The sequence below is a fragment of the Stenella coeruleoalba genome (assembly GCF_951394435.1).
Source record: "Stenella coeruleoalba genome assembly, chromosome: 4".
In the NCBI taxonomy this organism is placed as follows: Eukaryota; Metazoa; Chordata; class Mammalia; order Artiodactyla; family Delphinidae; genus Stenella; species Stenella coeruleoalba.
In genome coordinates this window covers 15,771,205-15,843,293 of record NC_137149.1, presented here as the reverse complement: position 1 = coordinate 15,843,293, position 72,089 = coordinate 15,771,205, and the positions used below count along the sequence as shown (strand labels likewise).

Genomic DNA, 72,089 nt, shown 5'->3' with positions numbered 1-72,089 from the left:
CTGCATCCTCAGATTCAACCAACCATGGATTGGATCATGTAGTACCATAGTATTTACTATTGAAAAAAGTCTGCATGTAAGTGGACCCATGCAGTTCCAATCCATGTTATTCTAGGGTCAACTGTATATAGGTTTCTCATCATGCTTTCATCTCCTAATATTACCAGTAGTGGTGATGCTGATTTTATTAGTCAGTGTGCTTCAAATATTCTGGACTAGTCCTAAATCTAGAGCAGAATGAATGTTTCCCAATTTAAAATAATCAATCAAGAATTTTTTTCTAAGCAATTCGCCATTCTACTTTCTTAGCGATATACACCGCTCTAGTAATAGCAAGAATGTTTTCAGGGAAGGGATCATTCCTAGCCTATTCAGTAATCTAAAAGATCAATGCAGTTGGCACTTTCTTTAAACTTCATTTTATAATTTTTTTTCTTTGTTTTGGTTTAGTTGTGGGGTTTGTTTGTTTGTTTGTTTTCCCCCTACTGTTCTTTTTCTCCAAGTAGCAATTCAGCTGCAAGATTTTACCCATTTGTTCAACAATGTCACACCGAGCAATGCTACAATCACAAATTCTGAATATAACAGAAACTTATTTAATTTGACTAATCATTTTCCCCTGTAAAACATTATGTCTTTTGCCTTTATGGGCCCCATCCTTGCTTTTGGTCTGAGATCATCTTTACACGGACTCCTTTTCCCCATCTATATCTATACAGAAGCAAATGTTTTAAACAAACTTCCTGAATTATTGTTTGATGTTAACCTGAAATTCTCATTCTCTGCAGCATAATTCATCTGTGTAGAATCAGGTTTTCCCTGATTCAATATTAGTAAACTCTTAATCTCATTGTGGCTTTGAGTCTTTATATTTCTTTTATCAGTAATACAGCAGAATCTGCAAAGATAAATATAATGATGTTTTAAAGCCAAGATATGGAAACATTTATTTAATGAAAAAAGATTGCCCTAATCTGAGAATAACAGTGATGATTTAAGAAGATGTGGACTATTTTATGCATTGGTGTCGCATCCCCTAAGCCTATCTCTAGGGTACCACAACCTCTGTTTATAAAGCTTAGCTACAGGATATTCAAAATATTTGCCAACCTGCTTGGGTCAGCATATTCCAGGGTTATCTAGTCTTAGGGTAGCATAACCAGATGGTGTATCAATCTTGACAGAGCTCTGAAGGGGACAAGACTGGAATACATACAGAACATTCACAGTGGGGTTAAACAAGTAAGGACTTAGAGATAATTGCATTGGAAATTTTAAATATACTCATTTCTAAGTTTCACTTGAGAAATACAAAAATATGAGTGATTTACCCTCAACCTATATAAGTAAACTGTAATTTGTTAAGGAAATAAAACATAAGCAAACTCTACTGACTTCCCTTTGTGTTCTTTATACATGTATACCTTGTTTCATTGCACTTTGCTTTAGTGTGCTTTGCAGATATCGTGTTGTTTACTAATTGAAGGTTTGTGGTAACCCTCTGTCAAACAGTCTATTTGGCATCATTTTTTCAAAGGCATTTGCTCACTTTGTGTCTCTGTGTCACATTTTGATGATTCTTGCAATATTTCAAATTTTTTCATTATTATTTATTATAGTGATCGGTGATCGGTGATCTTTGATGTTACAGTTGTAATTGTTTTGGGACACCATGGACCACACCCATACAAGATAGTGAACTTGATTTATAAATGAGTGTGTTCTGACTGCTCCACCTACTGGCCATTCTCCCATCTCTCTCCTCTCCTTCGGCCTCCCTAAAACACAACAGCATTGAAATTAGACTAGTGAATAACCCTACAATGACCTTTAAATGTTCAAGTGAAAGGAAGAGTTGCAAGTCTCTCACTTTAAATGAAAAGCTAGAAATGATTAAGCTTAGTGAGAAAAGCATGTCGAAAGGTGAGACAGACTGAAAGCTATCTATGCCTCTTGTGCCAAACACCCACATTGTAAATGCAAAGGCAAAGTTCTTCAAGGAAATTAAAAGTGCTACTCCAGTGAATACACGAATAAGAAAGCAAAACAGACTTATTGTTGATATAAAGTTTTTAATGGTCTGGATAGAAGATCAAACCAGCCACAAATTTCCCTTAAGCCAAAGGCTAATCCAGAGCAAGGCCATAACTCTCTTCAATTCTATGAAGGCTGAGAGAGGTGAAGAAACTGCAGAAGAAAAGTTTGAAGCTAGCAGAGGTTAGTTCATGAAGTTTAAGTAAAGAAGCTGTCTCCATAACATCGAAGTGCAAGGTGAAGCAGCAAGTGCTGATGCAGAAGCTGCAGCAAGTTATCTAGAAGATCTAGCCAAGACAGTTATTGAATGTAGCTACAGTAAATGGCAGATTTCAAGATAGATGAAATAGCCTCATATTGGAAAAAGATGCCATCCAGGACTTTCATAGCTAGAGAGGAGAAGTCAATGCCTGGCTTCAAAGAGTCAAAGGACAGGATGACTCTTTTATTAGAGGCTAATGCAACTGGTGACTTTAAGTTGAAGCCAGTGGTCATTTACCATTACTGATATCCAAAATCTACTAATTTACTCTTAAATATGCTAAATCTGCTAATTCTTCTCTGCCCATGCTCTATAAATGGAACAAGGAAGCCTGGATGACAGCACATCTGTTTTTAGCATGGTTTACTGAATATTTAAAGCCTACTGTTAGGATCTACTGCTCAGACAAAAAAGGTTCCTTTCAAAATATTACTGCTCATTGACAATGCACATGGTCACCCAAGAGCTCTGATGGAGATGTACAGTATTAAGTTGTTTTTATGCCTGCTAACAGAACATCCATTCTGCAGCCCATGAATCAAGGAGTCATTTAGATTCTCAGGTCTTATTATTTAAGAAATATATTTCATGAGGCTATAGCTGCCATAGATAGTGATTCCTCTGATGAATCTAGGCAAAGTCAATTGAAAACCTTCTGGAAAGGATTCACCATTATAGATGCCACTAAGAACATTTGCGATTCATGGGACAAGGTCAAAATGTCAACATTAACAGGAGTTTGGAAGAATTTCAATCCAAACCTCATCCATGGATCACCTTGAGGGGTTCAAGACTTCACTGGAGGAAGTAACTTCAGCTGTGATGAGAATAACTAGAGAACTAAAATTAGAAGTGGAGACAAGATGTGACTGAATTGCTGCAATCTCATGACGAGTTGCTTCTTATGGATGAGCAAAGAAACCAGTTTCTTGAGATGGAATCTACTTCTGTTGAAGATGCTGTGAAGATTGTTGAAATGACAACAAATGATTTAGAATATTATGTAAACTTAGCTGATAAAGCATTGTCATGTTTTGAGAGGATTGACTCCAATTTAGAAAGAAGTTCTACTGTGGGTAAAATGCTATCAAACAAGCATTGCATGCAAAGGAGAGTCAATTGATGTGTCAGACTTCACTGTTGTCCTATTTTTTAAAAATTGCCACAGTCATTCCTTCAGCAACCACCACTCTGATCAATCAGCAGCCATCAACATGGGGGCAAGGCCCTCCACCAGCAAAACGATTAGGACTTGTTGAAGGCTCAGATATGCTTAGCATTTTTTAGCAATAAGTTACTTAAAAATTAAGGTATGTACATTTTTAGACATAATGCTATTGCACACTCAGTATAGTATACAGCATAGTATAAACATAACTTTTATATGCACTGGGAAACAAAAACATTTGTGTGACTCTTTTTTTTTTTTTTTTTGCGGCACGCAGGCCTCTCACTGTTGTGGCCTCTCCCGTTGCAGAACACAGGCTCTGGACGCGCAGGCTCAGCGGCCATGGCTCGCGGGTCCAGCCACTCCGCGGCATGTGGGATCTTCCTGGACTGGGGCACGAACCCGTGTCCCCTACATCGGCAGGCGGACTCTCAACCACAGCGCCACCCGGGAAGCTCTGCGTGACTCTTTTAATTGTGGTAATCTGGAACTGAACCTGCAATATCTGCAAGGTATGCCTATATTAGTGGACAGGAATTAAAGCAAAACAAAAAAAAACCCCAAAGCTATGTATCTCATAGATACAGAGAACAGATTAGTAGTTGCCAGAGGCGGGAGAGTGGGGATTGGGCTAAATGGGTAAAAGTAGTTAAAAGGTACAAATTTCCAGTTATAAAATAAGTAAGTCGTAGGGAAGTAATGTACAGCATGGTTACTGCAGTTAATAGTACTGGATTATGTATCTGAAAGTTCTTAGGAGAGGAGATCTTCAAAGTTCTCATTACAAGGGAAAAAAATCTGGAACTATGTATCGTGACAGATATGAACTAGACTTTTTATAGTATGTTTACACCTGAACTTAATATAATGTTATATGTTAATTATACCTCAATTTAAAAAAAAACTGTATCAAGTTGAGTATATGGTAGACTTACTAGTGTTACTTGACACAACAAAACCTGTTATCCTTTATTTATTTACTTGATGTATTTTTGAAATCTAACTGGTCCTTTAAGTCTGGAATGATTGGGATAAGTAATAGAGGTACTCAAGTAAAGGAGCTTCCTGAAAATTGACTATTTGTGAACCAAATGTGGAGATTTCATTGACTTAAGTCTTCAGGGTGTAATGAGAAAATTTGTGTCCTGGAAAAAGAAATAGAAATATATCAGTATCCTATCATGGAAGAATCAACAGACTTCTATTTTTCTAGTTTTACTGTATCCTGGTCGCTCTTTTAGAAAATTAAATAATAATAGTACAAACAGACTGGAAAATTCTTAACCCTGTTATCAAAATGTGGAAAATTTCATCTGCAGTCATCAAATCTCAGACTCATAGGTGCTCAACACTCAAAGGGACATTGAAAGCCATCTTATTATTCTCCCCTCTGGTGGAGATTTGGTTGAATGTTCTGTAACCATATATACTATTAAGTCTGTGCATTTGTGTGTCCTTTTCTCAGCACACTCTTCTAACATCGAAATCAGAGTCATGTTTTAAAGTTTCTAAACAGAGTTTTGTGTTTGTGGCATAGTGATTTTTCTCTCTGCTAATTTACAGAAACATTGTGCATCTACTTTAATAACCTTTCTTTCCAGAAGGTCATTAGGATATCTCCTTTGTCTTGGTGGGACAAACCAAAAGTTTACTAAACTCTGTCGAATAAGCTAGTATCATCACATTCTTGTGCTGCTTTTTTCTGAGTTTGCACATGTAATTCCATAAAAACCAAAGAGAAAAATCCGTCCCTAGCACTTCAGTACTCTGATTATTAACATAAGTCCACTGATGCATTTGTCTTTAAAGGAGCTCAGCACTCAAGATGCATAATTTGAATTGGCTTTGCTTAGAAATATGGTTCAAATAGTCAAGGAAGAATAAAACCAAAATCCAGACAATGAAATTTTATCCTGGCACTGTATATTCTAACAACTATAGACTCTGAAATGAGCTTAGATATAAAATTCCACACAATGAGGAATGGCAACATATTGAATCTAAAGGAGGCCAATATCAAATTAGTATAGTATGTATTACAAAATGTGATCATTAATAATAACTTTCTGGCTTTAGTGTCTAAAAAAACCTTTAGCAACCATGATCGACTCCCAGTCCTTTAAAATATTTTTCAAACTGCTAAATTTGACAAGGCACTGCTCTGCTGACCATGTACAGTAAATAACCAAAAGCATGGAACGTATCATTGGAGGACCCACTGTTGATGAAATCATCGTGATTTTTATAGCCTAGCTCACTTTTACAAGCAGAAGTGCTGCAAGGGTCAAAGCCCTGTTTCATGTCATATGGCAATTGAACGAAGCTGGACACCCACCGTGAGACACTGAGGTGGCCAGCTGGCATGATGGCAGCTCTGCCGTATTGTTTTGCCCACCCACACAGTGTGTTTTAAACCAGTAAATAAAGAACACAACAGTAGTTTTATAAAATTACCAACTATAAACAATCAAATCATTAGATAAAAGTATTGGTAACAACAAAAACAGAGAGAGAAAGAAATTACACATGAATCTTAAATATGCTGGAAGAATAAAACCTTTCCAAATGCAACAAACAGGCCAGAAAAAAAAAAAAAAAACTCTTAAAGTGCTATATGAGACAATACAGTCTTCTACGTTCAAGTTTCAGCCAAGAAACTACAGAAGAGAACTAGATGTAACTACCAGTTTTAGCCATAATATTAACATGTAATACACTGTAGGATATCTTCAGTACCTTTCTTGGCATTCTAAAAAGTAAGCACTCTGTGAAGTAGAACAGGCTATATGTTAAGGGGTCTGACATAGAACACTTACGTCATGCTCCAATTTCAGAACCTAACACAAAAAGCTGACATCCTGATAAATGAAAACTAGTGGGTAGTTGGGATAATTTAAATAGTTCGGACATCTCTAGTTGACACTTTCACATGTTTAAAAATAAATCTAATTCTACTTGCAAAAGAACTATATTGTGTCTTCTAAATTGATTAATAGATGTATTAGTAATGTTTTTATTCTTTGAACAATAAAATAACTAAATTTATAAAGTTATTTTAACCAAAATAATAAACATGGGTTAAAAAAATTGCTTTGCGTCAGATTGGGGTGGGTCAATTACTCCCATATAGAGATTGTATATTTTCTATGAATTAAGTTTCTAGAAAATTTCACAGGTAAGAGATAATTTTTAAAATGTTGTTTTTTTCACATAAAGAACTCGGGTGCTCTGCTACTTTAAGTTCCATTTACTCTATTGTTCAGCAACCACTGTTTACTTTTCATTTGTGGGGTATTTCGTACATATCTCTGCATGATATTTCTGGGGGTTACTTTGTAAAGTATCTGCAAATTTGTCACATGAGTTAGAAATTGTGATTCCTAGTGAATGCATGTAATCACCAAGACAAGAGATAATCAAAGAAAATATTATTTTAAAATAGGCCAGATTCTACTGCAAGAGTAAATTATTGGCTCTTTAGCCCTCTGTTTTGAGGTTTTATAGATAGCTTTAAGAGCTCAATGAGCCCTCTTCAGTCCAGCCCACCTTACTTCAGAGCTGCAAATAATCAAGTTTAGATTTTTTTTTTCAGCAACAGCAGCAACCATGCAAAATTGCAAGTTGTGAGGATTGAAGAAGGGGGAGAAAGAGGGTAGAGCAAATTTGTCTTCTATTAGCACATTTTGACTACAATTAGCGTGTTAACATGATTTCCTTTTATCCAGTTACCTTCAAAGGTATTGAAATTGCCCCACCTCCCTCCAAGTGAGGCTGAGATTCTGAATTCCCACAGATACAACCTTGGAATCTGCCTTCAGCTATAGTTGGAGACAAAGGAGAAAGTGAAATTGACTTCTAGGTGATAGGACTTGAGGAAGAAAAGAATAGGTTAAAATAGTCAATGTTTGTGGGGAAAAGCACTGTTTGCTGAGACATCATAAGTAAGAGGACAAGAAGGTGGCATCTAGCAAATTTTCCTGGGAAAAGGTTCACAGGGAACTGGAGATTTTGTGGTGTGCTACTTAAGGGGTTAAAGAAATGTTTCTTAAATATACAAATTCAGGACTGATGATCAAAAATGAAACAGAGGGACTGAAATATTGCCTGAGTATGAGACTACACGAAGCTGAGATGCAAGGTGAACTTGATACAGAAGAAAAATTTCTGGTGGTTAGCACACAAGGGTGTACTGAGCTCTACCCATCTGAGAGCAAACGTGAGGGTAGGCATGCAAGGAAGGTTTGGCCTCTGTGTAGGGTGGCCTCAGCTTGGTCATGTGGAATGAGAGCGCTGAAAATAGAGCTGGGAAATCTGAATTTTAATCCAGATTTTTTAATTATCTAGAAAATAATTTGGAAAATTACATCACTGGGATGATGTTTCATCATCTGGAAATATTATGTCAAAAATACTAAGGCATATTCAGTTCCTAAATTCAGTGTCAGTAAAATGGGGTGGAGTGAAGGAGAGGAGCCGCGATATGAATATTACCAGCTCCACAGTACTGCTTAGATAAATTGCATATTTTGTGTATATTTACCACCTTTAAATGACTTCATCAATGATGTCATATGTTGATTGGATTTAATCTGTATTGTTTTAAAACTCTCCTTTTCTACCACCCCAGTGAAAGCAAAGAGTACATTTTTTAACTGTATAACATTTGAAAGTGGGTATTTTTTCTTCCTTTTGTGATACATATCCTTAAGTGGTTTAAAACAATCATTAGTTCTGATTTATGTCTTGTATATACAGAAAGTAAACTATTCTCTCACTGTAGTAGTTTCCAAGATACCATTTTATAAATGACAGAGTATCTAGTTAACAAAAGAAACTGAAGTCATTAATAAGGAAAACTGCTTTTCTGGAAACCAAACATCTGAACAGCTAAGCTCAGAATAGAAATAAGCAATTTAAAGTTTTATGGTAAGGCCAATATGTTACTGTGACACCACTGGAGGTACATATGTTGAACTTAATTTTTCCCCTGGGAGAGGGAATCACCTGCAGAGGGAACCCATCAGTCTGGGGTGTAGACTAGGAAGGAGAGAAGACAGAAAGAATGTTCTCTCTCATTTAAGGGTGGGAGCTAAGAGCTGATCCCTTAGCCATTACAGAAAGATCCTGTCCCTAAATACAACTTTTGATACTCTGCAGTCTATGGCCTCTGAATTCCTTATTCAGGGTCTTCCTTTTGGGGTGCACTTGCAGGGTTTTTTTCCCTAGGGAAGAATAGCTTTCTAGTATAAAGAATGACTTCACATGACTTGCTGTAATTGTGAATGAGCTAATCAAAATCTTAGGATTAAAAAAAAACATAAAAATAAACTTAGAGTAGTCATCTTCATTTTTCAGTTACTTCCTGCCAGGTTCCAGCAATCATATTAAACTCAAGGGGCAAAAATGTTATTAAGTAGGCTTAAAAATTATTTGCAGGAAAAAAACCTGGTATGTATAATCTATAAAACAATGCCTCACAGAGCAGATTACTATAAGAGCATTGATTTTTTAAATATTTTGATTATTGGAGAAAGTACAATTATAGCTGTATATTGCTCATCTGATCAACTGACTGAAACAATAGGATAAATATTTACTTGATAACATGTTTTTTCTAAATCATTTATATTTTCCCACAATTATAAGTGGAAAGTATTAATAATGAAAACAACACGAAGTTGAGATATCTAAGGAGTATTTTTTACACGTGATTATACTTCTGTTCTTGTTTTTAATCTGTTCATTTTAACTGTTTAAACCCAAATTTAGAAAATGGTTATACCTCAAGCACTTTTTTTTTTCATGTTCTCCTATTTTGGATGTAGTTAGTTTTCCCCTCTGGCATGACATTGTAGCTATGGAAGCATGTCAGATATTAAAGGAAATAGCTGCAGAGAATAAAAGTCTTAGACTTTTAAATACTATGAAAATGCTTAACTACTCAATTTGTCCTCAGAAGTGAGATTTTTAGTTATAATATTTTGAAAGAAAATTTACTGAACAAATATGAGATGATCCAAATGTTTTATAATTTTAAGAACAACCTCAAATTAGTAATGCAAATGAAGGTACTTGGGATAATTATTTTTCAAACTAATAATCATTTTACAGAAAATCACACATCTTTCTTTGCTTTGTACTAATGCATCTTTTAAAATTGCCACAAAATTAGTCTTCTAGGGATGGTGGTGGCAGTGATATTTCTTTTAGTGGTGATGACTAAGGTGATTTTTCAAGTAGTAGAATTTAAAACATCACTGAATACATTAGCATCTTGCTATATCCTTACTTACTGGTGGATGAAACTCTCAGGAATCTATAAAATACAGAGTCATAGATACCATTAAAATTTGGATAACTCAAAGAACATGTCAGTGAGCACTGTACATATCATTATTCATTATTCTATATAGAATCTAAGTAATAACGTTCTGGAGTGTACGCATCAGAGACAATAAGGCCAGACCCTTAGGCTTTATACCTCCCACTTGCTCAGCCACCTGAAAAAGGTGTGAGCTGCCCTGGGAAGGGAGTGTCCTCAGGGGATGGCTCCTTGCAACTGAGACAGATCCTGAGGAAGTTGCTGACAGGTAGAGGCTGTCTGCTGACTGTTCTCTTTGCCCTTAGGCAGAGTCCTGCCTTGAATTGGGATCTGGGAAGTGGATTTACACATCTGTCACAAGGGTGGTAACACTAGAGAGTGTAGAAAGAGGTCAGATTCTGGATATATTTTAAAGGTAGGGCTGATATAATTTCCTGATGGATTAGAAGTGTGCAGTGAGAAAAGTAGTTAACAGGAAGGTCCCTAGATTAGGTATTTTTACCAAACTAAATGCATGAAGAGTGAAATTTTTTTTTCTTTTGGGAGTACATTTGGAGATTGGAGAAATGAAAAATTTTGTTTGGAGCATATTAAGTTTGAGCTGTGTATTCAACATCTCATGCAAATGTCAATTGTAGATTTAGATGTATGAGGTTAGTCGGGAGATTGGGGGTGGAAATGTAAATCTGGACATTTTTACAGTTATATGGTTGGACAGGAGTGAGGGTTAAGATAAGACAAGAAAGTCAAAAAAGAAGCAACACTTAGAGTTAATCCAAAATTTAAACGTTGGCGTGATGAAGAGGATCCAGGAAGGAGATTAGAAAAAATGTCTAGTGAGGTGATGCAGAGCAAGAGAAGGAGTAAACTGAAGAAGATATTTCAGGTTTGGAAGATAGAGATCAAGATGTTTCCAAATCACTGAATCTGAGTTTTTTCATGTTATGATGGAAAAACTCTCCCTTGATTAACAAGGAGTACAGCTGATTTAAATAGTGCAGTGTTGTCGAAGTACAACATTTTCTCTATAAAAATGAATGACTAAGCAATAACCGTTGGCTTTCACAAAGTTGTATTTAACTATAAAGATGCTTTTGGAAGTGAAATATGAATTAACTCTGACAAAAAAAGAGAGTTTAATATGCTTAACTGTGATGATTGCCTAGAAAAACATTCCAAATCCAGTCAAAATTAGTATTCTTCTAAATACACAAAAGCTATGTTCTCTGCATAAGCTTCTGCTTGGTCAGTAGCTAATTTTACATGAATGTCTTGCTTATGAAGGAAGTTTTGGGGATTGATATAACTAAAAGATAGTGTTAGCTCAGGTTTTCCTTTTTTGCTTTCCTTTTGTTGTGTTAACTGCATTTGTAAAACTGACTCTCGAAACAAACTTGTAGATATATTTAAATGATTTTTAAAATAATAAATTATTTTAAAGTTTATTTACATAAAAAATGAAAATGAACATGAAACCCGTTTGAGACTGTCAAGAGAATTTAAGCTTTGTTGCAAACATATTAAATATATGCCCATTCAGCACTTGGGCAAATGTTATAATGCAGTTTTATCCCTCTAAACAATTAGTATTGTCTTCGAAAGACTGAAAATACAGTAGCAGGCTACATTTGGACCAAATTATTTCATTTTATTTTATTTCGGAATTTTATTTTGTCTTTTTTATATAGCAGGTTCTTACTAGTTATCTGTTTTATACATATTAGTGTATAAATAATCCCAATCTCCCAATTCATCCCACCACCACCAACCGCCCCCCCCGCCTTCCCCAGACCAAATAATTTTAAATGCGAAACTAACATGTGATAAAACATAATGAAAAACTATTTTGTTTATTTAAGAAAAAAACCTCAACTATATAGTATTTATTGGCCATTAGTTTGTTTGCCTATCTGCAAGGATATAATTAAAGTTAGTATAATTTACTCTTTCCATGCTAATATTTGGATTTAATATTCTTGAAATTAATTTTTTTAAATCCCCATATAAAATTAGGTTCTAATTCTTATTCTTTCAGTAACATAGTATTTATTAAAAAGAAGTCTTTATTATGAGGAACAGTGTTATATGTTAATTTCTGTATGACCACATGTACCCTGGAAAAATTTTCAAATTAAAATATTTATTTAAGTAAACCAAAATTATATTTGGGTACATTCAATCAGACTAACATTTGTTTCTGGTGGAAATACTTGTTTAAGTTTCAATTTGTTAAAGGTTGTTTCAATCAGAGTGCTGTTTACTTTTAAGACATTGAGGATAATATGAAATTTTTGTAATTTGCAAAGACATATTACAAGTTAAAATGTAGTTTACCCATGAAATAACCTCGACATGATTGGAATTTATTTTAAATTGTGAAAATGGTGAAACCCTGCCATAACTCATTTAAGTAAGGTCCAAAAATTCAACTGTACAAAATGTGGTATAGTGGTATTGCAATGTTAACAAAAAAAAAATATATACATTTTTTAGTTAGTCTTCCAGTGACTACATGGTAAAGGAAAAGAGAAAACATTGCATTTATTTGTTTCTATTTATTAGGCCAACTGGGAAAAGGACTGATTGTTACAAAAAAAGAAAAGAAGTAACAAAAAGTGCACCCTATACTGAACTAAGAAAGACTGAAATGATCATGAGACAGTCATTTGCTAACACTTCCTTCTGTCACCCCATCATCAAGAAGAAATTAGCTTTCCCCCACCCTGCCCCTTTTGGAGAACTTGGGCAGGACAGAGCATTGGCATTATTCACCAGTACCACATAATCTGTATTTTACTGTGGGGGGCTTACTGTAATTTGAAATACCATCTACTTCAACAGTCTTTGTTTCTTTGTACACTCATCATCTTGTTTATTGGCAAGGTTTATTTAGTTGATCTGACTGGCTAGTGGATTATAATATCCACTACCTCATTGCCTTCCAGACTGTTGATTAACAAGAAAGGTCTTTCCAACTAAAGGATAACCTTTCTGAAAAGAACCTAAATGGAGTTGTACTTCTCTAAGGAAAATTCTAAACACATTGTGTGTGTTTGTTTTTTCATCATTCCTAGGGTATGGAAAACTGCATGTTTTATTAAAACTGTGTTTTGTTAAGAAGCAAGTGTTGTTTGCAATATTTTATTTAAAAATTAGAGTGCTATCCCAACCCACAATTTATTTCTACATTTACTTTTTCTTCAACATATACTGGGGCCTATGGTAGCTAATGAAGATACAAATATGAATAATTCACAGCCTTTGTGCCCAAGCTGCCCGTAGTCTAGTGGCAGTGAAAAACAAAGAAAAATTGTAACAAGTGTGATACAGGCTATAAAGGAATACTCACAAGAGTCAGTAGTGCCACTAAGGAGCAAGTAGATTTGAAGGTAGAACAGGCCTAAATGTAATATTTGAAAGAGTTTTCAAAATTAAAACCTGGGAAGTAGTAAAATAGATAAATAATTTGATGTTCTTTTTAAAGTTACCACTCATAATAGATCAGCAGCTCTTTTCAAAGCCTGGTAAAAAGAGAATCCTATACTACCCTTACTAAAAGGAAATTAAGGAAGAGAGGGGGAAATATCATGAGCAAAAATATTTCAGGTACTTCTCTTTGATATATAGGGCTCTGTTATACTTACACTAGGGTTGTATGTCTGTACAACTTGCAATCTCATAATGAAAAGATGATTACATTTCACATATGCCTCCCTTATGGGAGAAAACATATTATTTAAAATGAGGTTAACCAGCAAATACAATTGTTTAATTTCATTATGGGTTTGGATCCCAGATGTAGCTTTATAGCCATATTAGCAAACATTAGTTTTGGTGTGTTTTTCTACCAAATCCTTTTAACATTTCTTTGGGGAGATAAAAATAGAGATTATCAGAGTTCTTTTAATGCCTTTATCCATTGTCTCTATAACCAATTTTAAGATGAAAATGCCAGAGAGACTTTACAATAAATAGCATCATTGTGCTCTGAGATATTACACAATATGAAGTATAAAGCATCACCCTCAGAGTGGCTCCATCTTTTGTTCTTATCGTTCTACAGCTTCTAGCAGTTAAGACAGCAAACAGGGTGCATAAAAGTCTCCAGAGTACTGAGACTATAGATAATTCCCTTCTACTCTGGATTTCCCTATGTCTCAAAGTTCAAATTTGGAATGTATTTATTTCAGGAAAATGTCTTGAGAAAAGCACTCAACATGCACTCCTTTTAAGTCATTTTAAGTCATGTTAAGCGCAGTGCTCTTGCATTATCTACATTTGGTCCTGTTTCAAATCTATGTTCTTTTTCTAAAATATTTGTTCTTATTTTGATTTGTTCCACTTAAGTTATTAAATTGTACTACATGGCACACAACATCAATAACATGATTTTAGTAAAGGCTACTGGGAAAGATTTTAAATTATTAAATGAACAGTTCTTAGTTTTCTTGCAAATTTGCCCCCTTATAATGCGTAACACTTTACAATTCCTACTCTCTTACCAATTTATGTGTAATTAACCACTCTCTTCAGGTGCTTCTCAAACCTGCTTGACTGCCTCTTTTCATTGTCTTTTATTGATTTTCCTTCTCTTCCTACCTTGTAAATATTAGTATTACCTGAAATTTTATGCTTTTTCCCTCTACTCATCACTATGCTTTCTTCCTGAGCCATTTTGTCTGCTCCTCTATTTTCAGTATATTTCAAATATGTCAAGCTATTAAACCTATAATCTTAACCAAGTCTTCTAAAATCTTCAAATGACGTATACCTCAATTGGATATTCTTATAACATGAGCTGGAAAAAGACTTCCCTCATTTTCCAGTTTGATTTGGAAATTCTCTTGTTTTTGTCTTGTTGACACACTATTAATTGAAACATGTTCTTAAGAGATAAAATTAGGAATGTAGTATGGAAGGAGAAAAATCTTGTTCCAAAGAGAATGTACTTTATGCATTCTTGACTCATGCTAAATTCTAACCATTAGTCAATAATTGAATTGTCAAAGCAATTACTTTGATAGTCATTATCTTTAGGGAATAATTTTATCTGTTGTGTTCGTTATTGTGATATCTGTGATACTTGAGATATCTGACTAATATAAACTATAAATGTTTATTCCCTGGCAATTATAAAGAAAGTCTTAAAATATTATACAGAGTTTCACTTTTTCTAATGGATGCTTAATGAACTATCATAAAGAGAAATGAAATTTATATATTGATTCAGCTTACAACTTGATATTGCTGTAAGTTTTCATAAACATGAGTATCTTTCAAGCAGAATTGGTGAAGAAAAACTCATAAATAAACTTTTAAAACTATTTAATTTTTTAATGTACTGGAGATATTTTTATAAGCAGTTGAACTATCATTACTCAGTGGAGGACATCCTCCGAACATAGATGTTTATTTATTGAAAACTACTGATGCATTAACCCAATGTTATTGAAACATAGTTGTTTTTGACAGAGCTAAAGACTTAGTTCTCTAGTAGAGAGAAGTTTTGGGCCTTTTGAACTTCATTATTTTTCATTATTTTGTGCTACAGTGTTTTATTATTTTGGCTGGTCCAAAATAAGCTTTCGGTTTCCGTTAAATACATTAATTATTTGATTACGAATTCTTGTGTCAGAAGTTTTTTGTTGTTGTTTGTCTGTATGCTTCTGACTTTAGTTAAGTCCTTTGGGTCAGCACTCGAAAACTTATTCACATGTAGTTTGACCTGATAAAAAGCAAAATCTAATTTCAAAGTTTATTTCTTTATTAAAACTAATTTGTTATAAACGCAATTCATCTGAGATATATATATATATATATATATATATATGTACACACACACACATATATATTCCATTGTCTTTCTATTAACCTACATCTTTGCTCCTTGAGAGTGGACTAGTTATATTTCAGTATGTAGAAATATAATGGGACTAAAAAGTTAAAATTACACTGTGAAATAGAGTAAAATAATAAAATACCATTTAATTCAGATATCTACTGTGAGAAGATGGTTTCATTATTTATAATTATCAATTTAGAACAAATGCAATAAATCGCAAAGGAGATGTTTATATTAGGTCATAATCTTAAAATAGGTATAATCTACATATTCTAAATGCAATAAAGATTGCTTAAAATCCCAATGAGTGGGAAATCAGAAAAGCATGCCCTCTGTTCTTTAGTTTCTCTATTTTTAAAAAAATATTATTGATGTTTATTATAATATCTTAAAGAGACATTCAGCAACATTCAAAAAGATGGAGCAGAGGATACCAAAGGACCTTGTATCAGTCAAGAGTCCAGTCAAGAGACATAAACCATACCAGCTCTTTTAACAAAGAGAGCTTAGCTTAAAGAATGGTTAATGAGTTACTGAAATATTGAAACACAATAAAAGAGAAACTAAGCCATTATTTTGGAAACAACTGTAGGAAGCAGTTATCATCCCTGGAACTATGAGAACAAAGGGAAGAGATTGGGATTACCAAACCTTTGAAGTTTGGAGGAGAGGTCTTCCTAAACTGAAGGCCAACCTCCCAGGGGAAGAAATTTGTCTGACACTAATATCTCAGAGCTTAGAAGAGGGGCTCTAAGAGATTGGGACTTGGATTTTTGAGAAGGGGATGCTGTCTGGTTCCATGCCAGCGTCATTGAAAGGTCACAAGTACAAGTATTGGAAAAACTCCAAACTGCTGCAAGTGAAAAGAACCCACCACTGCTGGCTGAAGAAGCAAGGGTGGGTGCCATTGAGAGGAACAGGAAGTCTAAAAAATCAGTGAGAAAGAAACAATTTCCTTCTTACTCTTCCAGCCTCGCAATCTCCCTTTAACTCCCTGGCAGAGCCTAACAGGAAGCCAGCTGACAAGGCAGGACTGTAGTTTGTGGAGCTCTAGCCCCCATATCATAAAAATCACTGTATAGAAGGATAGGTTAAAAGGAAAGAAAACTAGCTTAATAGCTAGCACAACTGAACGCGAAAGTTGGCAGTGTTAGGGAGATGCATTTTTAAATTGTGAAATCAAATTGAAACTGCAAGTTTCACTGGCCTGCTCTAAATCCTAAAAGTGACATAATATGATGGAATTTAAAGAATAGTTTTTGAGATATAATTGACATATAGCATTATATTAATTTCAGGTGTACAACATAGTGAGTCTATATCTTTAAAAGTTTTTGATTCTACTCTTAAATAATATCTTTTGAAAGGTATGATAAACCTGAACCTTGGCAAGGAAAACAAAAAAATTGAGTAAAACTCTGAAAAGAGAATAATATTCATAGCTGTCTATTCCCCAGTGCACACACATACAAAGTATAAAGGTTACATTTGTGATAAAAGGTGACCAAGTAAGTTAAAGAAAAGGAAGGCTTTGCAGTCTGACCATCAGAAACAGGTCAGATTTATCAAAAGCTATCTATACAATGTTTGTTTATGGTCCCTGGGAGAGTATCCACTGCTTACATGTGTTTATAAAAGGAAAACTTCTGTTAGATAGAACATAAACCAACTAGTTATTTCCCCCACAATTCCCTGAAAGATTATTATCTAGATTTATCCAAAAATAGTTGGCTTTCTTTTAAAACTACATCCTACAAAAGCAGTCACATTTGCTTATTAGCTCTGAACATGTCTTCTGCATTTTTTCTTATTTTTTTAGGAGACGAACTATCCAAGAATATTTTACTAAAAATCATGGTCCTTAGCTTGGGGTGCAAATAAACTGAATGAGAGAGAAGTTGAGAATTGGTGCAGAGGAATTTTTTTTCAGAGCACATCTTTATGCTAAAAGGGACATAGCTTATACTATATCCATCTCTATTGGAAAACACCAGTCTAAAGTAACTATTACTAGCTTGTTCTATTATAAATATCCATAAATGTATACTTAGTAAAGCTAAAGGATCTAGACACACATGCACTTCAATTTATCTCTTATTGGTATGTATAACTATAAGTAAATTTATTAAATTATCAAAGCTTTATGTTGATACCAATTTCATTGTACAATAGCACAAATCTAGAAAAGCCATATAAACAGTTATTTGATTGCAAGGCATTAAAAAGTGACTAATATTTATTGAGTGCTTTCTAAGTATCCAGAGCTATTCTAGGTATTGTGGATACATAGTTGAAGAAATAGATACTTCCCAACTCATTTACTAAGGCCATTAGTACCTTGATACAAAACCATATAAAAATGGTACAAAAAACAAACAACAGATTGATGTCGCTAATGAACTTAGATACAAATCCCTCAACAAAATATTAGCAAATCAAATCCAGAATTACATAAAAATAACAACAGACATGATCAAGTGAAATTTATTCCAATTATGTCAAACTGGTTCAACATTAAAAATTAATCAATGTAATTAACAGGTTAATGAAGAAAAATTTTATGATCATGTTAATGGATGCAGAATAAATATTTGTCATAATTATTAATATCCATTGTCCAATATTCATTAATGTTATAAACTCTCACCAAGTTATGAATGAAGGGAGCCAGCTAAAATTGATATGGTTCATCTACAAGATACTAACATCATAATGGTGAAACACTGAACGTGTTTCCTCTAAAATCTGGTACAAATCACGGATACTTGTTCTCATCACTCTTATCCAACCTAGTAACAGAAGGTCTAACTGTTGCAATAAGAAAAAAGAAATACAGATCAGAAAGATGTAAAACAGCTCATACTTGTAGATGATTGTCTATACAGAAAATCCTAAGGAATCTACCAAAACAAAACAAAATCCAACAACCAAAAAAAACTTCTAGAACTGATGTCAGTTCAGCAATTTTGCAGGATGTAAGAACACTCAAACCAAAATTAAAAACATAACAAAATCACTCTGAAAATAGTTATATACTTAGCAAAACATGCACAGAATCTGTATGATAATTTTTAATGGTGATTAAAGAAATCAAAGAAGACCAAAACAGTGGAGAGAAATATTGGAAGACTCAACCTAGTATACGTGTCATGTCTTCCTAAATTGGTTTAAAGGCTTATTGCAATTCCTATTAAAACCACAGTAAAGTATTTTTTGTTGACATAGGCAAGTTTATTCTATAATTTATATGGAAAAATACAGACCCTAGAATAGCTTTAACCTCTCGAGGAATATAATAGGAGAAATCACTCTACCTGATATGAGGCCTGCTATATAGACACAGTAAACAAGACAGTGTAATACTGGTAAGGTATAGACACATAGATCATTGAAGCAGAATAGAGAATCCTGAAGTAAATGGATCCAACTGATATTTGTCAAAAGTGTAAAAGCAAACCAGTGGAGGAAAGATAGCTTTTCAACAAATGGTATTGGAACAATTGGACATCCAGAGACCCCCCAATCCCCAAAACAAACAAAAAAAAACACTTGACTCAAACCACAACTTTTATACTAAAAATTTACTCAGAATGGATCCAGAGTTAAATTTAAAATGCAGAAATATAAAAATTTTAGAAGAAAACCATAGGAGATAATTTTTTGGATCCCAGGCTAGGCAAAGAATATGATCCATAATAAGAAATACTGATAAATTAAAATTATTTTCTCTGTCAAAGATCTTGTTAAGAGCATGAAAATACAACCTCCCAACAGGGAGGAAATATTTGCAAATCTCATATTAGGCAAAGGACTAATATCTAGAATGTACAATACAAAGGACTCTCAAAACTCAATAGTTAAAAAAAACACATGCAATTAGAAAATGGGAAAGAATTATGAACACATATTGCCGAAAGGGATCTACAGATGGAAAATAAATACATAAAAAAGTGTTCAACATCATTAACTCTTAAGGAAATGCAAATACTAAGCCACAATAAGATATTACTATATCTTATACTACCAGAATAGCTAAAATTAAAAAAGCAATAAGACCACATACTGGCAAGGTTGTAGAGAAAATATTTTAATCTTACATTGAAGGTGGGAGTATAAAATGGTACAATCTCTCTGATTAAAAATTGTCAGTATCTTATAAAACTAAGCATGTAACTACCACGCAACCCAGCAATTGCACTCTTGAACATTTACCCTAAAGAAATGAAAATTTATGTTTACTCAGAGATCTGCACACAAATGTTCATAGCAGATTTGTTTTATAACAGCTTAAACTGGAAATAAACCAGATGTCCTTCAATAGTTTAATGGTTAAACAAATTGTGGTGCATTCATACCAGGGATATTACTCAGAAATAAATAGGGTGGAACTATTGATACAAGCAACAGTTTGGATGAATCTGCTGACCTTTATGCTGAGTGGAAAAAAAAAAATCCTGCAATGTTACAGACTGTTTGATTCTATTTATAAAACATTCTTGAAATGACAAAATTATAGAAATGGAAGCTGATTAATGGCTCCAGGGATTAGGAACTGGGGGATGAGTGTAGCTCTAAAAGGACAATAGAAGAGATCCTTTTGATTAAGGAACTATTATGTATCTTGACTGTTTAAATATTAATAACCTGTGATTTTGCAGTATAGTTTCACAAGATGTTACCATTAGGGGAAACTGGATTACCTTGCATTATTTATAACTACTATATATGAATCTACAGTTATCTCAATAAAAAGTTAAATTAAGGAATAAACATATTTCTTAGTTTGCTTTATAGATGATGTTATGATTCAATAATATAGATGATGTTATGATTCAATATTATAGATGATGTTATGATTCACCTGACAGATTGGAAGAGGATACACTCTATAAATTTGAGTAGCACTAATATATAGACTTACAAGAAATTATTGCAATAAATAGAAATAAATAATCCATAGAAATATAGGCAAGACATGAGCATATACTTTATATAAGATAATACTCAAATGGATAATAAGTAGATGCGGACATATGAAAGTTCAATGGAATCAGATACAAAGGATATCCCACCCACTAGGTCTGCAAAATTTTGAAGTTTAAACATTGTCAAGTGTTTATAGAGATGTGGGGAGACAGAATTCCTGATGCATGTGCATCTGATGCAAGAATGTACTAGTACAGCCTTCTTAGAGAGCAATCTGCAGTACTTCATAAAATTCAGCATATATACATATACATCATACACACACTTATACGTTGCACAAAATCTAAGACAGAGCAACATAGCAATTATTCTTTGTACAAAACCCAGTATATTCATACACTATTTCACTATGGGACATATACAAATATGTTCATCTCAGTGTGCTTTGTTGTAGGGAGAAATTTAAGATAGCTTAGGTGTCTAATAATGGAAAGATAGATAAGCAAAATATGGTGAATATACAGGAAAGAATTCTAAGCAGCCATTTGAAGCATCAAACTAGATGTAGACACAGTAAGATGGACAAATCTTAATATTATAGCAATTGAATATGCCATTCAGTTAATAAAAATTTTGTATATATACAGATATAATAATATATGTATTAATATATAATATATATATAATACAAAATCTGTACTGAGAATTTACAAAGATACATATCTTACACATTAAGGGGTTTGACAATATGTAGGGAGGGCTTTAGGAATGGGGTTAGAAGGAATACATAATAAACTAAATAAGTGATGATATTGAAAAATTGAATATTTTATTGATAATACAGTCCAGGACCAGAGATGCCTTTGGGCCAAGTCACTCTGAATCTACCAGATTGCTTGGAGAAATAACTCTATGCATTCCTGAACTCAAGGGGCTGTATAAATAAAAATCAGGACTGAGCCATACATTTGGTTATATAAAGTCCAGAAATTATCAATGCGAGGTCATGTGGATCAGGGTGCCTTGAGTATCTGCCTGATTCTTCTTTTGTTGGCCTTCCTGGTGATATTTTCATCCAAAAGAGAAAAAATAGAACATCAAGTTGTCTGGGCATCAAGTTTCTAAAAAGGTGGACACAATTTAAAACTAACTAGGCCAAGAGGGCTAGACTGAGATAGATTCATTATCAGTGTTTCAAAGTGATGCTCTTTAGCAATTTATAGGGGAGAATAACCTTCTAAATAATAAGGATTATGTAAATTAGAAATCTGGAATCCATCTTTGGTACCATATTGTCTTTTTTTTTTTTTTTTACCTTATTGTCTCTTACCCCTCCTATTTGCTCTATCACCATACCTTATATATTTTAAGGACTATTTAATGCTTTGAACCCACCCACTTCTTGTCCTATCAACTGTCACCATCCTAGGCTAAGCTGGCATCATCTCTAAGCCCCATTATTCTAAATGTCTCTGAACTTCCAGTATTCATGCTGGCTCTTTCCAAGCAGGTTACTACACTGAAGCCAGAGTGGTCATTTAAAAATACAATTCTAATCACACTTTCACCCCAGTGCCACTCTCCATCCCCCCACTTAAAATATTTCAAGGGTATTATATTGTATATGTATAGAATCGAGGGGAGGATAGAAAACTTCTTGTGGCCTACAAATCCCCTCATATTCTAACTCCTGCTAAAAAACACCAGCAGAATTGTCTGTTGATTCAACAAAATTGAATGTATTGTGTATACTGCAATAAGGGAAAATGCCACCTTGGCAGAGTCTTAGTAATGTCTCAGAAGAAGAAGACCAGGGGAGAATATTTGTGAAGTTTTGAAATCTGGACTCAGGTGGTATAAGGAGAGCCTTTCAAAGCAGAGAGCTTATCAGGATTAGGCACATTTTGTGTCATAATAATAGTTTATGATTCGGTAACCCAGCATAGAAGTAAGTTTTAGGTAAACTGATAAATGAGCTGGTTGTCTAGGTGAGCAATATATTCTTCTGATCAAGGAACTATTTCCCTAGATTAATTCAGATAGATTGGTTTGTAGGAATTTCCCAAAGGAACCAGAGAAGTACTTATTGGTTTACAGCCTATTTTCTGGGACAAGAGTTTCTTAAAGCCAATAGGAAAGTCTTGTTGACTCAGGTGGCCTCTGTTCTCAGGCCTCAATAGTTAAACTCTGTCGAGGGGGAAGGTCTTGGGTCTCATTCTTCAGCTTGAGTTTATATTAGTTTTTCTCTTTCTCCTCCAGCCATACTCCCTTGCTATATATAATCAGGGAGTTATTTCTCTCATGGTCTCTCTTTCAGTGGTGTTTTTTGTATATGTATTTCTTCCTGCATAGAATGCTCTTCTTTTTCCCCTTTTCATACCTTAAACTCCTATTTCTTCATCATGGCTCAGTAATTACTTCCTTGGAAAAGTCCTTCCTGATACGTCCGAATTAGATAAATCAGTCTATTTTGTGCTTTTGTAATTCCCAAAATTGCTTACTTTTAGACTTACAGTTATAATTTTATTTTGTTTGCTTGATTATTTGATTAAAGGATAACTCCTCCACTAGACTAGACTAAGGTTTAAGAGGTAGATTTCTTATTGCTTTGGCTCACTCTTAGACTCTCAGTATCTATTACACTGTGTCACATGTTATTTTCTCAAATATTTGGATGCAGGATGAAAAGATAAACAGAAAATATCCCTCTACCTAAATACTTTAGATTTTACCTTCTACCAAAAACTAATGTTCATAACTAAGCCCTTGGGCCGTGTAATTACCACCAGGAATCCTGAACGTATCACTGGAGATGATTCCATGGAGTGATGAAGTAGTTTTTTCCAGCAAGCAGAGTGGAGACTCAGCATATTATAATTTAAATGTTTAAAGACTATGAACCTTTATTTTAAATCCCAAATTGCTGAATTGAGACTTATCAGTATGGAAGATGTTAACCAATGTGATTCATGGTAATTAGGATTATTCAAAGTACTTTATTTTATTAAAAATATATTTAAAATGGGAAAATTTTTCTCACTTTGAATTTCAGAGTATTTTCTCAGAAGATATTGTGTATCCAAATATAAATATGAAAATCCAAGCTTAGCATCTGTGAACAATAAGGAAATGCTTTATTCATTATAATCAGAGATGCTAAGAAATTGAATATGAGACTGATATTTTTTTCTTTTCTGATCTTCTCTGTTTTATTTTTATTTGAATTTTATTTATTTATTTTTATACAGAAAGTTCTTATTAGTTACCTATTTTATACATATTAGTGCATATATGTCAATCGCAATCTCCCAATTCATCCCACCATCACCCCACCACCACTTTCCCCCCTTGGTGTCCATACATTTGTTCTCTACATCTGTGTCTCTATTTCTGCCTTGCAAACTGGTTCATCTGTACCATTTTTCTAGATTCCACATATATGCATTAATATACGATATTTGTTTTTCTCTTTCTGACCTTCTTCACTCTGTATGGCAGTCTCTAGGTCCATCCACATCTCTACAAATGACGCAGTTTCGTTCCTTTTTATGGCGGAGTAATATTCCATTGTATGTATGTGCCACATCTTTATCCATTCATCTGTCAATGGGCATTTAGGTTGCTTCCATGTCCTGGCTATTGTAAATAGTGCTGCAATGAATATTGGGGTGCATGTGTCATTTTGAATTATGGTTTTCTCTGGGTATATGCCCAGTAGTGGTATTGCTGGGTCATATGGTAATTCTATTTTTAGTTTTTTAAGGAACCTCCATACTGTTCTCCATAGTGGCTGTATCAATTTACATTCCCACCAGCAGTGCAAGAGGGTTCCCTTTTCTCCACATCCTCTCCAACATTTGTTGTTTGTAAATTTTCTGATGATGCCCAGAGACTAATATTTTAAAAGCATGTATTTTTAAATGTTTTTCCTCCAATTCATTTTAGTTTGATGTCATGGAAGAAATTATTGACAGAGGATACAAGTGTGTGCACACACACATACACACAAACACACATACACACATACACACCACACAATCTCAAGATATATGAGAAAAAAACAATAAAACATTTTAAGTAATTTAAAAAGTAAGCCAAATAAGCTATTTACTTCTCACTTTGACCAGAAGACTATAGGCTAAATTTAAGTGAATTGAAATGAAATAACATTTGTTAAGCATCTACCAAGGCCTAGCACTGAACTTAGTACTGTTGGTATCAAAAGAACATGAAGGAGATAAGTCTCTTTCTTAACTGGTTCTAAACTAGAGGAGACAGGGGACTTTCCTGGTGGTGCAGTGGTTAAGAATCCGCCTGCCAAGGCAGGGGACATGAGTTTGAACCCTGGTCTGGGAAGATCCCACATGCCACGGAGCAACAAAGCCCGTGCGCCACAACTACTGAAGCCCGCATGCCTAGAGCCTATGCTCTGCAACAAGAGAAGCCACCACAGTGAGAAGCCCGTGCACCGCAACGAAGAGTAGCCCCTGCTCGCCACAACTAAAGAAAGACCGTGCAGCGACGAAGACCCAACACAGTCAAAAAGTAAATAAATAAATGTATAAACTAGAGGCAACAGATAAGTAAGAAATTGAGTGAGATGCATTTATATAAGGCCAAGTGGTAAAAGAAGCATAAAACATATAGAGAAGACAATGACTGACATGCTAACAAAGTAGGTAGATTTATGAAAGATTTGGACATTGAGGGAAAATTAGAAAGTGTAGACACGCTAAAAGAAAGTGAGCCCAAAGAGATACTAAAACACATTTGTTTATACTCATCTTAAGCACTTTCTTTCTAGGTCAACTTACTTGAAAGTAGTCTCCTAAGAAAAAATATTCACTCTCAAGTCTTATCATACTGTTTATAGAAATGTGCTGTTTGTGAGGACTTAATTCACATAATTAAAGCAGCAGAGCAACAAATAAGGCACTACGAGTGCTCTGGCATGATAAACTGCTAAGTCTGAATTCCATAGTAATGAAAGCTAGCCCCATCAGAAAACCAAGTACCATAACTGGGAAACATTTCTTCATGGAACCTTCTCATTTCTGCACAACTTGTGAGAAGAAGCACTAACAGCACTTTGTTTCGGATTATCTTTATAAGTACATCTGTAAAAGGAATGGCCTTTAATAATGTCTCCTTCCAGATAAAAGGGCAAGCTTGCTGCCCATTATAAAAATTGGGATTCTCTTAGCTCAAGATTCCTCTCCTTTAATGCAACTCGCTAAATGTGCAGGCATCCATCTGAGCTCTTCTGAACAATCCCATGAAACCTTTCATCAGAAAACTGATGAAATTCAGAAATTCATAGATGCTTATGTTGCTTAGTGTGCTCTGAACCAGGAATCTTGGGTCTTCTGAAAGCATTCATAAACTTGTTAGCTTGCAAGCAGGGTAACATCGCAGATCCCTCAAAAGTCTTGACAGTTTGTGCTACTATTACAAAAGTAACATAAACTGGATGATTTAAACAACAAACATTTATTTTCATAGTTATGGAGCCTGGGAAGTGAAGGGGTCAGCAGATCCCTTGTCTGGAAAGGGTCTACTTCCTGGTTCATGGATGGCCGTTTCTCTCTGTGCCCTCGGATGGTGTAAAGAGTGAGACTACTCTCTGATATCTCTTTCACAAAAACATTGACCTACTTACCTCCCAAAGGCCCCACCTCCTAACACTATCACACTGGGGATTAGGATTTCAACACCTGAATTTTGGAGGGACAAAAACATTCAGTCTATAAAAACAGTTTTAGCAATGAAGATGGGATACTGACAGAGATGTGACTCTCTAGAAAGGAAGGATAAGGTTGCTATTGACCAATTAACAGGATTTGAAGGAAGACCATGAAAATAAATCACCAGTGTGTTGACCATACTATAAGGCTAATTGGGCAATAAGTCATCCTCTACATTTTTGCCTGTTACTGAGGAAGAATTAGGTCAGTTGTTACAGCTGAGTACTGGAAAATAGTTTCAGAGCTATCGTAGTTTCCTCAGTAGTATCTTTTTGCTTAATACCCTTCAGGCAGGGGGATTCCTTGCCAATCTGGTGGTCACCCCATTGCAACAACAAATGCTAAGATTCACCCTAGGTGGCCAGAAGGTTTCACTGCCTTTCAGACAATAAAGAGATAAGCTCATGGGCTGAGTGAGAAGGGAGGAAAATTTCTCTAGTGCTATGGCAGAAACCGAACCAATTGTGAATATGCTGGTTCTCTTGGAAGATGAGGAAGTGTGTTCTGTAACTCTTGTTTAGGAAGATGGCAACAGCTGGACTGTCTTAAATCTTCATCTTAGCTTCTCCTGGCATCTACCATGCCAACTTTAGATACATTCAAAGATAACCATAAAAGATCTCAGATTTTTATTGCAGTGGTTTTTTGACTCATTTAAGGGAGATTTGGCCCTCTCTGGGGAATTTCCCTGAGCACAAAAAATCCTCCTACCCCCATTAAGATGAAACCCAATATAAATTTAAGAGATATTATCATGACAGTGGGGTAGTTAATACCATAGATAAAGATGGAGTCCTTCAGGAATAAAGACGCAGACGTAGAGAATGGACTTGAGGATGGGGTCGGGAAGGGTAAGCTGGGACAAAGTGAGAGAGTGGCATGGACATACATACACTACCAAATGTAAAATGGATGGCTAGTGGGAAGCAGCTGCATAGCACAGAGAGATCAGCTCAGTGCTTTGTGACCACCTAGAGGGGTGGGATAGGGAGGGTGGGAGGGAGACACAAGAGGGAGGAGATATGGGGATATATGTGTACATATAGCTAATTCACTTTGTTATACAGCAGAAACTAACACATCATTGTAAAGCAGTTATACTCCAATAAAGATGTTAAAAAAAAAAAAGAAAAAAAAGATGGAGTCCTTTATAAAGTGTTGCCATGTGAGTTATTGATGGCTGAGTTACCCAGCCACTGGGTTCAAGGCCTGTGGCCCCAGTGAGAAAGGAATTTGGGGATATCAAGTTATCCCCAAAGCTGAAATAGATAGTATAGGGAATAATTGCCTTATCACCTGATATAGGGCATTGGGTAGACCAAAGACAGTGGAAGTTCGTTTGATTGAGCTGTCAGTAGCAACTTCTACACTCAAAAAACAGAAAATAAAATCATCTGGCTTATTATCCATCTGGCTTACAGGGACAGCCACTCACTTGTACCATGTCCCTTATCTCTCACTCCTCCATGATATCAGTTACCTTAAGATAAAAGAGGATTAGGTGTGGCAGCAAGGTCTCCCTCTCTACAAGGTGGACTGAAGACTTTACATACCATGGAGTATGCTGAAGACCTTTGGGGATGTGAAGAATTCCCACGTGTATGGGTCTTTCCAATAGTCTCTCATGGGGTAGAAGTGGGGAAACAGATGCATGATTTTAGCCCATGGGGTTTGGGCAGGATTACTAGTGGGAAAGTGAGGTAAGCATGATCTTAAAGGTGAGGACTTATAAGATTGTATTGGACTAATACAGTGTACTCTTCCTGCTTCTAGATCTGACTATATCACAGGAACTGATGTTCTATACGCTTGTGCTTCTCCATCACATAAGTACCATACAGGATTCCCCTGATTGAGAATGTCTAACAATAGAAAACTACTAACAAGACAAACTCATCTGCCATTTGCCACCAGTCTGTGGATAAGAATTTAGTGTGACTGCTTCTATCCTTGATATCTAAAGCTTTTACTCTTTAGTTGATTTTTCTCAGTCACCTTCTGAATTGTCTTGGCATATCACAGCCTCAGTGGTCCTGAGAATGATGTAATTACACCATTGCCAGCAGGAATGACAGATAAACACATAATTCAAATGGCTGTTCACCAGTAAAGTTTCTAGGGACTACATGGACACATTCATAACGATTAACTCTGCTGGCAGTCAAAAAAAGTTATGTTTTTGGACAACCTCCTGAACAGCAAAAGTAAGACCTAGTACCTTACTGGAGTTTTGGAGTATTGGAGACAATGCTTGCCTCATTAATGCATTCTTCTTAATCTTTATATTGGCCGATCCACAAAGAAGTGTCCCTTCAGTGGGGCCCAAACTGATATGCTGTTTGGAACCTGTCCATCTTGTTGTGGTAGATGCTCTTTGTCCTTGTGGTGCCCCAGCATCAAGTGAGCTTTTTGGACTACAAGTCTTTGATAGCCTTGCTCAATGAAGTCTCAAACAAATGGATGGCACTTAACACCCAAAGGCACTCCCTAGGGTTTTGGATTTATCGCCTCCCTAACATGGCTCTCAAGTATACTCCTTTTGAAAGCAAGTATTAGATTGTTACCAGGAGCTTCTCAATACTGAATGCCTGACCAAGGGGGCTTTGTGACTCTCTTGCCTGATATTTCCATGATGGAGTAAATCACCATGTACTCAATAACTAACGAGGTAGAAAGAACCGACAAGCTTACTTGTCCATTGGAAATGGCATATTCAAAATACAACCTGCCTAACCCCAGTGACATCTTGGCATTACATGAAAAAAGTAGCAATCATCCTCTTTGACCCCTGGAGCAAATCTGCAGTTTCATGAGGGTCCTCAGTTCACCGAGGCTTAAATTCCTGGGCTAGATTTAGTGATGATTCACCTAAGTTGAAACCTAATATTGTTACAGGACCTATAGAATCAGCTTTGTATAGCCAAAAGCAGGCAAGGTCACTCTGCTTAGTGGGCAGAACTCAAGGCCATTCTCATAGCTCTGGCTGGTCCTTTCATGAACCTTGTTATATTTTACTGACTCTTTGGTTGTTGCCCATGGCCTGGGTGCTTCATTTGCCACATTGAAGACAGCAGACTGGCAGATTAAAGATACCCCTTTTTGGGACCATTAACTCTGGAAACAAATGTTGGCTGCTAATCAATCCATCTGGGTCACTTATGCAGATGTTCAGAGTAGGGGATCATTCTGTGATAAGTCAAACTGGAAGTAAGCTGCTGCTCAAGGCTACGCCACTCAAATTGTCCTCATTACTGCCTGAGCCCATCGTTTTGGGAGACATGTAACATATTCAGTATTATATCTGGCTATAATGTGAAGGACTCCCATGTTTTTCTTTGGTCTCTGACTCAGGAGTCTTGTGTCTTCTACCAGCATCCATGGAACTCTAGCAGCCTAACTTGTTCACTTGCAAATAGCATAAGATCTTAGACCTTTCACAGTTCTTGACACCTGTAGATAAGCATTTTAAAATCTGTGATTCAGCAGATTTAATAGTTTTCATATGTCATATTTGAATTGTGGAATGTATGCGTATGCATGTGCATATGCCTTCTTGTTTCCGTTAATAAAATCTATTTATAAAATTTCATTCTGAGTGTGCATAAAAATGGGAATTCTTGGACTATTAAGAAGAGTAGCTCTCAAGATATGCTTTGTATTTCTCTTTCTGGCTTCAGTCTGTATGACAGATTCTAGGTCCATCCACATCTCTACAAATGACCCAATTTCATTCCTTTTTATGGCTGAGTAATATTCCATTGTATATATCTATCACATCTTCTTTATCCATTCATCTGTCATTGGACATTTAGGTTGTTTCCATGTCCTGACTATTTTAAATAGTGCTGCAATGAACATTAACGCATATATGTGGAATCTACAAAAATGGTACAGATGAACCTAGTTCTAGGGCAGAAATAGAGATGTGGATGTAGAGAATGGACATGTGGGCACAGGAGGGGAAGGGGAGGATGGGACAAATTGGGAGATTATGTTTGACATAAATACAATACCTTGTGTAAAATAGATAGCTAGTGGGAAACAGCTATGTAGCACAGGGAGCTCAGCTCGGTGCTGTGATAAACCTAGATGGGTGGGATAGGGGGAGTGGGAGGGAGGTCAAAGAGGAAGGCGATATAGGTATACATATGGCTGATTCACTTCATTGTACAGCAGAAACTAACCCAACATTGTAAAACAATTATACTCCAAAAAAGAAAAATGCTTTGTAGAGACAATGCTAACTGAAGTGTTAAATATTCCCTCAAGTAAACTCTTGCATAAATAGAAGCTAAATCTTTAAGATTACTATTATTTAAGAACAATATTTCAAACACTTAGTATTCATATCAGCAATAATTATAATAGGTCAGAAGTTCTATTATCATCATATAGCACCTTATTATTACTGTTTCTTACCCGTTAATGTTACTTATTTCTAGGAATTATCAATTTAGCAGTTTTAGTATGCACTAAATTTTTTTTCAAAAAAATTTTTCTTTTTGAAATATGCTAAGTGAATCAGCGAAAGTAAAATATTGAATTCAAAGAGATGATAGGATTTGAAAATCTATGATTTAATTATTATTAACAACAAAGAGTTTTTTCCAAAATTGTATTTCTTTTTTCCATGAGAAATAGAGTTATTAGATCTACTGCCATGCAAGCTAAAGCATTACATTTCACCAGAACAAATGACAACTGTGGGCTGGTTTTCATTGCCATAGAAAACAGATGAAAATTTCAAAGTTAGCTCTTTTGGATTGTTTCCTACATATACAGTACCACTGAAAACTCACTCCTATCCTTGATGGTGGGAAGGTAAACACTCCCTCGACATTTGGTGAAGCTTCTTGATCAGGAGTCTTGAATAAGGGAATAAATGTTTTATTGACATGAATACGGTTTTCTCCCTGGAAAAGGCGATGAATGAATCACCCTGTACTATCATTTGTTCTGAGATTCAACGTCAGACAGAGCGTTTGATGGAAAAGTTTCACTAAACAGGGTTTTATGGGAAGATAATATCTTTTGACTTTTTTTAATGTTTGGGAACCATTTAATATTTTGGCCTATTTTGTCTCCCAGAAGTTGGTTACATGGTAAATTATTTTCACACATACAGTCATTCTAGCATTGCTAAGTGAAAAGTGTTTTGCCATTATTTGATGCCTTGTTATTTAGTTTTAGCAACTACCCTGTGAGGTTGTGCAACATAATGAAATTCCTTTTTTTTAAAAAAAAAAAAGAGGCAATAACGATGTATGAAAAGTCAATTTCATTTTTGTACGAGAGAGTAGCAAAGCAGAGTTCCATACAAAGTTCTCTGAAGGATTTATTCCACTATTTTGTTGTCTGTCTATACGTAATATGCCAAGTAAAATATCAAAACTATCTTTCTTTTTATCTATTATTTTCTCATTTATTTGTTAGACCCTGTTTTTACAAATTGGAGAGTCTAGAAGTCTTACTTTGCTGATACAGATGTCACATTTTCAGGAAACCTTGCAAAATTACTAGTTATTATACCAAGTTCATACAGTTATACCAAATTCATTACTTACTTCACCTTCACTTAACTGAAATGGGCATGAAACCTTAAGTTATCACTTGTAGATGTGTCGTTTTAATATGACTGACATGCTGTGTTTCTGAAAGAAGTAATGAAAAAAACTGAAAACACATGACTGTCAAAATGTTCGACCATTTGGATCCTGTCTGTATAATCCCTTCAAACTTGAACACAAGATGCATGAGCGTTGGGCTTTCTCTGTTTATTTAACTGACTATCCAAACGGCCTAGAATAGTGTATGGAGTGTAGTAAGTATACAAGTATACAAGCATCTATGTTTCGAAGTTTACAAAGCATTAGTTAAAATTCTATTTGCCTTTTCCCATTATAATTAATTCCTAGCCAAGGTAAAGTAAATGTTGATAAAGTTATCATTTCAAGAAGTAAGAATTCTGCTGGAAAAATTTCTACTCAAAATTTTTTGATTCTTTTTCTTATTTGGGAAGTGCTAGAAATTCTATGAAGAACATTACTGTGATGTTTACACAATAAGGCCTTTAACCTTTGTTTTTTAAAGAATATGACCTTAATTAAATAAGCTTTATAAAGTTCTACAAATGGAGCTTCTCTTTCAGAAAGATTATAATCACTTATGATCTTCACAAAGAATCAGTAGAATAGTGATTATAATTTAAGTAAACGACTAAAATCCACAGAATCAGTTAAGACTTTCTTGATTCTAAAATAATTGATTCTTCTCCTGAGTGCTCAAATAGTAGGAACTGCAACTTTCTTCTGGTGGTTATTCTTTTTTACATCATTTTGGGATCAAAGAGCCACCCCAAAAAAACCCCTCCCTTTTCTTAAGTTCTGTATCAATTGAGAATTGATACAAAAGAGTGAAATGGGAGATTATCTTTACTCCTAAATAAAAGATAAATGTAACGTTAGAAGTTGCATCTTTATCTTTGAGAGAGTGGGCTTCCTTATCATTAGGCTAACTACGTTATTTAGTATTTCAAACAGGGAAGAAAAAAGGAGCAATGTTATTAATTACATTGAGCATAAATTAAGACCATCCTGACAAACCAAGACATATGTTTACACTGTTTGTAATGAACCACAGACCTCAGCAAATGTACCCATCCTATGGCAGACTCTGCTGAATGATCCCAGACCTCTCTCCTGAAAGCAAACCCTTTTTGCTTCATGCTGGAAAGCAGAAAAGAGCATATATTCTCAGCAGGCAGATTTTCTCCCAAGAAGGAAAGAATCGAGGCAAACCTTGTCAGTTTCTTCTCCCAAATTTATTGTGCCAAGCCTCTAATGTAGGAGGGGACTGACGAGGAGGGACATGAGGGGTCAGGGGTTTCACACCAGTGGTTATCTCTCCGTATGGAAGAGAACCTCAGGAGGGAGTCACAAGTGTCCCTCCCTCACCCCTCAAACTCTTATACTATTTTCTAAGCACCAATCCTTCTACATTTGGGACAAATTCAGTACTTGTGTGTTTTAGCAGAAAAGCAGAGAATTAGACCAAGTTCTTAGCTCTTGTGTTTACAAAGACCAATCGTGAAAGAAACAATATAAAGTTTATTCTAAAAAAATTTTTTTTCAAGAATAGATAGCCAATTAGAGACTGTCTTCATTGCCATGGCCATGGAGAGGAAAGAAAAAAGAGACTGATGAAAACAAGATGGTTAGATGTTGATATGTGACCATAAGAAAAGTTTTTGCTTCCTGCCCTACAGAGCATGAGACTGCCATGAGGGTAGAAGGGTAAAGCAAAAGAAGAAACCCAAGAGAGGTTTATACGCATGAGGACAGGTAAGACAGTGCCTTTCTTCTTGAATGAGGGCTTAGTGAATCCAATGCCCAATAGTTAAATAGAGTAAAAGTATTGCATGTGGCATCAATGAAACAAGCCTAAGATATAGGATACGAAATAGTACAATTTTTTTTTTTTAAGCTGCAAAGGTAAGTCACAGAGACCCAAAGGACTTTTTGAACTTTTGTTTGGGAAAATGAAATGGGAACAACAATGGAGAGAACAGATGAGGACACAGATTAATGTTCAGTAGTTTTCCATTTCTCCCAAGCATGCCAATATAATACATAAATCCCTAGAAATTATAGCAGCCCTAAAGAGAAGGAAATAAATCTTCAACTATTAAGATAATGATTCTGTCTCTTTGAAAAAGAAATAGAGCAGGGGGGAAATTGAGCCATTGAAAAACAAAGTTATATTCATATATATGTGTATATTTATTATGTTGATTGTTTACATTTATGGATCCTTGGCACATTTTGAATGAACTTCCCATATTTGGATAATTTGGATAATTCACCCAAAGAAGAAGTAAAATGTATCTCTTGAAATCTCCTACATGCACAGGCATGTGACCCAGGATTTATCAATCAGATGCCCCCTTAAGAGGCTTTAATTTGGAAATGAGCACTGTTAGAAAGTGGCAGCTGTGTGTAACAGATACTTTTTATAGGGTAAAGGCGGAAGCATACAGCTTTTGAATGGTAATACTGTTAAGTAGTTCTTATGTTCAATCCTAGTTTTATTAGTTTGCTAAAGCTTCCATAACAAAGACCACAAATTAAGTGGTTTAAAGAACAAAAATTATGGTCTCACAATTTTAGAGGCTAGACAGTCTGAGATCAAGGGGTTGAAAGTATTGGGTTTTCCTCAGAGCTGTGAGGGAGGCCATTCTATGTCCCTCTCCCAGGTTCTGGAGTTTGCTGGCAATCTTTGGCTTATAGACGCACTATCCAGTCTCTGCCTCTGCCACAGATGTCTCGGTGTTAATAGGTGAGTTCCCTTGACCTATGGTCCATGTGCTTTCCAAGCTCGTGTTTTTGTGCTGGTTTTTGGTTTGAGTGAGTCTGCCTGTGAGCCCTTTAAGAGCTGGCTTTCCATTCCCTGCAGTTCTATGGTTTTCCCGGACATATTCCCTGTTGGTTTTCAAAGCCAGGTGTTCTGGAGGCTTGTTTCTCCTGTTCAGGATCTAAGGGTTGGGGTGCCTGATGTGGAGCTCGAATCCCTTGCTTTTCAGGGAGAAGTTTCATACTTTTGTGATCCTTCCCAACTGTAGGTCACCACAGCTTGGGTGTGATTTTCTTCCTTGTTGAGACCGTATCTCTGCCTCTCATCCATCTCAATGCCGTTCTTTTACCCTGTGTTGGGGAGATTCTGGTCATTCAGTTTCCAGGACTCTTTCAGGGGGAATTATTCCATATGTAGATGTAGGTTTGTTATGCCCATGGGAGGAGGTGAGTTCAGGATCTCCCTATGCTGCCATCTCAAACCCCTTCTGTATATTTAAATGTGAAACTATACACTAACAAAATAAAGCAGAGAAACATGGTGGCCACAAAAAATTCTCAACATTTTTTGAACATGTGTGTTTAATAATAAATAAGCAAGTAAGGAAGGCAATTACAGCTAAAGGCAGTAAATAAAACATAAGGATAAATCCTTTCTGAGCTGGATACCATACAAAAAGTCCAAAAGTGTTGTCTCCTTACTAAAACTGCACATGTGACAGGTATTGGTAATCTGAAATAAAACATGCTTTTACTTTTATCTTTTTGAGGGTTATATGAATTATCTGGGCTCTGCAAATGAACTGAGAATTTGAAACATCTTTAAGATTTGAAACATCCATCTCCTGAAAGTTCCGTGAGGGGGCACAAGCTTGGAAACAAGAAAAAAACACATTGTCTTGGTTGAGTATGGATAAAGTTAACACATTAGGAGGATGGAAGAAATACATCCTCCATCACCAGATGCCACATGACTAGCACTAAAGCAGGACCTATATTTTGTTCTAAAATATGAAATCAACTAACCACTCTGTTGCAGAACATGTTTTAGACTTAGGTTAAAAACAAAGAACAACAAAAAACAAAAATAAAAAATTACCACTGTGTTAAAAATTGGCAGTTGAATACCTTAAGGTAGAGCAGAACTTCTTAAATTCCAGCATATATCAGAAACACTGGAGCCCTTATTAAAAAAAAAAATAGATTGTTGGGCCAATACTCTGAGTTTCTAACTAATCCTGTGGCAGGGCCAAGGATTTTCCAAATCCTCTTTTTTTTCTTTGTTCTATCAGTTCTCTGCCCCCTCTCATACCAGTCCTGGAGGCAGTAGATGGAATATGAGGGGGAGCTATTTGCCCCTCTTTTGTCCTCTGCTCACCAAATATCAATCTAATGGCAAAATTGACTCTATGAAAAATGTCAGTACCTGCTTTGTTAATTGTTATTTTTATTACATCCTTTAATATTATCGCATGGTTGCAGCTGCCTTTTTTAAATTAATTTTGAGGTTGTAGAAAGATTTTATTTTTTTTAATGGCAGATGCTCTCTTTCTCAAACTGGGGGGAAAAAGTCTTGGCTTGTAGTGGAAGCATTTGGGCAAAGTTCTTTACAGCATTTAAAAAAAAAAAGATTACATTTACTTGGGAAAATAGCATCATGTGACAGGACCGTAGCAATCATAACACCTTGGGTGCCAGAAAACACTCACTCTGGGTGGCTTGGATGACTCCAAATTCTTAAGAGCATTTTCTTTTTTTTTTTTTGGTGGTAGAAAGTCCCTGCAGTGCATTAATGTCTACGGAAAGCTAATAGCAACGCTGTCTCTAAAGCAACTGGTTTGTAGTTTATGAGTCTGCAAGGCAGAAGAATAACAGACACATATCACTGACAGTTAACAAAGCTATCTTTCATGATTTTCTTTTTTTTTTGCCCTTTTACCAAAAGTCTCATTTTGTAGAAAAACACTCTACAAATGATGACTTAAATTATTTGCAAAGAAGCATTTCTTCCTCAAATTATCTAAAGTCTTAAAAATGCCACAATGTTATTTTAGCAATTCCTCAGGGCTTCCCCCCTTTTATATGTATATACAACATGAAAAATGATGTTTAAAATGTTTTTCTCTTTTTGCATCTGATATGTGTGGCCTTATATCACAAGTAATTCTGTAATCTTGCTATTATTCTTTATGGAGAATAGGCACATTTGATTATATGCAATCTTTTGCAAGAATCCATATAGTAACATTAGTATCTAGCATATATGGTGAATCTGCCTCTGAAAAATAAGATGTTTAGTCATTTTTCTAGTTTATTTTCACTCAGAATTGTCATGTATGAAGAGAGGGGCTATCAGAGGTGGTCATAATTGTTGAGGCTCCAGAGTTTTACCAGAGTGAAATACCACAGCTTTACTAAGTTTTTTTTCTTCTTGATGGGTGTATTTTATGCCTGGTACCACAGTTAGTCCCTAAAGGCTGTCTCTTTCCTCAGATGTCTTGGTTTAATGTGGACAAACATTCCAAAGTAATTTTTTTAAGAAGGGGAAAATTAAGACAAAATATGGAATCTAGAAACAGGTAAGTTTACATAGCGTCTCTTCTCTGAAGGTAGCTGGAATCTTAACCACAGATTGACTTGTCTGGCCAACTTTCAAGGACTTAAAGACTTTCCCTTAATTCCATCCGGTATTGTTTCCGAACAGTAAGGCCAACTTCAGGTTGGTACCCTGAATGGGTAGGTAAAGTCCCCAAGCAGTTTCACAGCACTCTTCTGCCCTATTCTCCTGTGTTGTGTCGTACTTCAGTTCACACCAGTCTTGATCTCTGCTTCATAAAGGAAAGATACCATCCCCCATCTGTTCCAAAGTAACTCCTCTTTCTTCAGACTGACCTGCAGTAACTTCCTAGAATTTATTGTTCTTGTTTGCTTACTCTGTCCTAGAGTGATTATTCTCAATTCCAAGTAATATTTCTCTACCCTCTTTCCCTTACCTAATTAAACAGAAGACAATTCAGATGTCATCAGGAGCCTAAAACGTAATGTGAATATGTGAAATGGTGCTGGGGACGGGGCATGATAATTATTTTATCTCAGTGGCTTTTTAAAAAAATTCACCACTTGGTGAACTCAAAGGCCACCAAAAAATAATGTTTTCTAATTATCAGTTTGACCTCGGTTACAGGCAGGAGGAGGAGGCAATGGGGATAAAGAGATGCAACACTTTAAAAAAGGATTTAGATAGAGAGGTAAATGCACAGGTATATATATATACATATATTATAGAGCACATGGAACAAATAGCTGTACATTTAATCAATATATATGTGTGTGTATACATATATATACATCACCACCTTATAAATATATGGATATAGAATTTTTTCTAAATGAATACATATACTGTTTGCTTTTAGAATTCTAAAGGCAGGAGTATTTCAGAAATAATATAGGTAAAGGTAGAAAAAAATGATGTTTGTTAAATAATGTATCTTTTCATAGGCACTAAACTATTAGAGCAGTGTTCCTAATGGCATCTTATTTATGTGACATCATGATTCTCTCAGAATTTTACAATAGACTCTACAGTATTGAAGTGTGTGCTGACCAAGTTTGAGGCAGAAAAATAGAAGCATAGGTCTGTATATAAGTTTAGGTTATTCTGGGTCTGCCGATTAGCCAGAAATAGTTTCGCTTAGAACAATGTGTGGTTTACATCAATATTTTAAATTATCTTGATACAGTGTAGTTCTGTGTTAAAACATAATGTTCTAATAAATTTCTCAGCACACTTGTGGGTTGCTTTACAATCCTGACAATTGTATATAAGGTCATTTAGCATGGCACATTTTACATCCTGACAGAGGGGAGCCCTGAGTCCCATGACTGTAAGCATTAGTGCTAAACATTTCAGAGGAAGATATATGTTATCTACTTTAGTTGACCAACCTAAGGTGAAAGCACTAGAATCAACCCAGCTTGGTTTGTATGCTTTAGTGAAATGCTTTCGATACCTTGGTCAGCTATGAATCTGCTCCTCCATACAGAAATGCATGGTTTGTTATAACTCTTAGCCTGGAGAAGCAATGCCTGTGGCTTCTCAGAAAGATGATCTTTCTGACTTTAAATTTAGAATAGCTGAACATCTCTGACTGCTGTGCAGTATTGGGGAGGGAGGCTGCTAAAGATACAAAGACTGCAGCTGTGCTTATTTTGGAAGACGCACAGTGCAGAGTCAGTTGTTGTGCTTAGATTATAATGCATGGCTGAGATATCCAAGTGTACAAGGGATGATGGACCAGAATAGGCTAACAGAAAAGCAGATGGGCCTCTGTAAAATGAAATCACTGAAGAGAATATCAACTAAAATTAAACTTTGTACCTATGCTTAAACAAGAAGTGATATTTCTGGGATGGAAATCCTAATTGTGTCTTCCCAACTGATTTGAAGGCAAACTATGTTCTCCTTATTTTCTCTTTAGCTTTTCCATTTATTTGTGGTAAACAAAATGGAAGAAAATAAGTGGAAAGCAGATAATGATTTTTGACTACATGTAAATAAAACTTCTTTGATCTTAGGGAAAAAATTGTTTCACACAAAATGATATTTTAAATGATGCCCATATTTTAAAATCTAGAGATTAAATGAACAATTATTTGTTCCATGGGCTATATCAGTGAAAGCCTTACACTTTGACATCATTATCACCTTGTGTTAAATTTAAATGAACAATCACATAGTTCTAGTACCTTGGTTCATGTTAATCATGAATTTTTATATTATTTTTAAAGGAAGTGTTCAAAAAATACAACATTTTTTTCAAAGAATAGTTTTTTTAGGCTGCTCCATTCCCTATCAGCAATCTATAATATTTATCACTAGGTCAATATCCTGGACTTATTATTCTCTTAAATAGATCCCTGTGAGGATATGAACAAATGGAGACAATTTATGTATTGTTCCTTAATATATCCTTTCTCTAATGCTTCAGTAAACCCTAAACGCTACAGAAAATATTGATATTATTTAAGAATAAATGGTTTATTATGAAGTTCCCTCCCTCCGGTAAACAAAACGAAAAACAAAAAAACCAAGAACAAAACAAAAAGATTTCAGAAAGAAAGAAAATCTTGGGAAACTAAGAACATAATGTGGCTTCCAATTATATTTTAGGCAAGATAGGAAATATAAACCAAGAACTGTAGTTTTTAGACCTTTATAAAAGTATAAAATATTTTCATATTACTTAGTTTTGATGATCCAGACTGTTTTAGCCTAATGATTAATGATACATTGCTTAAGATGAAACTGCTTAGGGAGATAGTTTCCAGGAAAGTATCCACTAACAGTTATTTTTTTCTGTGAAAGAAAACTGCAGTTGACCAAAAGCTAGAGTAGATAGTAATATTTAGAAAGAAAAAAAAAAAAAGAAAGAGAGGGAGATATATGTATTTAATGTCACTATACAGATAGATCCCTGAAAAAGATTGCAAGTAATCAAACCTGCCTATTCTCCATAAAGAATACTGCCAAGATTACAGAATTACTTGTGATTTAAGGCCTTGCACATTAGTTGCAAGAAGGGAAAAAATAGTCCCTTCTTGCACCGGGGAGGGAGGGCTATTTGTCTATCTTTTCTTTTACTTCAGAAAAGTAAAGCTCAAGATGACTTGTGCTTGAAAATTGTTTTAAGATAGATAGAAGAAAGATCCTATATTCTACATTTCAATAGAAGCTAAAATATGTTTTGTTGAACACTGCTCTCTTGATTTAAAACAAAACAAAAACTTTTAAAGGAAAATAGAAATTGTCTGTTTCTGGTTATTTTGCACTTAAACCATTAAAATGTTGCTTTCTTAGTTTCCATTAATTTTGCAAAATCATTTTTAACAATTTCAATAATCACTTTAGCTGCATTTCTCTTACATGCAGGCCTGTTTTCCAAGTACAAATAAATTTGAACAACAGATTTGATTTCTGTTAGAAATTTCTCCAGATGTGAATTTTGAAATACGGCTCATATTATTATTCTGGTTTGCAGTAAAACATGGATTAAGGCACAAAAAGAAGAAGAAAATGCTTGGTAAATAAATAAGTAGATAATTAAACTTTGTTTACCATTCCATCCACAGATTTTTATGTTTGCCAGAATAGAACATTGGCTTGAGAGATGGGGTGTCAGTTAACTTGAAGCCAAACAATTCAATAGTTAGGAGAATAAGAACTGGATTTTGTTGAAAAACAAGTTACTTGCAGATTTCACTTCATTCACGTGGCCACCATTTTGTGTTTGTGCATGTTCCAGCTTAGCATTAGTAATGATGCTAAGCTGAATGGCATTATTTTGCCCTATGCCTGGTCCCTTGAACAATGTTCAGCCACAGGTAATCAATATGACCAAATATGTGAGTCAAATAATTCAAATTCAAATAAATAAAATAGTTCAAATTCAAAAACACTTTTCATCATTTTATCGTGTCATTCTGACATCATATCATCAGAGAGACACATTGTATAAACCAACATTTTGTGTTATCACATTTGAAAATACAGATAATTTTAAAAGACATTTGTTGGCAAAATATAAATATATAAATATATATATAATCATTTTATTTATCTTTGTTTTTTTTCTCTTTCTATCATATATTGGGTAAACAAATTAAATATCATTTGGGTATTGTTGCAACCAGACACACTTCTGTTCCTGCAATACAGGATTTCATATTATCGCATTGATATAATTTCACCAGTCAGACCAGCAAGCAATTTAAAGACTTCTACCATTCTTTGAGAAGACAAGGGAGACTAGGCACTCACATAGTCACAGTAAGCATAAGATTTGGTAACTGTCTTCTGGGGAGTAATTTGCCAGTGTACATTAAATTTTAATTGTGCACAGAAAGCTGTTTTACAGAAATTACATCATAGTACAGATGTTCACGGAAGCATTACACCAGCAATGGACACCACTTACTTTCCCATCAATAAGGGAATAGTTAAACTATGAGAGATCCGTTAAAGTGCATACAGAGCAGCCATGAAAAAGAGGAGATATATATTGAATGCTATGAAAAGATGCACATGGTACGTTCAATAAAATAAAGACTAATATAAGAAGTCTTAGAAGATTATTCTATTTCCTATAAAGAATGATAGCTAAATATATTTATGTATATCCATAAAAAAAAAGATGTCTGGAAGAATAGCAGCAAACTTAGGTGGAGGGATGGAAAGTGGACTTTGAGAGGGTTTGACTCCTTGCCTTTTATGTTTATGTCTATATAACTTAGGAGTAAACTTAGTTTACTTTACAGATTTTTCTGCTCTTTTCTGCTAAAATCCAATCCTGAAAACAGCACTTATTCCCCTTGGTCAGCATTTTTCTTTTTTCCTGAAAACTACTCTTCATCCAAAATAAATATTTCTACTGTACCACAAAACAAATTATTCAGCTTTAAAATTGCACAGCTTTTGCCATATAGTAAATTCCACTAAGCCATGGCAAATCTCCATCTCCAATTCAGAAAACGTTTATGTTTGACCAGGGGGAATGATGATAAATTGTTTATGTTACTCTTTGTCTTCTGGGGAAATGTTTTCATTAAGTCTGAATGCTATCTAATGATTAAGACAGGAACGTTTGAGAAAAGCTACTACTTATTCAATCACTAAATACAGATCACATTAAGATAGAGCAAGGAGGGGGGAGGGAAATGGCCATGCTATCTGCTTTTGGACTCGCCTTGCTACCCAATCTCCTGCTGTTCAAGGTAGGAGTAAAACATCTTTCTCACTAACGAGTGACTTTCTTTCTCTTGGAGGAGAATATTATACTCTACTGTTGAATGTTTTCTTAGCGTTATGACTCTGTGTGTGTGTGTGTGTGTGTGTGTGTGTGTGAATTCACAGAAAACTACAAGGTTTCAATGGGTGTCTGAGAAATACGTGCTTTTTGCCATCTCTAATGTTGCCCCATCTCAAATTAATTAAATTAATGGCTGCATATAAATCTGTTAGCTCCATTACTTTTATGGCTTCATCATTTTAAGTATTTTAACAATTTAAAATATTAAATTATAAAATAGACACGTAATTCCATATTCTGCGTTTTGAGTTAATGTTACTCATTTTCTGTGTTTCTACATAAATATGGTTGAATGATATTAAATGAGAAAATCTGGTATTGTATATTTAATCAAAATCAACCCTTCAACATTTGGTATACTTCAGTTTGGGCTATTTTTTATGATGTCGTGATGAATATACTTATATATCTGGATTTCCCCTATTTTAATGAGTCGCTTTGGAGATATTCCTGTAAATAAAATTAATTTATTGAACAATACGACTTAAGATGCATGGCAAACTGCCTTCAAATTTAGCATTGTATATTTAGCAAAATATTCATAATGTGGTCAACTAGGCTCTATTAAATTCCATAATAATTTAGAATATTTATATAAATAGGAAAACAAATGTTCATATTGAGTAATGAGTCTTAATTAGTTTGAATTTGTTTTATCATTAAATAAGCCATATGTATTTTTTTCATAATAGCTTTGAGGTCCTGTCTACCTGGCTAATGAAAAATTCAGTTTAGTTTTATTTTGAAGACATTTTCCTTCCCTAGCTTTCCATAGTTGTATACAATGCAGTAATTTGTAGTAAATATCACTGGTCTTTAGTTCGTTATGGTCTCCACTGCCAATGTCCATTATCTAAGCCAAGTTGATCCACTCAAATTTGTTAAATTTAGCGACCTATACGTCTACCTAAGCTTTTAAGGCCATTACATTCAGGGTTATACCTCTCTAATATATGTATACCGTCCCCAGCAGAGCCCAGCCATCTTCAGCAATACTGAATTTTGTTACATTACTGTATCAGAGATCCTCAAGACCACCTTCAAATTCAATGATTCACTGGAAGGACTCACAGGACCCAGAAAACCATTATACTTACAGTTGCAACTTATTATAGAAAAAGGATACAGTTTGAAATCAGCGAAGGTAAAGGCACATAGGGCAGGTAAGGCACTATACTTCCATGTGCTCTCTTCTGGTAGAATCTTAAAGATAGTGCTTAACCTGCCAGCAATGATGTGTGACATGTACAAAGTACTACCAACCAGGGAAGCTCACCTGAGTCTTGGTGTGCAGAGTTTTTACTGGAAGTTGGTCTCTGATCCATGGTTGAACACCTGCATGGCTGACGTTAGTCACTTAGTTTCCAGCCCCTACAGAGACCTAACTGATACCTTGTAGCCCAAGGCTTCAAGAAAACAAAAAATACTCTTATCCAGTACAGCTGCGCCCAACCCCTTGAAAGGCCCTGAAATTTAAAAAGCCAGAGCTTTTCTTTGAAAAATGTAATCCTCTTTACTCTCTATAATGCAGGGAATTTCAGGCCTTCAAAAACAAATAATTACAATGACTTCCTTGTCCTCTGTTAGGGGATCAAAGAAAAAATATTCCTCTCATTCTTCCCAGATACACATAGAAGAAAAAAAAAAAAAAAGACTTCTTTAATCAGCTGTTTTTCCACAGATGTAATATATTCCCAGAGACATCAGGGTTATTGCAAGATACTAAGTTATGAAGTTGATTTGTTACATAGCAATAGTGATCAGAACAGTTAGATTCACACATATAATTAATAAATTAAATGTGAATCATTTTATGACTGTACTGTTTTCACATTTACATATATTCTGCTACATAAACTAAAATATAGGCAGTTTAGAAAATTTTAGAAATAATAAACAGCATTGAAACTATATGTACTTAATGCAGATACAATTATGAATTTTCTACTGATCAATTCTTTGGGGCTTCTTTTTTTTGTTTCTGTTTTTAAATTAAATATGTCATAAAGAAGTCATTATTAAGTTTTAAAACAAAGTATATGCAAATATATGGGCACATATGTTCATATGTTAAACCCCATGTTCCTCAACCACAGAGTTACCATTTATTTGTTTGTTTGTTTTGTTCTTTCACAGAGTTACCTTTGAAAAGCCATGATTTGGGTTTTTTGTGGGGTTTTTTGCATATTCTTTATGAGGTGACCTATGCATATACAAGCATCTACCTCTATATTTTTTAAGCAAATTTTAGTAAACTGCACACTATGATATATTTTTTCCTAAAATATAGATATTGGAAATTATACAGCTATTTTTCTGTCATGGTTTGTATTTTTATTTTATGTATGTCATTTTAACCTTATGTTTTTAATGTTCTGTAGTTAACTGTGTTTTCTTTAATGAAATCTAGAATTTTTGATCATACTCTCAAAGATCTTTCTAACTCTACTATAGAAATATCACAAATAAGAGAAATATTAACATTTTTACATTTGGATTTTTCCCTTCTTATTTATTCCCACTTTTTAAAGAATCATTTCCAAAATATTTCCCAGAGGTCTACTAAATTATCACAATCATTTATTTTAAAATATAGAATTTCTACTACTTTAAATTAAATTTTTATTTTAAATTATCATATATGCTTATACCAATTTATGAAATTTATAGCTAAATTATACTGATATAGCTATGTAGGTACCGTCACAACAACTGTTTTAATTATTACATTTTGTCATATATTTTAATATCTGGTAGAGCTACTTCATGACTTTATTTTGATTTTTAGAATTTTCTAGGTTAAACTGGGTTGTTTATTTTTCCAAATAAAATAGAACATAAGAAACATAACTTACTAAACTTTTATTTTTATTTATTTATTTATTTATTTATTTATTTTTAAACTTTTAAATGAATACAGTGCCACAGAAGCACAGGCCTAGATTAAAAAGGCTTTTACAGTTCAAGTCTTAAAACGAACTTCAGGCCTCCAAAGATACACTAACAAAAGTAGCCATGAAAACTGTGCAGACACAAAGGAATGTACACTACATAAAACTCACTTCAGATGTGTCCCTAAGAATAATGTTTAAGAAAATAATCTCCCAGAATACAGACACATGGACTATGGAAAACCTTGAAAAAGCACATTCTTCCCAGAGGACTGAATTTCCTCTTGGGGGACAGAGATAATGCCCCTCTCCATGGCAAAGAAGAGATCTGTTTTCTCCTCCAGGATTATAATTATGTCATTTTATTGTAATGATATAAGAATGTCTCCCACTAGCGCAAAGGTTAGCAGAATTGATATCGTAACATTGGGAATTTTATAAACTCAGAATTCCTGGGCTGGGATGAAGACCCATTGGGTGAACAGCATCAGCCTGTGCCACAATCATGGGACTTGGGGTGTCAATAGTAACTGATGCAAACATGCAGCTCATGTTACCTGCTGTGCCACCAGTGATACAGTTCTTTGTCTCTGACACAGGATTTTTGTGATTTTTTTCATCATCAATGACACTATAGTAGAATAACTTGTTAGCTTAAAACCAGGGTAAAATCCATAACACTGGAGAATTTTTTGATAATAATATATCTTTTCAATATTAGGTCACCTGCACAAGGGAAGCCATATTGAATCAGATACAAAGAACCACACATCAAGTGATAAACCTGGACTTCATGCTCAATGCAATTACTGGACGAGAACTTGTGTTGTTACTCTTGGTAAAAAGGTGAGTATGTTCTATTTGTATAGTGTTATGAGTTGAAGTGTGTCCCCCCTCAAATTCATATGTTGGCGTCCTAACTCCCAGTATCTTATAATGACACCTTATTTGGCAATAAGACTATTTCAGATGTAGTTAAGTTGAGATGAGGTCATCAGGGTAGGTGCTAATCCAATAACTATATCTTTATAAAAACAGGAAATTTGAACACAAGGATATTCATACAGGGAGAATGCTGTGTGAAGCTGAAGGAAAGTATTGGGGTGAGGCTTCAAGACTGTGAGACAATATATTTCTGTTGCTTAAGTCACCCAGCTGTGGTAGTACTTTGTTATAGCAGCTCTAGCAAACTAATGTAGGAAAAGGGTGAAGTGGATGTATGGAAATCAGAAGAGCAGGGACTTAACTGGCTGCCCGACATATGTCCTTTTATTTCTAGGATGACATTTAAACTGCATTCCCATTCTACCTTATATTCTGGTGGGGACAGGCATCTGAATTCTGGATATTACAATGCAGATGAGAAGTATAAGAACACCACTTAGAAGCCTTGGTCATAAAAGCCTTTGACTCATTATCCTTCATAACTTTTCATCTTTCAGTAGTGATCATTGAAGCCATGTTTTGAAAACAAAAGAACCAAAAAAAAACTTTTTAAGTGCATCTTTCAATTCAGTTTTGAAGTCTATGAGTGAGAACTGTGTTAAGTCACTGAGATTTTGGATTTTATCTGTTATAATAGCAATGTTATCTAGACAAATACACAATAACAACTTCCTTACCAGTAACCTGATCACATTGTACAGATCAATAATTCAGGAATATTTTGGAAAGTTTGTGTTGGGATGATTGGAGAGTGAGGATATACTGAACCTTTGTTCTACGTTATTGGGTAGCATTAACTGTCCAATTTGATAAAACGTACTTGGTTGGGTACCATCTATGCTGAACATTAATGAGCATGATAGAGAACCACATCGTTTTGTAAGTAGATTATCCAGATTTCCCTGAGGGGGATGGGTATTGAGTGTGAGCTATGAAAATGCCAACTCTGAATACTTTATAATCCAATATATTCTGACATTAAACTTAAATTAGTTTCCTGTAGTATTTTTTTTAAAGAAATGTATGTTTTGTAGCTATGAGTGAATAGAGTTAAAAGATAAGCAGTAAGAGCCACTTCTAGAATGGAGGCATGAGGAGATCTGCAGACTGGCTCCCCGGCATAACCTGGTAAAATTTTTATAAAAGAAAACATTTAAAGTCTATGGATATTGTCTTAAAGGCATACACCAAGTGAAGAAATGTTTATTCAAGAAAATCTACATTTTGGTAAGAATAGCAAGAGTCGGTGGCACTTGACCCATAACCAGTGCCCTCTCCCGCAATTCCACAGATTAGTATGATAACATCTCTACTCTTAGTAGATGTGGTGAAGAAGATGGGACTTCCTCCTCCTTCAGTAATCAGTCAAGTGCTTCAGTATCTTCCTGGGAGAGGCAATCAACCAGCATTTCTCATTCTCCCAAGCTCCATGTTGCAGAGCCTAAATTTCAGACTAGTGCAGCAGAGAGGCTGGGTCTTCCTTCCTCTACCTAGCTTTCCTTCTTCCATAGCGTGGTGGTTCCACTACAAGAGAGGAAGACTGAGAATACTAGCACCCTATCCTTGCTGCAGCCTGCTTAAAGGGCAGAAGTTCTGTGCAGGGAAGGGCAAGCTGAGAAGACCAAAGGCAACTGGTTCACATGCTACCTTGCTCATCCAGCAGGAATGTCTCTCTGAGAGAAATGGACAACTCTCTCTGCTCCCACCTTAGGATCAGGGGCTCAGAGGTTTTGCCCAAAGGGTAAAGATATGTCATAATAACACAGACCTCCAAAGCCCTCCCCTCCAAAAATGACTTTATTTAGAACAGAATGTGGGGAACTAAAGGCTAAGGTAATCTGAAAAACAGTGAAGATTTTGGTGGGAAGCAATTTAGAGGAGGCCAATCATAAGAACCTTAAACTAAGCTGTAGATCAGCTACTCCATCAGAGAGAACCAGGGAAAGAAACAGATAAGGAGGCCTTACTGGAGTCAGAACAAACCTTGAAGACTGACCTCCAAAATTAGTTCTTCAGGGCCTCAGACTTAGTTGGATTAGACTGAGGAGCAATTCACACCCCACAGCATAGTCAAAACCAATAGTGCAATCAGCTGACAGTTACTGGAGCCTAACTGCTGTGTGTGATACCAAAAGAGACAGATAGCCTAACAGAGAGAAGGGGAAAGTCAAAGAGAGCCCTGTCAAAACCACTGACGTACCAGGGTGTCTGTGCACACACCCAAGGCTGCCTGCACCCTCTGAGTTAGTGACATCAGAGACCTCACACTATAGGGAAATATACTTAGTTCAAATAGTCCAGCCAAGTCTCTAAATGAATAAGCAGGCAAGCAAACAAATAAGACAATAATAACAAGCCCTGGAGAGGGAAGATCAATATCCAGAGTTGCCACAGTATATTATCAAAAATCAAAAATGTTTTCAACAAAAATGTATAAAATATGATAAAAAGAAAACCCTGAAAGTTGTGACCCATACATAGAAACAAAGCAGGCGACAGAAATTTCCTGGGAGGGCTTAGATGTTAGACTTAACAGACAAACACGTAAAATAACTATTATAAATATGTTCAAAGAAACAAAGAAAACACTTAAATAAAGGAAGTAATAGTGACAATATCTCATCAAATAAAGAATATAAATAAAGAGATAGAAATAATGAAGAAAGACTCATATAGAAACTCTGGAATTTAAAAATACCGTAACTGGGGCTTCCCTGGTGGCTCAGTGGTTGAGAGTCCGCCTGCCGATGCAGGGGACGCGGGTTCGTGCCCCGGTCCGGGAAAATCCCACATGCCGCGGAGCGGCTGGGCCCGTGAGCCATGGCCGCTGAGCCTGCGCGTCCAGAGCCTGTGCTCCACAATGGGAGAGGCCACAACAGTGAGAGGCCCGCGTACCGCAAAACAAAAACAAACAAACAACAACAACAACAAAAAGTACCGTAACTGAAATAAAATTTTCTCTAGAGGGGCAAAATAGTATATTTAAAACAACAAAAACCAATTGCCAGTGAACTTCAATTTAGATTCACAGAGATTATGCAATCTGAAGAGTAAAGAGAAAAAATTAAGAAACATAAACAAATCTTCAGATAAATATAGGATACCAATATACAACATAATAGGAGTAGCAGAGAAAGAGCAGAAAGAGAAAAGGAAAGAAAAAATACTTGGAGAAATAATAGCTGAAAACTTGCCAAATATGATGAAATATACAAATGGTCATTAAACATCAGGAAATTCAAATCAAAATTGTAATGTGTTACTACTTCACACTCACTAAGATGACCATAATCAAAAATATAAATAAGTGTTGGCATAGATGTGGAGAATTTGGAAACCTCACACATTGCTATTAGAAATTTAGACTCAGATGTGGTCACTTTGAAAATAGTCTGGCAGTTCCTCACAAGTTTAAACTTGGAGTTATCATATGACCCAGAAATTCCATTCTTAGGCGTATAATTAAGAAAATTGAAAACATATATCCACACAAAAACTTACAAACAGATGTTCATAGCAACATTATTTATAATAGCCTCAAAGTGGAAATGACCCAAATGTCCATCAACTAATAAATAGAAAAATTAAAAGCTGTATATCCATACAATGTAATGATTTTTTTCATAATAGAAAAGAGCAAAGTATTGATGCATGCTATAACATGAATGGACCTCAGAAAGATGATGTTGGGTTAAAGAATCCAGTCATAAAGGGCTACATATTTTATGGTTTCATTATTAAAAATGAACACAATAGGCAAGTATAGAGACAGAAAGTAGATTAGTGTTGGGTAGGACTGAGAGTGTTGGCGAAGGAAAAGAGTGACTGTTAATGGCTGCAAGGCTTGTTTTGGGTTAATGACAACATTCTAAAATTGATTGTATTAATGGTTGTGCAACTTTGAGAATATCCTGAAGACTATTGAATTTTATACTTTAAATGTGTGAATTGTATGGTATGAGTCTAATCTCAGTAAAGATGTTATATTTTTAAAAGGGATAAGCATACCTCTCCAGAGCTTTACACTCTATTTAGAAAAGAAAATGTTTATAGGATCAATCAAAATTTGATAAGAGCTATGAAACATTAATGAACAAACTAACAGTTTTACTAACTCAATTGTGGAGGTGTTTCATTTGGGAAAACCAGATAAGAATTCATATGCAAGGTGGAATTTGGGCTTCAGAATGATATCCATAGATATTGAATGTACACTGTGAGAAAATAGTGAAAAATGGAAAAGATATAGCATCTTCTGGAATGCAGTAGAATGTACAGCAGAGGATTAGCTTTGAAAAATGCAACTTCTAACATGAAAAGGAAATCAAATCATGGCAGGCCTTGGATGTCATGCTAGCAAATTTGTTCAATACTTCAGCTTGAGAAAGTTTTTCAAAGGTTTAAATAAGGTAGTAAAAAATGACTATATCAGTTGATTGCAGTTTCTTGGTAATAAAAATTTCTCAGTTTTCAATAACAGTTGTTAAGGGACTTCTGTCTTTAGAGGTACACAATTTCTAAAGGTTGACTTGGTTGTCAGGCTTATTTTTATTCTCAACACATACTGCTTTTCTTTTTTCTTTTTTTTTTTTTTTTTTTTTTTGCGGTACGCGGGCCTCGCACTGTTGTGGCCTCTCCTGTTGCGTAGCACAGGCTCCAACCACGCAGGCTCAGCAGCCATGGCTCACGGGCCCAGCCGCTCCGCGGCACGTGGGATCTTCCCGGACCGGGGCACGAACCCATGTCCCCTGCATCAACAGGCGGACTCTCAACCACTGCGCCACCAGGGAAGCCCCAACACATACTGCTTTGAAACAGTTGAGTTGGTCATCTTTCATGGTCAATGAGAAGAAGTTTTAGAGGGTAGTCTAAATGACACATAAAAAGACTGACTGATAATATATCACTAACATATTTATTTGCATTCTCCATCGGTCTCAAGGGATTTTAATTACCTAGATTGAATGAAATAAATTAAATGATATTATTGGAAGTTTGGAGATTTTGATTAGTTCCTAGATTTTTACTTAATATCAGTTTCATGCGTTCAGAAAACTAAAAAGTCTACACATTCAAATCAAGAAGCTTATATTTTTTCATTTTTGGAAACTGAGGAAATGTCACCCTAATGTAATATTATCCTGCCATATCAGCAAGAAAACTCAACTCTAGTAAAATGTGTAATATGAATTTCTCTGATTCGATGTCACACACTCTCCAAAGTTGTCTTATAATTTCAATATTTAGCTTCAAAATAGAAATATTACATTTTAATAGTGGTGGTGTTATTATTTATTATAATTACATTATTTCATTGTTTAGATATTTTTATGGCTGCGTGGGTGTTTTAAATAAAAATAACCATATTATTTTAGACAATTATTTGAGACAATCATTTTAGAGATATGATCTATCACACCCAGCCTTTTGTGGATGAAACTGAGTCCAAGAAAAACTGTGAGGGGCTAATGGGTTTATCACAATTTAGTGCCAAAGCTGGGATACAATTCAAACATCTTAATTTCAGGATCAGTGACTTTCCTTATATACCATCCAATAGATTAGCTAACAATTGTTTGGATAATCATGTAGGAAACCTAATAAAATTATGTGACATGGTAATAAATGATTTCTACTTCTGGCTTGTCAAGGATTTGGACTATAACAAGACTATAACAAGCCCCAAAGCCATTTATTATATTCTGCTATATGACATTCGGTCATGGGGGCCTGCCCGAATTCAGATCTTCGTGGATAGCAAGGGGTCAGTTAAGTCCGTTCAGCCAAGCACTAAGTCCTCATGTTTGGCTTCAGTACTGCTGGCATTTTCCTGCCTCAGCGTGATCACAGTCTTACTGAGTGCTCTCACAGAGTGTGAGAGAAATGAATTGCATTAGGTTTTAACAATAAAGATGCAGTTACCTTCTGCCGTTTCCAGATTTCCTGTGTGACAAACGTCAGAATTAAACTGTTGCAACATTCAGCACATTTTTATCCAGATAAATATTGAAAACATATTTAATGCAATATCGAAGGGATTAGAGTATTCAGAAAAGGGAAAGTCTGACTAATGCAGCAGCTGCACAGCATTCCAGTGCACTCAAGCTATTGCCAGCATTTATTAGCCAGTCAAGTCTTTGACAATAAACAATCTGCGGTCCGGCTCATGTTCTCCAGCGGATAGTTGTTGGAAGTTTGTTTTCATGACGGCATTAACAGTTCTTGTTTCTGCAGGTTGCCTATTACTACTGCTTAATTAACATCGGAAGTCTTTTAATCGAGCTTTAAATGTACTTTTAATTGCATTCCAGCAGATGATATTTTTATGCTAATAATCCACTTGCAAAGGGTAAATAAATTAATATGTATCAAAAATAGAATTTGCAACAGAAAATAGTGTATCTGTTAACTGCAAAAATTGAGCTGGTTGTTTCTTAATACCTTATTTCATAAACTTTATATCTAAAATAAAATGAAACAAAAGAAGCACACCATTTTTTCAGCCTTCTTCCATATGTAACGCACTGTTTACATCTCTCTATAACTATATTATCTCATGGGGTTAGAATCAGGCCTCCTTTTAAGCAGGTTCATGTGGAAAGGCCAAAATGGTTGCAGAAAGGGTTGCATTTCCGATGGGATGGGTTTTGTTCTGTTTCCAGGTCATACTAGTTGTTTGATCTTTTGAATCTCACTTTTGGGTAGAATGGATCATTAATGTAGTCAAAAATCATTTTTGGTAGTTAAAATTGGAAAGTATCCAAACGATATGACAAAGAAATAATTAAATCAAGATGAAGTTTTTCCCCTTGGAGAGTATCTCTAACAAATATTTTGAAGAAAAAGTGGAAATCTAAACTCAGGAAATTAAATGTAAATATCTCTAGGACTTCAACTGTAAAACTACAAATGTAAAGATAAAATTTAATGCAAAAGATAGACTCAATAATATGTTACTCTTACATAGCATTTTACTAGCAATTAATACTCTGTATATACATGCATACCAAGGCTTATGTACTTTGCTATTAAAATTTAAACTTTGGCTTCTCTTATTTTTTCCTTTAATATATTCCATCTAGAGAGTATTTTGAAATTATTTCAACAACAAAAATGGGACCAATGTGATTTCTGCCCCCATAAATACAAATAGCATAAAAATGAAATTCCATGTATATAAGCATCCATGTTTATGTAACATAGCAATGTAATCTTTAAACATTTAATCTATCCTATTTTGTTTTCTTTTTGGTCTCTAGGAGTTTACAATGTATAGATATCGTCAATTAAATAACCAAATTAAGTTTGAATAATCTAAACATAACCTCTAAAACTTAAATTCCTTTTTAAGGGCCTCTGCATCACCCTTGTGGAAAGTTTATAAAATTTTTAGGCATTAAAACATTTAAAACATTTGAGTTGTATGTAATGAAGAATTAGGGTGAAACATTATTCAGTTCCTATGAAAATAAATGTATTCAATTAATAGAATTATTTTAATTAAATCAGTATCCTAGTATAGTTTGAAGGGCTATAGATAAAATTTAAAGCACAAGTTAAATAACTCTAAAACTTATGCCCAAACTGGCTGTTATTGATTATCTCATATCAATCAACCATTTATATTAATCTATAAAATGAATCTTTCAACCTGGTAGCAATCTTCTCCTGTTTTAGAAAGACAATGGTCCAGTCTGTATGTAGGTTGAGATTCCATAACATAAGGCTTCAAAAAAGTATCTTCTTTATAGGAATGGGAGAATGGGGAAGGAGATATTCTGTTTAGTTGTGTTAGAGAGTTGTAAGTGGTTGTTCATATAAATATAATTTCTTTAAAAGTACTTACCAATATATAATAGCATGTACTTAATCTGGTGATGTAGAAGCATATGAAATCAATAACCTCATCTCAGGCTTATGGTTTATGATTGTCTCCTACTGATTCAGTAGAATATGTTATAATTTTGTTTTCTACAAAGCTTTCTTCTTGGTCAGTGTATGACTTTATATAGTTTACCATACCTGCTCTATCCTTGAGGAACTTGTATTTTAGATAAATGAAAAAAAGTGTAAACAAAAAAGTATCACCAATTTTATAGGTGTTTTAATAAGAAATAATAAGGCACAAAAGTCTTTTTAAAGAAGACTCTTGTAAAAAGTCTTCACAGAAGGGGATCAAACTTCTTTATAAATGAGGGAGTATTTGGGGCTGAATCTTAGAATACAACTATTAAAGGTTCAAAAAAGCAGTTTTCCTACAAGTATTTCATTGCTAAACAACATAAAGTATTAGAAGTTTTGAGACCCAACTGAAAAAAAATATCTGTAGAGTTATATACAAACCAGTAAGATTGTTAAACAAACAAGAAATATTATATTTTCATGTTTCATGAAAATGTGAGAAAATGTAAGAAAACTTGGGGTGGAAAATATAAGAAAAATATTTTTATTTTATTATTGTATTAGGCAAATATACTTTCTATTATACAAGAAAAAGTATAAAACATTATTACTTACCTGAATGATACAATGGAACATATATACAGAAAGTTCATTAAACTTTTCACTTCATTTTGATATTTTCACTGCTGGAACTGGTTGCTTTAAATAAAATATGAAATATCCATGTGTAATATTGTTGTAGTCTAAGTAGTTATGTCCCTGCAAATTCTTATGCTGGAATCTTAACCCCCAAATATGATGGTATTAGGAGGTGAGGTCTTTGGGAGGTGCTTATGTCTTCATGAGGGTGGTGCTCTCATGAATGGGATGGTGTTCTTATAAAAGTGGCTACACAGAGATCCCTTGGCCCTTTCACCATGTGAGGACACAGGGAGCAGTTGCCATCTATGAACAAGGAAGTGGGCCCTCAACAGAACACAACTATATTCATGCCTTGATCTTGGACTCCTCAGCTCCAGAACTGTGAGAAATAAATGTTTCTTATTTTTATAAGTCACCCAGTCTATTGGAGTAAATAATCAGCCTGAAGGGACTAAGATAAATGTATATGTATTTTTAACAATTTATTGAGTCACTTATATTTATTCTATTCTATAAGCAATAACTCTACTCCAAGCCTTTGCTGTGTATTCCATAAATATTTGTTATTGATCAAAATGAGGCTAGACCAAGAATATGTGATATGTTACTGCTATCCATTTTCATCCTGCATAGTCAGTGTTCTTCTTGTTTTAATTATTTCTTTGGCATATCGTTTGGATACCTTCCAATTTTAACTACAAAAATGATTTTTGACTACATGAATGATCCATTCTACCCAAAAGTGAGATTCAAAAGATTGAACAACTAGTATTACCTGGAAACAGATCACTCAGAGCAAAACCCATCCAATCAGGAAAGAAACCCTTTCTGCAACCACTTTGGCCTTTCCATGTGAACCTGCTCAAAAGCAGGCCTGATTCTAACCCCATGAGATAATATAGAGAGATGTAAACAGTGCATTACATATTGAAGAAGGCTGAAAAAAATGTATACTTCTTTTGTTTCATTTTATTTTAGGATACAAAGTTTTTGAAATAAGGTATTAAGAAGCAACCAGCTCAAGTTTTGCAATAAACAGATACCCTATTTTCTGTTGGAATTCCTATTGTAACTGACATGGTGGTGGGGATAGGAGCTTCTGAAAGAAGCAATCGAGCCAGATTACTAAAGTAATTTAATAAGTACTGATCAACAGGGGAGACCCACAGTTCATAAGACCCACTTACATAGACGAAGTTTCACATCAGATTCAAATGCCCAATTTTAAAAGATAAGCAGACAACCATAATCAGGAAATATCTGGGGAGGCCTCCAATATAAAATAAATAGATCAAAACAGATAAACAAGCAAAAAAGGAACCTGTAAGAAACATGAAACTCAGAAAGAAAAAGTTAGTATCATTAATATTCTCAGAGATAAAAGAAAGAGATGTATCCATGCAAGAAGACCAGGATGTAACAAAAAAGAACCTTTGGAAATGTAAAATATATAGTAGAAATGGAAACTCAGTATATTGACTGGAAACTTAAATTAAGGAAGCCTCCCATAAAGTAGATCAAAAAGACACATTTATGGGTAACAGGAGAAAAAAAGATAAAAAATCAGAGGCTCAGGTCTGGAGTTCCAACATCTCAATAAAAAGAGTCCATGCAAAAGAGAGAAGAGAAACAAAAGAAAAAGGATGAGAAAATAAACTAATTCAAGAAATTATTCTTGGAATGAAAGGATTAGTTTCTTGATTAAATAGATCCACCAAATGCCTAGAACAATAGATGAAAATGGATCTACCTCTGCATATCATCCTACAATTTCTGAATGTCGAACATTGTTATCAATGAGAACAGCATGATTTTCAGAGAGGAAAAATAATAGTTTTTATATGAGAAATCAAACCATATTTGAAGCTAGAAGACAATGGAGGTATGGCTTAAAATATTGAGGATAATTTTTCCAACCTAGTACTCTGTCCCTAAAAGAACTATCAATTAAATGTGATTGCAGATGTTTTGCTATAAAAAGTGTTGAAAAGCTATTTACTTTCAATAACTCATTATCAAAAGCTACTAGTGAATAGTCTTAAGGGAAAATGAAATAATTAACAAGTAATTAAATTATAGGGGTTGAATAATTTTTTTAAAAAAAGGAAAAGAGAATCTGAAGGTGATAAAGAACAAGATCTAGAGAGCAAACACTCCAGACTAGAGCAAGTCAGAAATCGCTGATGAATTTTGTAGGACATCTGATGCATTAGAATATATTTTTTAAAATATTTTATTTATAGAGGTAAACTTGGGATCAGTGATTAATACATAGAACTGGTGATTAATACACTGAAAACTAAGCAAGTAGAGATAATTAGCAACCCCAGGGGGAAAAAATAAATTGTTCAAGAAAAGAAAAGAAAAGAACATTAATATTCTGTACAACTTAGATATGAATCATGTCTACATAGTCATAATAATATAAACGCAGACTATTGATCTAACTAGAACTATAGCTATGTTTAGGAATAGACAGAAGGAAAGTGTGTTTGTTGCATTTTGTGGGAAAAATAGCTCAACTCCCAAGACATAGAGATAAATAACAAATGTGACAACTAACATAGTTAAAAGTTATTGCTTCTGGGAAGCAGTAAATGATGAGAGAGTTTTTTGTGAAGGGGTTAGAAGACCGCCATTTTTCATAAAGAAAGGCTTGACTCTTTAAACAACATATAAGTTTGAGAAAATTAAATATAATTTTGACCCAAAAACGATCATTTAAAAAAGAGATTATATGAAATGGGAGAATAAAATTCAATTCTGTTCAAGAAAGGAAACACTATTCTTGAGTAAGTAAGATATGTGGAAAAGAACCATACTGACAGCAAAGTAATTGGGAAGCACTGACTTGTATTTAATTCTATATGACCTGTACAAGTACATGTCTTCAGTGTTGTTTGTTCCTTAATTCCACTGAGACTGCTTGCAAGTTACTTATTATTCTCTCTCAATGCTCAACAGATGGAGGATTTGTCATATATTCTATTCTTTTCTTTGATCTGATAGAATACAGTTTACATTTAAATCTAATCCAATATTATAAAGAAAATGCCTAATGTTAAAAAATCACAAAATGCTAAAAGAACATTTACAGTACAATAAAATGCATGATTATAAACACTGTTACAAAAAACACCATACATAAAATCACTTTAACTTTTAACCAGATTATCATCTGGAAGGCAATGTACACATTTTGAGATCTAGAGCCATTGCTCCAGGGTTTTAAATTAAAATGGAATTTTGCCAGAAGGAAACACACACACACACACACACACACACACACACACAACCCCAAGAGGAGGAACACAAAACCCCAAGAGGAGGAACACAAAGAATAAATAGAATAAACCTAAAAACGATCAAGACAAATTTAATGTGTTCTAGGAGAATTGTAATTTGAAATCAAGTATCAGTGAATTATTTTAAAACCATACTACTAAATGATCAACACATTAATGTATTCATTTTGAACCTTTCCTGCAGAAAGGATCAGATAAGAAATGTATTACAGTGGTCCAGAGAATGACATCACAAATAAGTATATTCATTTTGCAGATTGTTGGCCAAACAACAGCATATTAGGCAGCATAGGCAAGTAAGGGAAAAGGTGTATGCTTTTTAAACTTCTCCAAAATACTCTTGTTAAACCCAACTCATGATTTCAGGTTATGTACAGCCCAGGGTTAAAAGGAACAATGATCAAGTTGGACTCAGACTAAATTTGTGTTAAACTGTTAGAAGTAAATGTCAGGAGCGCTAATGGTCAACGTGACTGATTATAAAGAAAGTTCTTTTCCAAAAGGCACTGTTAATTTTGTTTCTTAGGAAAAATTGTATTAATAAAATAGAAATAGTTTACTAAAGGTGCTTAGTTTATAAAAATATAAAAATATAAAAATAATCATTAAACCCACACTGCTAAACAGCTCACACTATAAAGTAGAAAAATGATTCATGTTTATACTTTAAAAGTTTTGTGTGTGAGTGTGGTTGTATGTGTGTGTGAGTGTTTAAGGTGTAGGGGGTAGCATTCTGTTCTTGGAAGTTTTTCATAATTTTTCTTCATTCAAATACAAATGTATCATGAAATGGAATTAATATTAAGTTCAAATATAAAAAATACAATGTTATATACTACATGCAGCTGACAATAACCAAATAAAGAAATCTACTTTAGGAGAGATTATGAAATACTTGGGAGCTTCTAGAAGCCTAGACACTCCAATCCATAACCAAGCATGAAGGTCTGACTGAGTTAAGACACCTACCCAAGACACCTAGATCAGAAAGACAAGCCTGAACCTGAGTACACACATTTCTCATTTTTGAGATCATGAATGTTTTTATATCCTAATACAAACTTTTACCAAAAATATTCTTCTTTTAGGTCTATAGTTAACATTCTCTTGATTCTGTCCTCTGAAAGATTTGGAAGGATATGAACAGTCTGAAGTGATGTTCAAAGAGCCTAAGCTCTAACTTTCATAGTGTCAGAGTAGTAAAATATGTCCACTGTTGAATAAAACTTGGGGAACATGAAGACATGCGGTTTGTTGAATTTTCCTGACTTGATGTTTTGTTACTGTTCTTTGAGATTGCTTTACCTGTGGCACTTCTATGCCTTATTTCCGTCTGTGTGCCTCTGTGTGTGTTATTTAATTCAGAGTAATTAAAATTATAGCATTGAGTTTAATCACAAAACTCTGTCAATCCTTCCCTTGTAAACTTCGGAACTATTTCAACAAACCTTTAGACTCAAAGATTGACCAATTCAGTCAAATAGTTGATTCAGTCAAAAGGCTAAGCAAATTTATTTGATTAAAGTAGGTAATTCTAGGGCTTCCCTGGTGGCGCAGCGGTTAGGAGTCCGCCTGCCGATGCAGGGGACACGGGTTCGTGCCCTTGTCCGGGAAGATCCCACATGCCGTGGAGGGACTAGGCCCGTGAGCCACGGCCGCTGAGCCTGCGCATCCGGAGCCTGTGCTCCGCAATGGGAGAGGCCACAGCAGTGAGAGGCCCGTGTACCGCTAAAAAAAAAAGAAAAAAAAAGTAGGTAATTCTGTGTGTGAATAATCGGATTGCTGACTCCTTATTGAGTATATTTTAAAATAGAAGACCAGGGCTTCCCTGGTGGCGCAGTGGTTGAGTCCGCCTGCCGATGCAGGGTACACTGGTTCGTGCCCTGGTCCGGGATGATCACACATGCCGCGGAGCGGCTGGGCCCGTGAGCCATGGCCGCTGAGCCTGCACATCCGGAGCCTGTGCTCCGCAATGGGAGAGGCCACAGCAGTGAGAGGCCCGCGTACCGCCAAAAAAAAAAAAAGAAAAAAAATGAATAGAAGACCAAAGCATGAGGAAAAAAATTCCATAAATCTAGCAATGCTTTTAACAGATTTTTGAAAGTATAAACTTTGGAGCCAAATAGATCTGTGTTCATTATCCATTTGGGAAATACATTGACTCTATGCTCCCTTATCTGTGAAATGGGATTGATATTACTTATAGAGGTTTTTTCAAAGTGTGGCTTTCCACAAACCCATCTTCATCAGAATCATTAGAGACTTGGATAAAACATGTATTCCTGGGCCTGCTTCAGATCCTGGAGGTGAGCATAGAATCCTCATCATTAACCAGTACCCCAGGTGATCTTTATGCTCCCTAAAATTGAAGAGTCATGACTAAACCTCAGGATTAGTGTTTAGATTAATATTAACAACCAAAACATTGAAGGCCTTAGCAAACTGAACTAATTCTGAACCTGTTTTTAATGGGGAAACCGTGAATTCTAAATATAACTTTGGCAAGGTTTTTGTTGGAAGAGGGGAGGAGGATTCTAGTTAGAACTGCTCCCGGGCCCCAGAGGGCAGCAGCCTGGTGTGACACCACTAGAAAGCACCCAGGCTTTTATGTGCTGGCACGTTACTGCATTGAGCTCTAGAGCCCTTATATAGCCCAGCCCTGAGTGCGTGTGATATGAACTGACATGAACATAATCTTGTGGGTTGTGCGGTTCCAGTGAGTGGACTTGCTGCAGAGAAGATAGGGGACAGCACTGTAACTGTATCTTCTTCTTCAAGATCATTCCTCTCCCTTGGACACTTTACCACTAGGTGAGCACTGCCTTTAAAAGACTCAAAAATATCTAGTAAATGCAGTAGAAAATTTAAATAGATTAACCCATAAAAAGGAAAGCAAAACAGGCAACACAGTTAAAAACAGGATCTGATCACTCTAACAACAAGAAAAATGTATAAATTCTACTTCTTTCTCTGCAACTGTCAATTGCAAGACAAAGCAACTGATGATAAACCTCATTCCATTAATACATGCCTAATTAATTGAAACCATATAACAATTATATGGGATATCAAGACTTATTTAAAGAAATATCCAAAATAACACATAAACAAAGTATTCCATACCAATGTTTTTTTCTTTCCTTATTTATTTATTTGCTTATTTATTTTTTAAGCAAGGTATGAGAATTAGATTCAAAAGTAGTGGTTTGTCTTGTTCTGGATTAAGCAAATTGGCTAGGTAGAAATGCATTTTTCTGAAGTATCTAATTATGAATGAGAACATTGTGCTACCAAGTTTAAAATTGTGGTCTGAATGACTCTGTGGATTTTGTAAATAATTTATTTTTTTATTGTTCTTTAGATGTAAAATATGAATGTGTTCTAAGGCCGTAAAAAATCAATTAAAAGGAGAAAAGTACATAAGGTGTAAGAATGATTAAAGGAAATATTTAATGGGAGGGAAAATATGAAAGGTTTATATTTTATTGTTCCCTAGATAATACATACCTAGGGATTTATAAATGAGAATTGAATTACATGTTAGAGGTTAGGAAGCACACACAGCTCTCCCTTTCCTGGTTCACTGTGTTACAGTAAGTAGAACACATTCATGGAAAACCTGGGCTACATTTGGAGAAAAAAAAAAAGCCTCCTGTATGTTTTGCAGCAGAAATAATGAGAGGCCTACGTAGTTTGAGCTTGGTCGGTTGTTCAGCTTCAGTTTAAGGATTTGTTAAGTCCAATCTCTGAATTTCACATAGCTTAGGGGGGCTGGGTATGTGTGTGATTTGTCCATATGTGCACCATTTACATAAACAATCTTCTTATTCACTATACAGAAGAGTCAGAGATCTGTGATTCCCCTTAGGCAAATCAGTTATATTTAATGGTTCAAGAACAAGGATAGACAGGTAATCTTTACACCAGGACTAAAGCCTTGGAAGGAAGAGTGAGTATGGCATTTCTTATAGGACTACTGAATTAAATGTGGAAGAAAAATGGAAAAATGTGGTAAATAAGCCCTGTTTTCATTTTTAAATAGTTAAATAGAATTAGATTTTAAAATGTAACCCAAAATAATATTAAAAATTAAATCTAGAAAAATTTGAAGGAGCTCTTGTAGTTGTAAAATAAGCTTTATCAGATAGGAGAAAAAATTAAAGTTAAAAAGAGAAAATAACCTACAGTATATAATTTATTTTTTCATCATGGCTAAGTTGGATAAAAAGAAATCCTGACAACAGAGCTTACACACTGAGAGCTAAACACATTTTAGAGTATCAGTATTCTAAATCCTAAACTCTCTATGGAATATTTATTTTCTAGGACTTTATAGCTACTTAGTTTATGTATGGCAGGAACTGAAGGCTGATATTTATATTAGTTCAGTCTCTGAAACATTTTTGATAGGCTTATTTATGATTTAGAACTGGTAAGAATTTAGGTTGCCTACAGCTCAGGTTTCATGTTAGGTCTGGCAATTTTTCCTTCATGTCACAAAAATTTTTCATCTTGAACACAATAGCCTCACAAAATCATTGAAGGGGAAAATGTTCACACATACACACACAACCATTAAAAAAGAAAAAAAACCTAGGAATCTGTTATGCTGTTTCCTTGTGCTTTCTCTAAGAGTATTTTTTTTTTTTTTTGCTCCGGACGTGGAGGCCCAGCGGCCATGGCTCACGGGCCCAGCCGCTCCGCGGCATGTGGGATCTTCCCGGACCGGGACACGAACCCGTGTCCCCTGCATCGGCAGGTGGACTCTCAACCACTGTGCCACCAGGGAAGCCCTCTAAGAGTATTTTTGGTGGTCGTTTGGACCCACAGTCCTAAAGACTGTATGAGGCTGTGGTCTGAAGACCCTACACATCAATTCTCAGACAGCCTTGTGAAGGACACTGCAGGAAAACTGGTGGCAGTTTTGTTTTGTTACTTTTTATTTTGCTTAAGCCATCTTCTTAATGACATATACAAAACAGAAAAATCCTTAATTTGTTCTACTTCATGATGAACATTAAACTCTTCTTAAACTTTGTCCAGAACACAAAAGAGCTGACATAGTGTTACTGTCACTAGATAGGGTCAAATTGCTGTAGGTGTCAACATATCTTAATAGATTCTTAGGCAGTGGAGAAACTTTAGAAAACCTCTCACATGTCTCTTTTAGAGTTCAATAAACTGAGGCAAAGAGAAGTGAAATACCTGTATTCACACCACATGCTAGTGACAAAGCTAGTACCTAATGTAGCCTAAATGTAGCCATTTTCCTTTCTCTTTTCAGTTATGACAAATACATTAGCAAGTAATTATTATAATTAAGATGTATATAGGTAAGTTAAACAAAAATGTTTCATTTTCAATTCACTGTACTTGGAAAATATTTTTGGCAGATTTGAGCCCCAGGGTAGTCTCATAAATGGAATACATTTGAGTGATTTTATTTTATTTAACTAAGACTGGAAGACATGCCTCACACATAGCAAAAATAGCTAAAATTGAACATTTTCCAAATATCTTCTAAGGCAAGCACCATGGGAAACAGTGGGAATTTGAAAAGACGAAGACCTACTAGAGAATAGACTTGAGGACATGGGGAGGGAGAAGGGTAAGCTGGGACAAAGTGAGAGAGTGACATGTACGTATATATACTACCAAACGTAAAATAGATAGCTAGTATAGCACAGGGAGATCAGATCAGCTCGGTGCTTTGTGACCACCTAGAGGGGTGGGATAGGGAGGGTGGGAGGGAAGGAGATGCAAGAGGGAAGAGATATGTAGATATATGTATATGTATAGCTGATTCACTTTGTTATAAAGCAGAAACTAACACACCACTGTAAAGCAATTATACTCCAATAAAGATGTGAAAAAAAAAAGAAAATGAAAAAGACACTCTTTTGGTCTAAAGCATAGTGTAATATCCTGTGGTAGTATATTATCTCTATAATGCACTGGTTATTAAAGGAGGAACATTCCCAAGGAAGAAGATCAATAAATATTTGATAATTAGTTTGTTTTATTAGCTAAATAAAATAGTTTTCCATTTACTACTTTGCATATTTTGTACAATGAAATCAACTTTTATAATCATAAAATTTAGGGGAGTTCATTACTAGCACAACAGATTAAAATGACTGTATCTCTGCTGAATTCTTTAAACATTGTTAACAGGCAAATCATTTTGGATCCTCTTACCAGTAATAAAATATAACTTTCACAAGGTAAAATTATGACTCTCAGGCAAATATAAAGTGAACACCTGTCAAAAATTTTACTTAACTCATTAATTAACGAGTGAACCAGTAAAATGTTGAATGTTGGAAAATCAAAGTATAAGCAATTTAATAAAGGAGTGTCAGGACAAGATTGTTGGGTTAAATACAAAACTGGTTAGTGTCCATGCAGGTCGATAAAACATAACCTTTGAGGTTAATTTTTCCACAGGACAGAAACTATTTGCATAACCATCAGAAAAAGAATATGCAAATTTACTTCTATCCCTAAAGAGTTGTAAAATAGCTCAGTCAATAGAAAATCAATCAAACATGTAAATCTAGCACATCACTGAAAGAACACCCGGTAATCTCTTTTTGCCTATTTTGAAGTTTTGGCAATCTTTTCTCATACCAGCGTGGTTTATGTAATGAGGCACTATGCTTCTGTACAAGAACCCCAAATAATTTATCTTTTCTACCTTCCATATCACTCACTTGAAGAATCTATTTGACCTCAGTTAGTCCTGTTTTTTTTTTTTGTTTTTTTAAGTAAGCCCATTAGCCAACTGCCCAATTCTGTAACAGAGAAAAGAAAAAAGAAAATTTCTGAGTAGCAGACTGCTATATTTATTCAGGGAACAAAACTTTCTATACTTTCTATTATATAGAATATGTTCAATTTAAAGTTTATTTAAATTTCTGTTTGAGGTCCAGTAAACATAAGGTAGCTCCATACTTCAGTGAGTATGTGGGAATTTAAATTTAGCAGTTGAAGTTTAAGCACATTGAAGAGGAGGAAGATAGGGGATTTCCGAGGCAGTTAATCTAGAGTGTTCCTAGACAACTTAATCTGCCTGTTAAGCCCCTCAAAAGCAGTGCTTTTGAAAATTTCTTTGCTTTGAGGCTTTGCCTCAGGAGATCTAATAATTTTCTTGTTTTTGTAAGATGGCAATACAGAGGCATATATTTGCTGTTATTACATCAGTTTCCATTGTCTCTGATCCATAGCTGCGTAAGTGATAGTAAGGAAAAAGAAAGTCTGCTCACCCAGTTGAGAGAAAGGGAAAACATGACTTCTAAGCTCAGTATAGATGAGAAGGAAATCCTGAATATGTGAAATAACAGAACTTCATGCTCCATGATAAAATTAAAATCCATCATTAAGATATTACTTAAGATTACATAATATTATACAATATGATAGCAAACTATACAGTCTACTTTATAACATATGATTCGAAAAGAATACATGATTTTTTTTAATAAAAAGCACAAGCCGGGCTTCCCTGGTGGCGCAGTGGTTGAGAGTCCTCCTGCCGACACAGGGGACACGGGTTCGAGCCCCGGTCCGGGAAGATCCCACATGCCGTGGCGCGGCTGGGCCCGTGAGCCGTGGCCGCTGAGCCTGCGCCTCCGGAGCCTGTGCTTCGCAACGGGAGAGGCCACAGAAGTGAGAGGCCCGCGTACCTCAAAAAAAAAAAAAAAAAAAGCACAAGCCATCCAGTAAGACCTTAGCTATGCACAAGTTTCTCTTTGATTGTGTTATCTTGTTATCCACAGTAATGCTGAAGTGCAGTCCTAATGAGAAATGTTGACTGATGCCTTATGCAATGAGGATAACCTCTTCACGCTAAATTGTACTGCATTATTTCTTTTGTGTAGTCTTTGACTTATTATATTTTTAAAAAGTTAACTAAATTTAAAATTCTAATAAGGATTATTATTAGCAAAGAACAAAAATGCCCAGTTGTTGCACCTAGACTTAAATTAACATCAACCTCATAAACTATGGAATAAATTTCATAAACAATATTTACTTACCTTCAAGTTTTATTTATGTTTCTCATTATCTAATAGTGGGTTAAGCTATTTAGTTCTTACAGAAATGTAACCCCCATATATTGCATTGTTCCTATGAGGAATTAGGTTTTGAATAATGGTTCTAAACAAAGTTCATATTATTACCAAGTATGTATTTCAAGAGTTTTTTAAATGACTATTATGCTGAGATATTGAGTTTCTAAACAAAATCTTGAACTACAAAATTGAAAAAAATCATGAAAAAATGGATAAGCTAAAAGGATTTGAAAATATTTTGAGACTTGATTTTCTTTAATTGCATTTTCGCAAATAATTATTATAATAATTATTAACACCAGTGTTTCTCAGTCAGCTGAAGCATCATTTCTTCACATAGGAAAATCCAAAGTAGATTTTCATCCTTCCCATAAACTATTTTGGCAAACTTAATTACAGTGTTTATCAATGAAATCATTTCAAATTCCTTACCGTAATCAGGATTACTCTTATCTCATAATCTAAACTAGTACATAAATTCAAGAATACAAGGACTGTATTTTGCTCAGTGCTGTATGTCCAAGACAGAGAATCTAGTCCCAGTAGGTCCTTTTTGTTGACTGAATGAATTAATGAATGTTTTAAATTTGACAATATTACACTTAATATGTATCACAATATTATTTAAAAGGCTACATAATGAACCACTGAACATAGTATAATTCAATCCTGTAATCTTGACTATTTAGGTTGTTTTCTACTCATCATTATAAATGATTGTGCATCTTTGTGCTCATTCCTAATTGTTTTGAGGATAGATTTTTGGAATTAAGGTTCCTTTTGATATACACTAACTGACCTTCCCAATGTCTGTACAAATATAATGAACTGTTTCAGTGTAACTTTTTCCTTTATAAAAGTTACCTGGAAAAAAATTGACAACATAAAATCTGCAACATTTTAGAATTATTTTTAAAACATATAGAATGTATTTTTGTATTATTGCGTTTATTTTTCAAAGACTATTTTAAAAACTGGCTTATAATGATGGTTAGAAAGCTACTTGTGTTTTATACAAATTGTGGCAAATGTAATTAAGGTCAACTATCACCCCACGAAAGTTTCTACTGTATGTAATACATCTCATCAGTTTTCATACAGTTGTTGATCTAGAGTTTAAAAAGAAAGTCAATATAACATAAAAATCTCTCATTTTGATACCTGGCCCCTTAAACTTGGTATTTTTATATAATTTTGCTCATAACTTTATCTTACCATCTGTCTGGGCAAAGCTAACAACTTCCCTTATTTTGGCAATGCTGAATGAATGCATTTCTACAGGAATCCTTGACATATTTATTTTATGCTCTTTCATGAGGGTTACAAAATATGTGCTGCATGATCTAGAAAAAAAGTGCTAGCAACTAAAAACTTAACTATTAGAAGGTATGATTTTTTCCTTTAAAATCCCTTGAAAATCTCTTATTTGATTTTCTTAGTACTCTCCCTAATACCATAGAAAGTAAGATAATTCAGCTGTGAAAACAAGCAAAATTTTTTCTAATATAGAACAGCTGAGTGCTTCACTGTCTTTACAAAGAATTCACTCCTGTAGCCACAGATATTTTTTTTTAATCAATTTTCTATTATGGGCACAGTGCGGTTAATTAAGGGTTCTCCTTTCTTATTGTAGAAAACTTAGGAGAATAAAAAGGCAGAGGGAGCCTGAATTTTTTGAGTTTGTGTTACATTGGCCTTGAAAAGAAAGAGAAGAGGATAATTTAGCCAAAAACAACAAACAGCCAGTTACCACAAATTTCAAACTCTCAGGTTTAGAGTGAAAGAGACCCATTAATTCGGGGATGTCAAGGCTCCTGGTGAAATTGAATACCAAAAAATACTCTTGAGTTGCTCTAGCTAGCTGCCTTTAGGAGATAGTGTTTTGGGGAAATGTCTATGCTCGTTATTTAAGCTCTTTGTAAAACAGTGGAAAAGGGTGGAGGGAATAGAATCATGTTGTCTAAAGTATACATCCACTCGTTCAGAATCCCAACACAGTGCATAAACTCTGGCCGCTAAGAGAAAAATAGAAGTAACAGTTTCCTGAGAATTGTTCAGCCCACATGCTATTAAATATACCACCTAACATTGTTCTTTTACTCTCCTTTTTCACTCCTGCAGCTACCACATGTGATGGAAGGAATCCAAGTTAAACACTCTCACCAAAGTATGTTCCAAGACAGATGACTGGGCCTCAGGCTTGGCCAATACAATGTGCTTCTATTCTCTATTTATTTTTGTAGTTCAAAGACCTGGCAGTAACCGAGTTGATGCCTGCCATAAGGACCAGTGCACTCCTGATTAGTGCCCAGTGATTTTTATATCTGTATGCCAGCTACTCAGATAGACTACGTATAAAGAGTAGGGGGATTTTTTTGAAAGGAAAAGAAACCCCAGCTTCCACTTAACGCTTTGAAATTTCAGATGATATACTGCCAACTTACAGACCTTGCTTTAATCAGAGCAGCCACATGAAAAGGCTGTTTCTATTTACCCTAGGTCATTTAGGAAACCAGTGATATGTAGGCCGTGCAAAATTTCAACTTCTCTTAAAGTTGGCATGTTCTCCTCAACTAGAGTTGAGTCTTGATTTTGTTTTCTGAGTACAAATATTTACAACCCTGTCATACATGAGTTTTAGTCTTCCTTCTGTCTACCAAAATATAGCCTTTTTAAATAATGCTTAGGGTAAATTGGAAGTTGTCTTCTGATGGTGGGCCCATATAGATTTAAATAATGCCTAAACTACTCTACTGGTCTGTATGATCAGGCCACTTAAGGTGGCTGTTCTCTTGCTCTCTGTATATTCCCGGCTTGACCAATGCCTATTTCACCTACACCCTACTCACATGGCTGACCTCCCTGCATACCTGCCCCACCCCAGCTGGGACTATTCTAATCTTTAGATCAGAACATCTACACCTGATAGCTTATTAAAGTGGTGGTGAGGGGCCCATGCCTCTGCTGGTTTCCCTGGTAACCCATGAGCCAACCTGACGTCAATTCCCTCATAACTGGCAACCTCCCCGGCCCTTGGGAGAGAAGCTTTCCTCCACGTCTGGTGCATATGGTGGGGAGTCGTGCCAGGACCTGGCTTCACACATGTAAGTTCCCCCATCCAGTAAACCATTGACGTGTCTGTTGCTGACTCTGGGCTCTTTCTTCGGTCTGGAGGACGTGCAAGTACAGGCCTTGTAGGCCTGTGGGGTGCAGCCCGACAGTTGGCAGAGCAGCCAGGAGGCCGAGGAAGCTGCCATGAGCGCCGAGATGTCAGGAAAAAAGGACGGGGGATGGAAAGTTGTAGGGGCCTGAAAGTTGCAAGGGGAACCCTAGGGTGGCTGTCCATAGCATGTGGGGTCCTGTGGTGGCTGTCCTTGATGAATTGGGGCTGCCAAGAGAGTACGGAGAACTCATGGACACCCCTAAGGCTGTTGCGGGGTTACTGGCCGCCATTACAGTGGGAAAAAAGAAGTTAGACAAAAGGTGGTGGCCACAGCTATGGGCTGGCCGTTGCTTTTTATATTAAGAAAGGCCACAGAGTCTGAGCTAAGGCCAAGGTGAAGGTTAACTTGAATGCCGATTTCTGTTCTTCTGAAAGTGAGGCTTGTGAGTGTGAATGAATGTTATGTATTATTGTCTATTACTATTATTTGTTTAAACTGGATTGCTATTTAGAAACTAAAGAAAATCCCTGAAAATGGCCAAGATGGGAATCTTTTGACATTCTAAAACTGGTTGTTGCATATGCTTTTAGAGGAAGTTAGCTTTCTAGAAGGAACTGGTATTTCTCTACTTGTGCCTTTGAGATGTAAATGATCCACCTTAGAGTGAGGGGGGGAAAAAAGGCCTTTTAAATCTCTAGCAGGAAAACTGAGATCTCTATGTCTGTATAGATATGTGTACGTCTATGTGTACCTTGTAAATAGAATGCGTCTCTGCCTTCAAACGGTTTGGCCCAGATTGGTTTGTGAGTGAGCTCTGTTTAATTGACTTAAAAGAAATTAAGTGCTTTATATAAATTCTCAGAAATATAAAAGAAACTGCCTAGAATGAAATTCAGGTTGATTTGGGAAGCATTCAGTACTGAATCATTATCTGGTATTGAAGCTACGGAAGCTTGTTGATTTGATTAATATAGAGATGTTTTTTAGAGTCATCAATATTAACTCTTATACTTCTGTTGTACCTAGGTTTACTAGAGGTCAAATAAGACCTTATTACACATCTGCTGCGAATTTGTCAACAAGGAAAATAATATGATGAAACTTTAAATAAATGTAAATAAGAGCTTTTAGGTAAACTCTGTAGGAATAATTATGTTTGGCTAATGTCTGTCTAAAATAGTGTCTCCAGATTTTGGTAACTTGAAACTAAGTTAAATGAAGAGAATTCATTGACTATCTGGGTCATTTCAAACAAGATAAAATATTGGAGCATTAATTGCTAGGCGAGGCTAAGTTTACCTACCTTTGCTTTCTTAAGAGAGGAAGACTAAAGTATAAGTTTTCCAATCAGGGAATGCTGGTATGACAAACAATTCAAAATTGCTTGCTTCTTGGTTTTTGCCAGAGATTAAGGTTTTTAAGGGTTAAGACTACAATCAGTCATAATTCCAGTTACTGTAACAAGTTTCTTTATCGATTACATTGTGATCAGGTGTTTAATCGTGCCTTAAGTCTTTTGTCATTTATAGACAGTTATTGTTGTACTCTTATGCTTTTGCAAACTGCTTCATCTTCAGGAAGAGTCATAGGAAGCCCCTTTTGACAAGCACAGGTCTCTGATAAATTTTAGATCATACTGCTGAACTGGGTGAGAAATTAAAGAATCCTATGGGAAAACCTGATGGCTTCATAAAAAGTTAACAGAAGGATTGGTTACTGAGTGAACTGGTGAATAAGGTTATAACGTTTACGGTTTTTGTCTGGAATATTACCGATTTAGAACTATTTTTTCCAGATATAGGGAAGCCCTTCCCCTCAACTTAGTTATAATCCACAGCAATTTGGTAAACTCCCCCTGTGGGTAGAATTGAAACATTTTTCGTTTCTCTCTGCCTGGCCCCTCCAGAAAATGGAGACTCTTGGATCTGAGCAGCCTTATCAGGTGAATGGGAAAGACTGTCTCCTGACATGTGCAGGAATCTCGGTATTTTGGGGACCTCTAGAAGAGAGAAATCCATGGAGACGGAGTCTGATGGCAGGCCTTTGGCATGGCTTTTTTTAATGGTAAACTACTTATGACATTAGGTAGTATCAATAAATGAACATGAGGATATAACTCCAGACCATTAATCCACCATAACTCACAGTTGTGAGTTGGAGTGCTGTTGCAAAAGCTTTCTAGTAAATCTGTGATAGCCTGATTGGTGGAACTTGGAATGAATTTTCTCTTAGAAATTGTACTATGATAACGATTGGATATCTTATTCACCAAGGCCTATTAAATCTATAATTTAAACTAAGTGGAAAAATAATACTTATGAAGCAAATTATTATTTCACTATGGTGCTTGGTTCATGGTTAGTACACAAGAAGTATATATTGAGTGACTAAATAAATTAATAAATACATGTACAGCAGTGCTCCTCTGGAAACTTGCCTAAAATTCTGATTCAGGTCATTGCTACCTTTTGACACTAGTGTCGTTTACACACCCTTTCTACTCCAGCCCCAATCCCAGCAGCTGGATCAATATTCTATCCCCTTCCAAGCATCAGTGGAAGGAAAGATAAGGTATAGGGATTTATAGATCCTCTGTTCCTGCAGAGACCTATAGATACTAATATGGGAGGAGCAATCTGATGGAGAGTTAC

The 72,089-nt window shown here is 35.2% G+C and overlaps 1 long non-coding RNA gene across 2 annotated transcripts; it reads left to right on the top strand.

Annotated features, from left to right (window-relative positions):
• Positions 1-33,560: 33,560 nt before the first annotated feature.
• LOC307185614 lies at positions 33,561-69,385 on the top strand. Of its 2 annotated transcripts, none has more exons than XR_013828113.1 (5): positions 33,561-33,638; positions 34,550-34,632; positions 43,488-43,677; positions 46,127-46,251; positions 68,396-69,385. It is a non-coding gene; the product is annotated as an uncharacterized lncRNA (long non-coding RNA). The 2 variants fall into 2 exon arrangements; XR_013828114.1 differs by having other exon boundaries at positions 43,485-43,677.
• The last annotated feature ends 2,704 nt before the right edge of the window (positions 69,386-72,089 follow it).